Source organism: Taudactylus pleione, unplaced genomic scaffold (assembly GCF_031769625.1).
Source record: "Taudactylus pleione unplaced genomic scaffold, aTauple2 ptg000435l, whole genome shotgun sequence".
Lineage (NCBI taxonomy): Eukaryota > Metazoa > Chordata > Amphibia > Anura > Myobatrachidae > Taudactylus > Taudactylus pleione.
This window is the reverse complement of record NW_028284837.1, coordinates 1,071,236-1,143,324: the sequence shown is the minus strand read 5'-3', so window position 1 is coordinate 1,143,324 and position 72,089 is coordinate 1,071,236. Positions and strand designations below refer to the sequence as shown.

The 72,089-nt window shown below is 43.5% G+C and overlaps 1 protein-coding gene across 1 annotated transcript; it reads left to right on the top strand.

Moving 5' to 3' along the window:
* The first annotated feature begins 40,132 nt into the window (after window positions 1–40,132).
* Window positions 40,133–65,900, top strand: LOC148505880 (vomeronasal type-2 receptor 26-like). The gene is made up of 5 exons (XM_088447598.1): window positions 40,133–40,350; window positions 48,192–48,483; window positions 61,313–61,540; window positions 63,853–63,976; window positions 64,999–65,900. Exons 1-5 carry the CDS (start codon window positions 40,133–40,135, stop codon window positions 65,898–65,900), a joined length of 1,764 nt encoding a protein of 587 aa, XP_088303724.1.
* The last annotated feature ends 6,189 nt before the right edge of the window (window positions 65,901–72,089 follow it).

The following is a 72,089-nucleotide window of genomic DNA, read 5'->3' as shown; positions in this document are numbered from 1 at the left end:
CATACACCCTCATCTATACACATCACTGTCACTACACCTCCATCATATACCCTCATCTATACACATCACTGTCACCACACTCCATTGTCACTATACCTCCATCATACACCTTCTTGTATACACATCACTGTCACTATACCCCCATCATACACCTTCTTCTATACACATCACTGTCACTACACCTCCATCATACACCTCATCTACACACATCACTGTCACTACACCTCCATCATACACCCTCATCTATACACATCACTGTCACTACACCTCCATCATACACCCTCATCTATACACATCAGTGTCACTACATCTCCATCATACACCCTCATCTATACACATCACTGTCACTACATTTCCATCTTACACCCTCATCTATATACATCACTGTCACTACATCTCCATCATACACCCTCATCTATACACATCACTGTCACTACACCTCCATCATACACCCTCATCTACATACATCACTATCACTACATCTCCATCATACACACTCATCTATACACATCACTGTCACTACACCTCCATTATACACCCTCATCTACATACATCACTATCACTACATCTCCATCATACACACTCATCTATACACATCACTGTCACTACACCTCCATCATATACCCTCATCTGTACACATCACTGTCACTACACCTCCATCATATACCACATCTATACACATCACTGTCACTACATCTCCATCATACACACTCATCTATACACATCACTGTCACTACACCTCCATCATATACCTCATCTATTCACATTATTATCACTACATCTCCATCATACACCATCATCTATACACATCACTGTCACTACACTTCCATCATACACCCTCATCTAAACAAATCACTGTCACTACATCTCCATCATACACCCTCATCTATACACATAACTGTCACTACACCTCCATCATACATCCTCATCTACACACATCACTGTCACTACAACTCCATCATACACCCTCATCTATACACATCACTGTCACTACACCTCCACCATACACCCTCATCTATACACATAACTGTCACTACACCTCCATCATACTCCCTCATCTATACACATCACTGTCACTACACCTCCATAATACACCCTCATCTATACACATCACTGTCACTACACCTCCATCATACACCCTCATCTATACACATCACTGTCACTACATCTCCATCATACAACCTCATCTATACACATCACTGTCACTACATCTCCATCATACACCCTCATCAATACACATCACTGTCACTACACCTCCAACATACACCCTCATCTATACACATCACTGTCACTACACCTCCATCTTACACCATCATCTATATTCATCACTGTCACTACACCTCAATCATATACCCTCATCTATACACATTACTGTCACTACACCTCCATCATATACCCTCATCTATACACTTCACTGTCACTACACCTCCATCATACACCCTCATCTATACACATCACTGTCACTACACCACCATCATATACCCTCATCTATACACATGACTGTCACCACACTCCATTGTCACTATACCTCCATCATACACCCTCATCTATACACATCACTTTCACTACACCTCCATCATACACCTTCATCTATACACATCATTGTCACTATACCTCCATCATACACCCTCATCTATACACCTCACTGTCAATATACCTACATCATACACCCTCATCTATACACATCACTGTCACTACACCTCCATCTTACACCCTTATCTATACACATCACTATCACTACACCTCCATCATACACCATCATCTATATACATCACTGTCACTACACCACCATCATATACCCTCATCTATACACATCACTGTCACTATACCTCCATCATACACCCTCATCTATACACATCACTGTCACTACACCTCCATCATACACCCTCATCTATACACATCACTGTCACTACACCTCCATCATACACCCTCATCTATATACATCACTGTCACTACACCTCCATCATATACCCTCATCTATACACATCACTGTCACTATACCTCCATCATACACCCTCATCTATACACATCACTGTCACTACACCTCCATCATACACCATCATCTATACACATAACTGTCACTACATCTCCATAACACACCCTCATCTATACACATCACTGTCACTACACCTCCATCAAACACATTCATCTATACACCACTGTCACTATACCCCTATCATACACCTTCTTCTATACACATAACTGTCACTACATCTCCATCATACACCTTCTTGTATACACATCACTGTCACTGTACCCCCATCATACACCTTCTTCTATACACATCACTGTCACTACACCTCCATCATATACCCTCATCTATACACATCACTGACACTACACCTCCATCATACACCCTCATCTATACACATCACTGTCACTACATCTCCATCATACACACTCATCTATACACATCACTGTCACTACACCTCCATCTTACACCATCATCTATATTCATCACTGTCACTACACCTCAATCATATACCCTCATCTATACACATTACTGTCACTACACCTCCATCATATACCCTCATCTATACACTTCACTGTCACTACACCTCCATCATACACCCTCATCTATACACATCACTGTCACTACACCTCCATCATATACCCTCATCTATACACATCACTGTCACCACACTCCATTGTCACTATACCTCCATCATACACCCTCATCTATACACTTCACTGTCACAACACCTCCATCATACACCCTCATCTATACACATAACTGTCACTACATCTCCATAATACACCCTCATCTATACACATCACTGTCACTACACCTCCATCAAACACCTTCATCTATACACCACTGTCACTATACCCCTATCATACACCTTCTTCTATACACATAACTGTCACTACATCTCCATCATACACCTTCTTGTATACACATCACTGTCACTATACCCCCATCATACACCTTCTTCTATACACATCACTGTCACTACACCTCCATCATACACCTCATCTACACACATCACTGTCACTACACCTCCATCATACACCCTCATCTATACACATCACTGTCACTACACATCCATCATACACCCTCATCTATACACATCAGTGTCACTACATCTCCATCATACACCCTCATCTATACACATCACTGTCACTACATTTCCATCTTACACCCTCATCTATATACATCACTGTCACTACATCTCCATCATACACCCTCATCTATACACATCACTGTCACTACACCTCCATCATACACCCTCATCTACATACATCACTATCACTACATCTCCATCATACACACTCATCTATACACATCACTGTCACTACACCTCCATCATACACCCTCATCTACATACATCACTATCACTACATCTCCATCATACACACTCATCTATACACATCACTGTCACTACACCTCCATCATACACCCTCATCTGTACACATCACTGTCACTACACCTCCATCATATACCACATCTATACACATCACCTTCACTACATCTCCATCATACACACTCATCTATACACATCACTGTCACTACACCTCCATCATATACCTCATCTATTCACATTATTATCACTACATCTCCATCATACACCATCATCTATACACATCACTGTCACTACACTTCCATCATACACCCTCATCTAAACAAATCACTGTCACTACATCTCCATCATACACCCTCATCTATACACATAACTGTCACTACACCTCCATCATACATCCTCATCTACACACATCACTGTCACTACAACTCCATCATACACCCTCATCTATACACATCACTGTCACTACTCCTCCACCATACACCCTCATCTATACACATAACTGTCACTACACCTCCATCATACTCCCTCATCTATACACATCACTGTCACTACACCTCCATAATACACCCTCATCTATACACATCACTGTCACTACACCTCCATCATACACCCTCATCTATACACATCACTGTCACTACATCTCCATCATACAACCTCATCTATACACATCACTGTCACTACATCTCCATCATTCACCCTCATCAATACACATCACTGTCACTACACCTCCAACATACACCCTCATCTATACACATCACTGTCACTACACCTCCATCTTACACCATCATCTATATTCATCACTGTCACTACACCTCAATCATATACCCTCATCTATACACATTACTGTCACTACACCTCCATCATATACCCTCATCTATACACTTCACTGTCACTACACCTCCATCATACACCCTCATCTATACACATCACTGTCACTACACCACCATCATATACCCTCATCTATACACATCACTGTCACCACACTCCATTGTCACTATACCTCCATCATACACCCTCATCTATACACATCACTGTCACTACACCTCCATCATACACCTTCATCTATACACATCATTGTCACTATACCTCCATCATACACCCTCATCTATACACCTCACTGTCAATATACCTACATCATACACCCTCATCTATACACATCACTGTCACTACACCTCCATCTTACACCCTTATCTATACACATCACTATCACTACACCTCCATCATACACCATCATCTATATACATCACTGTCACTACACCACCATCATATACCCTCATCTATACACATCACTGTCACTATACCTCCATCATACACCCTCATCTATACACATCACTGTCACTACACCTCCATCATACACCCTCATCTATACACATCACTGTCACTACACCTCCATCATACACCCTCATCTATATACATCACTGTCACTACACCTCCATCATATACCCTCATCTATACACATCACTGTGACTATACCTCCATCATACACCCTCATCTATACACATCACTGTCACTACACCTCCATCATACACCGTCATCTATACACATAACTGTCACTACATCTCCATAATACACCCTCATCTATACACATCACTGTCACTACACCTCCATCAAACACATTCATCTATACACCACTGTCACTATACCCCTATCATACACCTTCTTCTATACACATAACTGTCACTACATCTCCATCATACACCTTCTTGTATACACATCACTGTCACTATACCCCCATCATACACCTTCTTCTATACACATCACTGTCACTACACCTCCATCATATACCCTCATCTATACACATCACTGACACTACACCTCCATCATACACCCTCATCTATACACATCACTGTCACTACATCTCCATCATACACACTCATCTATACACATCACTGTCACTACACCTCCATCTTACACCATCATCTATATTCATCACTGTCACTACACCTCAATCATATACCCTCATCTATACACATTACTGTCACTACACCTCCATCATATACCCTGATCTATACACTTCACTGTCACTACACCTCCATCATACACCCTCATCTATACACATCACTGTCACTACACCTCCATCATATACCCTCATCTATACACATCACTGTCACCACACTCCATTGTCACTATACCTCCATCATACACCCTCATCTATACACATAACTGTCACTACATCTCCATAATACACCCTCATCTATACACATCACTGTCACTACACCTCCATCAAACACTTTCATCTATACACCACTGTCACTATACCCCTATCATACACCTTCTTCTATACACATAACTGTCACTACATCTCCATCATACACCTTCTTGTATACACATCACTGTCACTATACCCCCATCATACACCTTCTTCTATACACATCACTGTCACTACACCTCCATCATATACCCTCATCTATACACATCACTGTCACTACACCTCCATCATACACCCTCATCTATACACATCACTGTCACTACACCTCCATCATACACCCTCATCTATACACATCACTGTCACTACATCTCCATCATACACCCTCATCTATACACATCACTGTCACTACATTTCCATCATACACCCTCATCTATATACATCACTGTCACTACATCTCCATCATACACCCTCATCTATACACATCACTGTCACTACATTTCCATCATACACCCTCATCTATAAACATCACTGTCACTACACCTCCATCATACAAACTCACCTATACACATCACTGTCAATACACCTCCTCCATACACCCTCATCTATACACATCACTGTCACTACACCTACATCATACACCCTCATCTATACATATCACTGTCACTACACCTCCATCATACACCCTCATCTATACACTTCACTGTCACTATACCTCCATCATACACCCTCATCTATACACATCACTGTCACTACACCTCCATCATACATCCTCATCTACACACATCACTGTCACTACACCTCCTTCATACACCCTCATCTATACACATCACTGTCACTACACCTCCACCATAGACCCTCATCTATACACATAACTGTCACTACACCTCCATCATACACCCTCATCTATACACATTGCTGACACTACACCTCCATAATAAACCCTCATCTATACACATCACTGTCACTACACCTCCATCATACACCCTCATCTATACACATCACTGTCACTACATCTCCATCATACAACCTCATCTATACACATCACTGTCACTACATCTCCATCATACACCCTCATCTATACACATCACTGTCACTACACCTCCACCATACACCCTCATCTAAACACATAACTGTCACTACACCTCCATCATACACCCTCATCTATACACATCACTGTCACTACACCTCCATCATACGTCCTCATCTATACACTTCACTGTCACTATACCTCCATCATACACCCTCATCTATACACATCACTGTCACTACACCTCCATCATACACCCTCATCTATACACATCACTGTCACTACACCTCCATCATACACCCTCATCTATACACATCACTGTCACTATACCTCCATCATACTCCCTCATCTATACACATCACTGTCACTACACCTCCATCATACACCTTAATCTTTACACATCACTGTCACTACACCTCCATCATACACCCTCATCTATACACATCACTATCACTACACCTCCATCATACACCCTCATCTATGCACATCACTGTCACTACACCTCCATCATACACCCTCATCTATACAGATCACTGTCACTACACCTCCATCATAAACCCTCATCTATACACATCACTGTCACTACACCTCCATCATACACCCTCATCTATACACATCACTATCACTACACCTCCATCATACACCCTCATCTACATACATCACTATCACTACATCTCCATCATACACACTCATCTATACACATCACTGTCACTACACCTCCATCATACACCCTCATCTATACACATCACTGTCACTACACCTCCATCATATACCTCATCTATACACATCTCTGTCACTACATCTCCATCATACACACTCATCTATACACATCACTGTCACTACACCTCCATCATACACACTCATCTATACACATCACTGTCACTACATCTCCATCATACACACTCATCTATACACATCACTGTCACTACACCTCCATCTTACACCATCATCTATATTCATCACTGTCACTACACCTCAATCATATACCCTCATCTATACACATTACTGTCACTACACCTCCATCATATACCCTCATCTATACACTTCACTGTCACTACACCTCCATCATACACCCTCATCTATACACATCACTGTCACTACACCTCCATCATATACCCTCATCTATACACATCACTGTCACCACACTCCATTGTCACTATACCTCCATCATACACCCTCATCTATACACTTCACTGTCACAACACCTCCATCATACACCCTCATCTATACACATAACTGTCACTACATCTCCATAATACACCCTCATCTATACACATCACTGTCACTACACCTCCATCAAACACCTTCATCTATACACCACTGTCACTATACCCCTATCATACACCTTCTTCTATACACATAACTGTCACTACATCTCCATCATACACCTTCTTGTATACACATCACTGTCACTATTCCCCCATCATACACCTTCTTCTATACACATCACTGTCACTACACCTCCATCATACACCTCATCTACACACTTCACTGTCACTACACCTACATCATACACCCTCATCTATACACATCACTGTCACTACACCTCCATCATACACCCTCATCTATACACATCACTGTCACTACATCTCCATCATACACCCTCATCTATACACATCACTGTCACTACATTTCCATCATACACCCTCATCTATATACATCACTGTCACTACATCTCCATCATACACCCTCATCTATACACATCACTGTCACTACATTTCCATCATACACCCTCATCTATAAACATCACTGTCACTACACCTCCATCATACAACCTCACCTATACACATCACTGTCAATACACCTCCTCCATACACCCTCATCTATACACATCACTGTCACTACACCTACATCATACACCCTCATCTATACATATCACTGTCACTACACCTCCATCATACACCCTCATCTATACACTTCACTGTCACTATACCTCCATCATACACCCTCATCTATACACATCACTGTCACTACACCTCCATCATACATCCTCATCTACACACATCACTGTCACTACACCTCCTTCATACACCCTCATCTATACACATCACTGTCACTACACCTCCACCATAGACCCTCATCTATACACATAACTGTCACTACACCTCCATCATACACCCTCATCTATACACATTGCTGACACTACACCTCCATAATAAACCCTCATCTATACACATCACTGTCACTACACCTCCATCATACACCCTCATCTATACACATCACTGTCACTACATCTCCATCATACAACCTCATCTATACACATCACTGTCACTACATCTCCATCATACACCCTCATCTATACACATCACTGTCACTACACCTCCACCATACACCCTCATCTATACACATAACTGTCACTACACCTCCATCATACACCCTCATCTATACACATCACTGTCACTACACCTCCATCATACACCCTCATCTATACACATCACTGTCACTACACCTCCATCATACACCCTCATCTATACACATCACTGTCACTACACCTCCATCATACACCCTCATCTATATACATCACTGTCACTACACCTCCATCATATACCCTCATCTATACACATCACTGTCACTATACCTCCATCATACACCCTCATCTATACACATCACTGTCACTACACCTCCATCATACACCGTCATCTATACACATAACTGTCACTACATCTCCATAATACACCCTCATCTATACACATCACTGTCACTACACCTCCATCAAACACATTCATCTATACACCACTGTCACTATACCCCTATCATACACCTTCTTCTATACACATCACTGTCACTACACCTCCATCATATACCCTCATCTATACACATCACTGTCACTACACCTCCATCATACACCCTCATCTATACACATCACTGTCACTACATCTCCATCATACACACTCATCTATACACATCACTGTCACTACACCTCCATCTTACACCATCATCTATATTCATCACTGTCACTACACCTCAATCATATACCCTCATCTATACACATTACTGTCACTACACTTCCATCATATACCCTCATCTATACACTTCACTGTCACTACACCTCCATCATACACCCTCATCTATACACATCACTGTCACTACACCTCCATCATATACCCTCATCTATACACATCACTGTCACCACACTCCATTGTCACTATACCTCCATCATACACCCTCATCTATACACTTCACTGTCACTACACCTCCATCATACACCCTCATCTATACACATAACTGTCACTACATCTCCATAATACACCCTCATCTATACACATCACTGTCACTACACCTCCATCAAACACTTTCATCTATACACCACTGTCACTATACCCCTATCATACACCTTCTTCTATACACATAACTGTCACTACATCTCCATCATACACCTTCTTGTATACACATCACTGTCACTATACCCCCATCATACACCTTCTTCTATACACATCACTGTCACTACACCTCCATCATATACCCTCATCTATACACATCACTGTCACTACACCTCCATCATACACCCTCATCTATACACATCACTGTCACTACACCTCCATCATACACCCTCATCTATACACATCACTGTCACTACATCTCCATCATACACCCTCATCTATACACATCACTGTCACTACATTTCCATCATACACCCTCATCTATATACATCACTGTCACTACATCTCCATCATACACCCTCATCTATACACATCACTGTCACTACATTTCCATCATACACCCTCATCTATAAACATCACTGTCACTACACCTCCATCATACAACCTCACCTATACACATCACTGTCAATACACCTCCTCCATACACCCTCATCTATACACATCACTGTCACTACACCTCCATCATACACCTTCATCTTTACACATCACTGTCACTACACCTCCATTATACACCCTCATCTATACAGATCACTGTCACTACAACTCCATCATACATCCTCATCTATACACATCACTGTCACTACACCTCCATCATACACCCTCATCTATACAGATCACTGTCACTACACCTGCATCATACACCCTCATCTATACACATCACTGTCACTACACCTCCATCATACACCCTCATCTATACACATCACTGTCACTATACCTCCATCATACACCCTCATCTATACACCTCACTGTCAATATACCTACATCATACACCCTCATCTATACACATCACTGTCACTACACCTCCATCTTACACCCTTATCTATACACATCACTATCACTACACCTCCATCATACACCATCATCTATATACATCACTGTCACTACACCACCATCATATACCCTCATCTATACACATCACTGTCACTATACCTCCATCATACACCCTCATCTATACACATCACTGTCACTACACCTCCATCATACACCCTCATCTATACACATCACTGTCACTACACCTCCATCATACACCCTCATCTATATACATCACTGTCACTACACCTCCATCATATACCCTCATCTATACACATCACTGTCACTATACCTCCATCATACACCCTCATCTATACACATCACTGTCACTACACCTCCATCATACACCGTCATCTATACACATAACTGTCACTACATCTCCATAATACACCCTCATCTATACACATCACTGTCACTACACCTCCATCAAACACATTCATCTATACACCACTGTCACTATACCCCTATCATACACCTTCTTCTATACACATCACTGTCACTACACCTCCATCATATACCCTCATCTATACACATCACTGTCACTACACCTCCATCATACACCCTCATCTATACACATCACTGTCACTACATCTCCATCATACACACTCATCTATACACATCACTGTCACTACACCTCCATCTTACACCATCATCTATATTCATCACTGTCACTACACCTCAATCATATACCCTCATCTATACACATTACTGTCACTACACCTCCATCATATACCCTCATCTATACACTTCACTGTCACTACACCTCCATCATACACCCTCATCTATACACATCACTGTCACTACACCTCCATCATATACCCTCATCTATACACATCACTGTCACCACACTCCATTGTCACTATACCTCCATCATACACCCTCATCTATACACTTCACTGTCACTACACCTCCATCATACACCCTCATCTATACACATAACTGTCACTACATCTCCATAATACACCCTCATCTATACACATCACTGTCACTACACCTCCATCAAACACTTTCATCTATACACCACTGTCACTATACCCCTATCATACACCTTCTTCTATACACATAACTGTCACTACATCTCCATCATACACCTTCTTGTATACACATCACTGTCACTATACCCCCATCATACACCTTCTTCTATACACATCACTGTCACTACACCTCCATCATATACCCTCATCTATACACATCACTGTCACTACACCTCCATCATACACCCTCATCTATACACATCACTGTCACTACACCTCCATCATACACCCTCATCTATACACATCACTGTCACTACATCTCCATCATACACCCTCATCTATACACATCACTGTCACTACATTTCCATCATACACCCTCATCTATATACATCACTGTCACTACATCTCCATCATACACCCTCATCTATACACATCACTGTCACTACATTTCCATCATACACCCTCATCTATAAACATCACTGTCACTACACCTCCATCATACAACCTCACCTATACACATCACTGTCAATACACCTCCTCCATACACCCTCATCTATACACATCACTGTCACTACACCTACATCATACACCCTCATCTATACATATCACTGTCACTACACCTCCATCATACACCCTCATCTATACACTTCACTGTCACTATACCTCCATCATACACCCTCATCTATACACATCACTGTCACTACACCTCCATCATACATCCTCATCTACACACATCACTGTCACTACACCTCCTTCATACACCCTCATCTATACACATCACTGTCACTACACCTCCACCATAGACCCTCATCTATACACATAACTGTCACTACACCGCCATCATACACCCTCATCTATACACATTGCTTACACTACACCTCCATAATAAACCCTCATCTATACACATCACTGTCACTACACCTCCATCATACACCCTCATCTATACACATCACTGTCACTACATCTCCATCATACAACCTCATCTATACACATCACTGTCACTACATCTCCATCATACACCCTCATCTATACACATCACTGTCACTACACCTCCACCATACACCCTCATCTATACACATAACTGTCACTACACCTCCATCATACACCCTCATCTATACACATCACTGTCACTACACCTCCATCAAAAGTCCTCATCTATACACTTCACTGTCACTATACCTCCATCATACACCCTCATCTATACACATCACTGTCACTACACCTCCATCATACACCCTCATCTATACACATCACTGTCACTACACCTCCATCATACACCCTCATCTATACACATCACTGTCACTATACCTCCATCATACTCCCTCATCTATACACATCACTGTCACTACACCTCCATCATACACCTTCATCTTTACACATCACTGTCACTACACCTCCATCATACACCCTCATCTATACACATCACTATCACTACACCTCCATCATACACCCTCATCTATGCACATCACTGTCACTACACCTCCATCATACACCCTGATCTATACAGATCACTGTCACTACACCTCCATCATAAACCCTCATCTATACACATCACTGTCACTACACCTCCATCATACACCCTCATCTATACACATCACTATCACTACACCTCCATCATACACCCTCATCTACATACATCACTATCACTACATCTCCATCATACACACTCATCTATACACATCACTGTCACTACACCTCCATCATACACCCTCATCTATACACATCACTGTCACTACACCTCCATCATATACCTCATCTATACACATCTCTGTCACTACATCTCCATCATACACACTCATCTATACTAGGGGTGTGCACCGGCCACTTTTCGTGTTTTGTGTTTTGGTTTTGGATCTGGATCTTTCTTCGTGTTTTGGATCTGGATTGGTTTTGCCAAAACCACCCTTCCGTGTTTTGGGTTCTGGGTTTTGTGTTTTGGATCTGTATTTTTTTGAAAAAAAGCATAAAAACAGCTAAAATCACAGAATTTGTAGGTTTTTCTGCTCCTATGCTATTATTAACCTCAATAACCTTAATTTCCACTCATTTCCAGTCTATTCTGAACACCTCACACCTCACAATAGTGTTTTTATGTCCAAAAGGTTGCACCGAGGTAGCTGGATGACTATGCTAAGCGACACGAGTGGGCGGCACAAACACGTGACCCATCTAGGAGTGACACTGCAGTGGCAGACAGGATGGCAGTTAGAAAAACTAGGCCCCAAACTGTACATAATGCAAAGAAAAAAAGAGGTGCAAGATGGAATTGTCCTTGGGCCCTCCCACCCACCCTTATGTTGTATAAACAGGACATGCACACTTTAACAAATCAATCATTTCAGCGCCAGGGTCTGCCACACAACTGTGGCTGAAATGATTGGTTCGTTTGGGCCCCCACAAAACAAGCTGGCAATTAATGTGTCCCTGCACAAACTGGCTCTACGGAGGCAAGATGTCATCCTCATCCTCCTCATCCACCGATTCCTCACCCTCTTCAGTGTGTACATCCTCATCCTCACAAAGTATTAACTCGTCCCCACTTGAATCCACCACCACAGGTCCCTCTGTACGTTCTGGAGGCTGGTCTCCCTGGAAGAGCTGATAATTCATTTTGATGAACATCATCTTCTCCACATTCTGTGGAAGCAACCTCCTACGCCTTTCGCTGACAAGGTTCCCGGCTGCACTAAACACTCTTTCGGAGTACACACTGGAGGGGGGGCAACTCAGGTAAAATAGAGCCAGTTTGTACAGGGGCCTCCAAATTGCCTCTTTTTCCTGCCAGTACAGGTATGGACTGTCTGACATGCCTACTTGGATGCTGTCACCGATGTAATCCTCCACCATTCTGTCAATGGTGACAGTATCATATGCAGTGACAGTAGACATGTCAGAAATTGTTGCCAGGTCCTTCAGTCCGGACCAGATGTCCAAACTTGGTCCTGCCTGCCCTGCATCACCGCCAGCGGGTTGCTTAGGATACCTAAGTTTTTTCCTGGCAGCCCCAGTTGCGGGAGAAAATGAAGAAGGAGCCGTTGACGTGTCACGTTCCGCTTCAGCTGACAGTGTGTTCACCAGCAGGTCTTTGCACCTCTGCAGGCTTGTGTCGGCCGGAAAGAGAGACACCACATAGGCTTTAAACCTAGGATCGAGCACGGTGGCCAAAATGTAGTGGTCTGATTTCAACAGATTGACCACCCTGGAATCCTGGCAAAGCGAATGAAGGGCTTCATCCACAAGTCCCACATGCCGAGCGGAATCGCTCCGTCTTAGCTCCTCCTTCACTTTCTCCAGCTGCTTCTGCAAAAGCCTGATGAGGGGAATGACCTGACTCAAGCTGGCAGTGTCTGAACTGACTTCACGTGTGGCAAGTTCGAAGGGCTGAAGAACCTTGCACAACACGGAAATCATTCTCCACTGCGCTTGAGTCAGGTGCATACCCCCTCCTTTGCCTATGTCATAGGTGGATGTATAGGCTTGTATGGCCTTTTGCTGCTCCTCCATCCTCTGAAGCATATAGAGGGTTGAGTTCCACCGCGTCACAACCTCTTGCTTCAGGTGATGGCGGGGCAGGTTCAAGAGTGTTTGCTGGCGCTCCAGTCTTCGGCACGCAGTCGCTGAATGGCGAAAGTGGCCAGAAATTTTTCGGGCCACCCAAAGCGTCTCCTGCACGCCCCTGTCGCTTTTCAGAAAATTCTGCACCACCAAGTTTATTGTGTGAGCAAAACATGGGACGTGCTGGAATTTGCCCAGATGTAATGCCCGCACAATATTGGTGGCGTTGTCAGATATCACAAATCCCCAGGAGAGTCTAAGTGGGGTAAGCCACTGGGCGATGATTTCCCTCAGTTTCTCTAAGAGGTTGTCGGCGGTGTGCCTCTTACTGAAACCGGTGATACACAGCGTAGCCTGCCTTGTAACGAGCTGGCGTTTCTGAGATGCTGCTACTGGTGACGCTGCTGCTGTTGCTGCGTAAGGTGATACATCTACCCAGTGGGCTGTCACAGTCATATAGTCCTTAGTCTGCCCTGTTCCACTTGTCCACATGTCCGTGGTTAAGTGGACATTGTGTACAATGGCATTTTTCAGGACACTGAGGACACTTTTTCTGACGTTTCTGTACAGTCTCGGTATCGCCTGCCTAGTGAAGTGGAATCTAGATGGGATTTGGAACCGGGGACACACTACCTCCATCAATTGTCTAAATCCCACTGCACTAATGGCGGATACCGGACGCACGTCTAACACCAACATAGCAGTCAAGGCCTCAGTTATACGTTTTGCTTCAGGATGACTGCTGTCGTACTTCATCCTCCTCGCTAAGGACTGTTGGAGGGTCAATTGTTTAGTAAAAGTAGTGGTGTTCCTACTTCCTCTCTGGGATGATGAACGACTCCCAGCAGCAGCAGCAACAGCAGCAGCGGCAGCAGTAGGCGTAGCAATGCAGGATCCTCCGGAGGAATCCCGGATAGGAGAGTCAGTCATGCCAGTGATATGGCCTGCAGGACTACTTCCGATCCTGACTAAGGAGGAAATTGACGAGGAGGGAGTTGACGGTGTGGTTTGCAGGCGCTTGGATACAACAGGACAACGGGATTTAGGTGTCCCTGGACTGCTTACGGTCTGAGCCAAAGTTTCTGAACTTGACAGTAACTTTTTATGAACGCGCTGCAGGTGCCGTATAAGGGAGGATGTTCCTAGGTGGTTGACGTCCCTACCCCTACTTATTTCACCTTTACATATGGTACATATGGCAAGACAGTTGTTGTCCGGATTTGGATAGAAATATTGCCAGACCAAAGAGGTGGAATGTTTGGTCTTCTGCCCAGGCATGACCGTGATGGGCTTTTTCATCCCACGGACAACAACTGTCTCCCCCGGAGCCTGATTTAAACAAACCACATCACCATCAGAATCCTCCTCGCCAACTTCCTCCTCAGCGCCAGCTACACCAGTATCCTCATCCTGTTGTACTTCAACAGTGACATCTTCAATTTGCATATCAGCAAGTGGACTGTGGGTGCTCCTTTCAGCACTTGCAGGGGGCGTGCAAATGGTGGAAAGAGCCACCTCTTCCCGTCCAGTGCTGGGAAGGTCAGGCATCGCAACCACCACCACACTTGGACTCTCCTTGGGGATTTGTGATATCTTCTTAGAAAGCACAGTTCTTCGCTGTGCTTTTGCCAGCTTAACTCTTTTGATTTTTTTAGTGGGAGGAGTGCTTCCATCGTCATGTGAAGCTGAACCACTAGTCATGAACATACTAGGGATCGACCTTAGCCGTTCCTTGCCACTCCGTGTCGTAAATGGCATATTGGCAAGTTTACGTTTCTCTTCAGCTGATTTAAATGTCTTTTTCAAGGTCATTTTCCTGAACTTTGCCATTTGGGATTGTATGTGCCCTCTACTATGACATTGGGCATCGGCCTTGGCAGACGACGTTGATGGCATGTTATCGTCTATGTCATGACTAGTGGCAGCAGCTTCAGCACTAGGAGGAAGTGGTTCTTGATCTTTCTCTATTTTATTTTTATCGGAGAAAGTTTGGTCCTCCATTTATGTTATATCGATTTGATATATACGTGCGGCTAAACACAGAAAATAATTTTTTTTTTGGTTTGGACTGGAGTGTACTTTGTGGGTTACAGCACCCTTTAACGGTCAAGCCAGCCGGCCCTTTACTTATGACACAGGCGCACTCTTGGCACTACTTTGTTGATGCACGTGCGGCTACTGCGCACACAATTCACAAACACAGAAAATAATTTTTTTTTGGTTTGGACTGGAGTGTACTTTCGGGGGTTACAGCACCCTTTAACGGTCAAGCCAGCCGGCCCTTTACTTATGACACAGGCGCACGCTTGGCACTACTTTGTTGATGCACGTGCGGCTACTGCGCACACAATTCACAAACACAGAAAATAATTTTTTTTTAGGTTTGGACTGGAGTGTACTTTCGGGGGTTACAGCACCCTTAACGGTCAAGCCAGCCGGCCCTTTACTTATGACACAGGCGCACGCTTGGCACTACTTTGTTGATGCACGTGCGGCTACTGCGCACACAATTCACAAACACAGAAAATAATTTTTTTTTTGGTTTGGACTGGAGTGTACTTTCGGGGGTTACAGCACCCTTAACGGTCAAGCCAGCCGGCCCTTTACTTATGACACAGGCGCACGCTTGGCACTACTTTGTTGATGCACGTGCGGCTACTGCGCACACAATTCACAAACACAGAAAATAATTTTTTTTTGGTTTGGACTGGAGTGTACTTTCAGGGGTTACAGCACCCTTTAACGGTCAAGCCAGCCGGCCCTTTACTTATGACACAGGCGCACGCTTGGCACTACTTTGTTGATGCACGTGCGGCTACTGCGCACACAATTCACAAACACAGAAAATAATTTTTTTTTAGGTTTGGACTGGAGTGTACTTTCGGGGGTTACAGCACCCTTAACGGTCAAGCCAGCCGGCCCTTTACTTATGACACAGGCGCACGCTTGGCACTACTTTGTTGATGCACGTGCGGCTACTGCGCACACAATTCACAAACACAGAAAATATTTTTTTTTTAGGTTTGGACTGGAGTGTACTTTCGGGGGTTACAGCACCCTTAACGGTCAAGCCAGCCGGCCCTTTACTTATGACACAGGCGCACGCTTGGCACTACTTTGTTGATGCACGTGCGGCTACTGCGCACACAATTCACAAACACAGAAAATAATTTTTTTTTAGGTTTGGACTGGAGTGTACTTTCGGGGGTTACAGCACCCTTAACGGTCAAGCCAGCCGGCCCTTTACTTATGACACAGGCGCACGCTTGGCACTACTTTGTTGATGCACGTGCGGCTACTGCGCACACAATTCACAAACACAGAAAATAATTTTTTTTTTGGTTTGGACTGGAGTGTACTTTCGGGGGTTACAGCACCCTTAACGGTCAAGCCAGCCGGCCCTTTACTTATGACACAGGCGCACGCTTGGCACTACTTTGTTGATGCACATGCGGCTACTGCGCACACAATTCACAAACACAGAAAATAATTTTTTTTTGGTTTGGACTGGAGTGTACTTTCAGGGGTTACAGCACCCTTAACGGTCAAGCCAGCCGGCCCTTTACTTATGACACAGGCGCACGCTTGGCACTACTTTGTTGATGCACGTGCGGCTACTGCGCACACAATTCACAAACACAGAAAATAATTTTTTTTTGGTTTGGACTGGAGTGTACTTTCGGGGGTTACAGCACCCTTTAACGGTCAAGCCAGCTGGCCCTTTACTTATGACACAGGCGCACGCTTGGCACTACTTTGTTGATGCACGTGCGGCTACTGCGCACACAATTCACAAACACAGAAAATAATTTTTTTTTAGGTTTGGACTGGAGTGTACTTTCGGGGGTTACAGCACCCTTAACGGTCAAGCCAGCCGGCCCTTTACTTATGACACAGGCGCACGCTTGGCACTACTTTGTTGATGCACGTGCGGCTACTGCGCACACAATTCACAAACACAGAAAATAATTTTTTTTTTGGTTTGGACTGGAGTGTACTTTCGGGGGTTACAGCACCCTTAACGGTCAAGCCAGCCGGCCCTTTACTTATGACACAGGCGCACGCTTGGCACTACTTTGTTGATGCACGTGCGGCTACTGCGCACACAATTCACAAACACAGAAAATATATTATTTTTTTAGCACTTGGGGGGAGCACCCCTGATGGACAGAGCACCCCCTGGACAACACTACAGCACCCCTTTAGGACTGGGACACTGCACAGGACTTTGGAGTGGACACAGCCCCTATGGAGAACTGACTGCACAACACAGTCCAGCCAGCCCCTATGGACTTTGAAGTAGTGGACACAGCCCCTATTAACAACAGCAGCACAGCACAACACAGCCAGCCCCTATGGACTTTGAAGTAGTGGACAACAGCAGCACTACACTACACTACACAGCACTAACTCCCACCCTCCCTCTTCACTGTCCACAGCCGAGTGAGAAAATGGCGCCGACGCGGGTACCTTATATAGGATCCAAAACCCGCGAGACTCGGAAGGCGGGATGATGACGTTTTGCCTCGATGTCAGATCCGAGTCAGGCGGGAAAAGTCGAGCCTGACTCGGATCGGACTCGGATCGGGGGGGCTCGGGGGGGTTCGGATTTCAGAAATCCGAACCCGCTCACCCCTAATCTATACACATCACTGTCACTACACCTCCATCATACACACTCATCTATACACATCACTGTCACTACATCTCCATCATACACACTCATCTATACACATCACTGTCACTACACCTCCATCTTACACCATCATCTATATTCATCACTGTCACTACACTTCAATCATATACCCTCATCTATACACATTACTGTCACTACACCTCCATCATATACCCTCATCTATACACTTCACTGTCACTACACCTCCATCATACACCCTCATCTATACACATCACTGTCACTACACCTCCATCATATACCCTCATCTATACACATCACTGTCACCACACTCCATTGTCACTATACCTCCATCATAAACCCTCATCTATACACTTCACTGTCACAACACATCCATCATACACCTTCATCTATACACATAACTGTCACTACATCTCCATAATACACCCTCATCTATACACATCACTGTCACTACACCTCCATCAAACACCTTCATCTATACACCACTGTCACTATACCCCTATCATACACCTTCTTCTATACACATAACTGTCTCTACATCTCCATCATACACCTTCTTGTATACACATCACTGTCACTATTCCCCCATCATACACCTTCTTCTATACACATCACTGTCACTACACCTCCATCATACACCTCATCTACACACATCACTGTCACTACACCTCCATCATACACCCTCATCTATACACATCACTGTCACTACACCTCCATCATACACCCTCATCTATACACATCACTGTCACTACATCTCCATCATACACCCTCATCTATACACATCACTGTCACTACATTTCCATCATACACCCTCATCTATATACATCACTGTCACTACATCTCCATCATACACCCTCATCTATACACATCACTGTCACTACATTTCCATCATACACCCTCATCTATAAACATCACTGTCACTACACCTCCATCATACAACCTCACCTATACACATCACTGTCAATACACCTCCTCCAAACACCCTCATCTATACACATCACTGTCACTACACCTACATCATACACCCTCATCTATACATATCACTGTCACTACACCTCCATCATACACCCTCATCTATACACTTCACTGTCACTATACCTCCATCATACACCCTCATCTATACACATCACTGTCACTACACCTCCATCATACATCCTCATCTACACACATCACTGTCACTACACCTCCTTCATACACCCTCATCTATACACATCACTGTCACTACACCTCCACCATAGACCCTCATCTATGCACATAACTGTCACTACACCTCCATCATACACCCTCATCTATACACATTGCTGACACTACACCTCCATAATAAACCCTCATCTATACACATCACTGTCACTACACCTCCATCATACACCCTCATCTATACACATCACTGTCACTACATCTCCATCATACAACCTCATCTATACACATCACTGTCACTACATCTCCATCATACACCCTCATCTATACACATCACTGTCACAACACCTCCACCATACACCCTCATCTATACACATAAATGTCACTACACCTCCATCATACACCCTCATCTATACACATCACTGTCACTACACCTCCATCATACACCCTCATCTATACAGATCACTGTCACTACACCTCCATCATACACCCTCATCTATACACATCACTGTCACTACACCTCCATCATACACCCACATCTATACACATCGCTGTTACTACACCTCCATCATACACCCTCATCTATACACATCACTGTCACTACACCTCCATCATAAACCCTCATCTATACACATCACTGTCACTACACCTCCATCATACACCCTCATCTATACACATCACTATAACTACACCTCCTTCATATACCACATCTATACACATAACTGTCACTACATCTCCATCATACACACTCATCTATACACATCACTGTCACAACACCTCCATCATACACACTCATCTATACACATCACTGTCACTACACCTCCATCATATACCTCATCTATTCACATCACTATCACTACATCTCCATCATACACCATCATCTATACACATCACTGTCACTACACTTCCATCATACACCCTCATCTATACAAATCACTGTCACTACATCTCCATCATACACCCTCATCTATACACATAACTGTCACTACACCTCCATCATACATCCTTATCTACACACATCACTGTCACTACAACTCCATCATACACCCTCATCTATACACATCACTGTCACTACACCTCCACCATACACCCTCATCTATACACATAACTGTCACTACACCTCCATCATACACCCTCATCTATACACATCACTGTCACTACACCTCCATAATACACCCTCATCTATACACATCACTGTCACTACACCTCCATCATACACCCTCATCTATACACATCACTGTCACTACACCTCCATCATATACCCTCATCTATACACATCACTGTCACCACACTCCATTGTCACTATACCTCCATCATACACCCTCATCTATACACGTCACTGTCACTACACCTCCATCATACACCCTCATCTATACACATAACTGTCACTACATCTCCATAATACACCCTCATCTATACACATCACTGTCACTACACCTCCATCAAACACCTTAATCTATACACCACTGTCACTATACCCCTATCATACACCTTCTTCTATACACATAACTGTCACTACATCTCCATCATACACCTTCTTGTATACACATCACTGTCACTATACCCCCATCATACACCTTCTTCTATACACATCACTGTCACTACACCTCCATCATATACCCTCATCTATACACATCACTGTCACTACACCTCCATCATACACCCTCATCTATATACATCACTGTCACTACATCTCCATCATACACCCTCATCTATACACATCACTGTCACTACATTTCCATCATACACCCTCATCTATATACATCACTGTCACTACATCTCCATCATACACCCTCATCTATACACATCACTGTCACTACATTTCCATCATACACCCTCATCTATAAACATCACTGTCACTACACCTCCATCATACAACCTCACCTATACATATCACTGTCACTACACCTCCACCATACACCCTCATCTATACACATCACTGTCACTACACCTACATCATACACCCTCATCTATACATATCACTGTCAGTACACCTCCATCATACACCCTCATCTATACACATCACTGTCACTACACCTCCATCATACGTCCTCATCTATACACTTCACTGTCCTATACCTCCATCATACACCCTCATCTATACACATCACTGTCACTACACCTCCATCATACACCCTCATCTATACACATCACTGTCACTACACCTCCATCATACACCCTCATCTATACACATCACTGTCACTATACCTCCATCATACACCCTCTTCTATACACATCACTGTCACTATACCTCCATCATACTCCCTCATCTATACACATCACTGTCACTACACCTCCATCATACACCTTCATCTATACACATCACTGTCACTACACCTCCATCATACACTCTCATCTATACACATCACTGTCACTATACCTCCATCATACTCCCTCATCTATACACATCACTGTCACTACACCTCCATCATACACCTTCATCTTTACACATCACTGTCACTACACCTCCATCATACACCCTCATCTATACACATCACTATCACTACACCTCCATCATACACCCTCATCTATACAGATCACTGTCACTACACCTCCATCATAAACCCTCATCTATACACATCACTGTCACTACACCTCCACCAAAGACCCTCATCTATACACATCACTATCACTACACCTCCATCATACACCCTCATCTATACACATTGCTGACACTACACCTCCATAATAAACCCTCATCTATACACATCACTGTCACTACACCTCCATCATACACCCTCATCTATACACATCACTGTCACTACATCTCCATCATACAACCTCATCTATACACTTCACTGTCACTACATCTCCATCATACACCCTCATCTATACACATCACTGTCACTACACCTCCACCATACACCCTCATCTATACACATAACTGTCACTACACCTCCATCATACACCCTCATCTATACACATCACTGTCACTACACCTCCATCATACACCCTCATCTATACAGATCACTGTCACTACTCCTCCATCATACACCCTCATCTACACACATCACTGTAACTACACCTCCATCATACACCCTCATCTATACACATCACTGTCACTACACCTCCATCATACACCGACATCTATACACATCACTGTTACTACACCTCCATCATATACCCTCATCTATACACATCACTGTCACTACACCTCCATCATAAACCCTCATCTATACACATCACTGTCACTACACCTCCATCATACACCCTCATCTATACACATCACTGTCACTACACCTCCATCATACACCTTCATCTTTACACATCACTGTCACTACACCTCCATCATACACCCTCATCTATACAGATCACTGTCACTACAACTCCATCATACATCCTCATCTATACACATCACTGTCACTACACCTCCATCATACACCCTCATCTATACAGATCACTGTCACTACACCTGCATCATACACCCTCATCTATACACATCACTGTCACTACACCTCCATCATACACCCTCATCTATACACATCACTGTCACTACACCTCCATCATACACCCTCATCTATACACATCACTGTCACTACACCTCCATCATACACCTTCATCTATATACATCACTATCACTGCACCTCCATCATACACCCTCATCTATACACATCACTGTCACTACACCTCCATCATACACCCTCATCTGTACACATCACTGTCACTACACCTCCATCATATACCACATCTATACACATCACTGTCACTACATCTCCATCATACACACTCATCTATACACATCACTGTCACTACACCTCCATCATACACACTCATCTATACACATCACTGTCACTACACCTCCATCATATACCTCATCTATTCACATCACTATCACTACATCTCCATCATACACCATCATCTATACACATCACTGTCACTACACTTCCATCATACACCCTCATCTATACAAATCACTGTCACTACATCTCCATCATACACCCTCATCTATACACATAACTGTCACTACACCTCCATCATACATCCTCATCTACACACATCACTGTCACTACAACTCCATCATACACCCTCATCTATACACATCACTGTCACTACACCTCCACCATACACCCTCATCTATACACATAACTGTCACTACACCTCCATCATACTCCCTCATCTATACACATCACTGTCACTACACCTCCATAATACACCCTCATCTATACACATCACTGTCACTACACCTCCATCATACACCCTCATCTACACACATCACTGTCACTACATCTCCATCATACAACCTCATCTATACACATCACTGTCACTACATCTCCATCATACACCCTCATCAATACACATCACTGTCACTACACCTCCAACATACACCCTCATCTATACACATCACTGTCACTACACCTCCATCTTACACCATCATCTATATTCATCACTGTCACTACACCTCAATCATATACCCTCATCTATACACATTACTGTCACTACACCTCCATCATATACCCTCATCTATACACTTCACTGTCACTACACCTCCATCATACACCCTCATCTATACACATCACTGTCACTACACCTCCATCATATACCCTCATCTATACACATCACTGTCACCACACTCCATTGTCACTATACCTCCATCATACACCCTCATCTATACACATCACTGTCACTACACCTCCATCATACACCTTCATCTATACACATCATTGTCACTATACCTCCATCATACACCCTCATCTATACACCTCACTGTCAATATACCTACATCATACACCCTCATCTATACACATCACTGTCACTACACCTCCATCTTACACCCTTATCTATACACATCACTATCACTACACCTCCATCATACACCATCATCTATATACATCACTGTCACTACACCACCATCATATACCCTCATCTATACACATCACTGTCACTATACCTCCATCATACACCCTCATCTATACACATCACTGTCACTACACCTCCATCATACACCCTCATCTATACACATAACTGTCACTACATCTCCATAATACACCCTCATCTATACACATCACTGTCACTACACCTCCATCATATACCCTCATCTATACACCACTGTCACTATACCCCTATCATACACCTTCTTCTATACACATAACTGTCACTACATCTCCATCATACACCTTCTTGTATACACATCACTGTCACTATACCCCCATCAGACACCTTCTTCTATACACATCACTGTCACTACACCTCCATCATATACCCTCATCTATACACATCACTGTCACTACACCTCCATCATACACCCTCATCTATACACATCACTGTCACTACACCTCCATCATACACCCTCATCTATACACATCACTGTCACTACATCTCCATCATACACCCTCATCTATACACATCACTGTCACTACACCTCCATCATACACACTCATCTATACACATCACTGTCACTACACCTCCATCATATACCTCATCTATACACATCACTATCACTACATCTCCATCATACACCATCACCTATACACATCACTGTCACTACACTTCCATCATACACCCTCATCTATACAAATCACTGTCACTACATCTCCATCATACACCCTCATCTATACATATAACTGTCACTACACCTCCATCATACATCCTCATCTACACACATCACTGTCACTACACCTCCTTCATACACCCTCATCTATACACATCATTGTCTCTACACCTCCACCATAGACCCTCATCTATACACATAACTGTCACTACACCTCCATCATACACCCTCATCTATACACATCACTGTTAGTACACCTCCATAATACACCCTCATCTATACACATCACTGTCACTACACCTCCATCATACACCCTCATCTATACACATCACTGTCACTACATCTCCATCATACAACCTCATCTATACACATCACTGTCACTACATCTCCATCATACACCCTCATCAATCCACATCACTGTCACTACACCTCCACCATACACCCTCATCTATACACATAACTGTCACTACACCTCCATCATACACCCTCATCTATTCACATCACTGTCACTACACCTCCATCATACACCCTCATCTATACAGATCACTGTCACTACACCTCCATCATACACCCTCATCTATACACATCACTATCACTACACCTCCATCATACACCCTCATCTACATACATCACTATCACTACATCTCCATCATACACCCTCATCTATACACTTCACTGTCACTACACCTCCAACATACACCCTCATCTATACACATCACTGTCACTACACCTCCATCATACACCCTCATCTATACACATTACTGTCACTACACCTCCATCATATACCCTCATCTATACACTTCACTGTCACTACACCTCCATCATACACCCTAATCTATACACATCACTGTCACTACACCTCCATCATATACCCTCATCTATACACATCACTGTCACCACACTCCATTGTCACTATACCTCCATCATACACCCTCATCTATACACATCACTGTCACTACACCTCCATCATACACCCTCATCTATACACATCACTGTCACTACACCTCCATCATACACCCTCATCTATACACATCACTGTCACTACACCTCCATCATACACCCTCATCTACATACATCACTATCACTACATCTCCATCATACACACTCATCTATACACATCACTGTCTCTACACCTCCATCATACACCCTCATCTGTACACATCACTGTCACTACACCTCCATCATATACCACATCTATACACATCACTGTCACTACATCTCCATCATACACACTCATCTATACACATCTCTGTCACTACACCTCCATCATACACACTCATCTATACACATCACTGTCACTACATCTCCATCATACACACTCATCTATACACATCACTGTCACTACACCTCCATCATACACCCTCATCTATACACATCACTGTCACTACACCTCCATCATATACCTCATCTATACACATCACTATCACTACATCTCCATCATACACCATCATCTATACACATCACTGTCACTACACTTCCATCATACACCCTCATCTATACAAATCACTGTCACTACATCTCCATCATACACCCTCATCTATACACATAACTGTCACTACACCTCCATCATACATCCTCATCTACACACATCACTGTCACTACACCTCCATCATACACACTCATCTATACACATCACTGTCACTACACCTCCACCATACACCCTCATCTATACACATCACTGTCACTACACTTCCATCATACACCCTCATCTATACAAATCACTGTCACTACATCTCCATCATACACCCTCATCTATACACATCACTGTCACTACACCTCCATCATACACCCTCATCTATACACATCACTGTCACTACACCTCCATCATACACCCTCATCTATACACATCACTGTCACTACACCTCCACCATACACCCTCATCTATACACATAACTGTCACTACACCTCCATCATACACCCTCATCTATACACATCACTGTCACTACACCTCCATAATACACCCTCATCTATACACATCACTGTCACTACACCTCCATCATACACCCTCATCTATACACATCACTGTCACTACATCTCCATCATACAACCTCATCTATACACATCACTGTCACTACATCTCCATCATACACCCTCATCAATACACATCACTGTCACTACACCTCCAACATACACCCTCATCTATACACATCACTGTCACTACACCTCCATCTTACACCATCATCTATATTCATCACTGTCACTACACCTCAATCATACGTCCTCATCTATACACTTCACTGTCACTATACCTCCATCATACACCCTCATCTATACACATCACTGTCACTACACCTCCATCATACACCCTCATCTATTCACATCACTGTCACTACACCTCCATCATACACCCTCATCTATACACATCACTGTCACTATACCTCCATCATACTCCCTCATCTATACACATCACTGTCACTACACCTCCATCATACAACTTCTTCTTTACACATCACTGTCACTACACCTCCATCATACACCCTCATCTATACACATCACTATCACTACACCTCCATCATACACCCTCATCTATGCACATCACTGTCACTACACCTCCATCATACACCCTCATCTATACAGATCACTGTCACTACACCTCCATCATAAACCCTCATCTATACACATCACTGTCACTACACCTCCATCATACACCCTCATCTATACACATCACTATCACTACACCTCCATCATACACCCTCATCTACATACTTCACTATCACTACATCTCCTTCATACACACTCATCTATACACATCACTGTCACTACACCTCCATCATACACCCTCATCTATACACATCACTGTCACTACACCTCCATCATATACCTCATCTATACACATCTCTGTCACTACATCTCCATCATACACACTCATCTATACACATCACTGTCACTACACCTCCATCATACACACTCATCTATACACATCACTGTCACTACATCTCCATCATACACACTCATCTATACACATCACTGTCACTACACCTCCATCATATACCTCATCTATACACATCACTATCACTACATCTCCATCATACACCATCATCTATACACATCACTGTCACTACACTTCCATCATACACCCTCATCTATACAAATCACTGTCACTACATCTCCATCATACACCCTCATCTGTACACATCATTGTCTCTACACCTCCACCATAGACCCTCATCTATACACATCACTGTCAGTACACCTCCATAATACACCCTCATCTATACACATCACTGTCACTACACCTCCATCATACACCCTCATCTATACACATCACTGTCACTACATCTCCATCATACAACCTCATCTATACACATCACTGTCACTACATCTCCATCATACACCCTCATCTATACACATCACTGTCACTACACCTCCACCATACACCCTCATCTATACACATAACTGTCACTACACCTCCATCATACACCCTCATCTATACACATCCATGTCACTATACCTCCATTATACACCCTCATCTATACAGATCACTGTCACTACACCTCCATCTTACACCCTCATCTATACACATCACTATCACTACACCTCCATCATACACCCTCATCTACATACATCACTATCACTACATCTCCATCATACACACTCATCTATACACATTACTGTCACTACACCTCCATCATACACCCTCATCTATACACATCACTGTCACTACACCTCCATCATATACCTCATCTATACACATCACTGTCACTACATCTCCATCATACACACTCATCTATACACTTCACTGTCACTACACCTCCATCATACACACTCATCTATACACATCACTGTCACTACACCTCCATCATACACACTCATCTATACACATCACTGTCACTACACCTCCATCATATACCTCATCTATACACATCACTATCACTACATCTCCATCATACACCATCACCTATACACATCACTGTCACTACACTTCCATCATACACCCTCATCTATACAAATCACTATCACTACATCTCCATCATACACCCTCATCTATACATATAACTGTCACTACACCTCCATCATACATCCTCATCTACACACATCACTGTCACTACACCTCCTTCATACACCCTCATCTATACACATCATTGTCTCTACACCTCCACCATAGACCCTCATCTATACACATAACTGTCACTACACCTCCATCATACACCCTCATCTATACACATCACTGTCACTACACCTCCATCATACACCCTCATCTATACACATCACTGTCACTACATCTCCATCATACAACCTCATCTATACACATCACTGTCACTACATCTCCATCATACACCCTCATCAATCCACATCACTGTCACTACACCTCCACCATACACCCTCATCTATACACATAACTGTCACTACACCTCCATCATACACCCTCATCTATTCACATCACTGTCACTACACCTCCATCATACACCCTCATCTATACAGATCACTGTCACTACACCTCCATCATACACCCTCATCTATACACATCACTATCACTACACCTCCATCATACACCCTCATCTACATACATCACTATCACTACATCTCCATCATACACCCTCATCTATACACTTCACTCTCACTACACCTCCAACATACACCCTCATCTATACACATCACTGTCACTACACCTCCATCATACACCCTCATCTATACACATTACTGTCACTACACCTCCATCATATACCCTCATCTATACACTTCACTGTCACTACACCTCCATCATACACCCTAATCTATACACATCACTGTCACTACACCTCCATCATATACCCTCATCTATACACATCACTGTCACCACACTCCATTGTCACTATACCTCCATCATACACCCTCATCTATACACATCACTGTCACTACACCTCCATCATACACCCTCATCTATACACATCACTGTCACTACACCTCCATCATACACCCTCATCTACATACATCACTATCACTACATCTCCATCATACACACTCATCTATACACATCACTGTCTCTACACCTCCATCATACACCCTCATCTGTACACATCACTGTCACTACACCTCCATCATATACCACATCTATACACATCACTGTCACTACATCTCCATCATACACACTCATCTATACACATCTCTGTCACTACACCTCCATCATACACACTCATCAATACACATCACTGTCACTACATCTCCATCATACACACTCATCTATACACATCACTGTCACTACACCTCCATCATACACCCTCATCTATACACATCACTGTCACTACACCTCCATCATATACCTCATCTATACACATCACTATCACTACATCTCCATCATACACCATCATCTATACACATCACTGTCACTACACTTCCATCATACACCCTCATCTATACAAATCACTGTCACTACATCTCCATCATACACCCTCATCTATACACATAACTGTCACTACACCTCCATCATACATCCTCATCTACACACATCACTGTCACTACACCTCCATCATACACCCTCATCTATACACATCACTGTCACTACACCTCCACCATACACCCTCATCTATACACATCACTGTCACTACACTTCCATCATACACCCTCATCTATACAAATCACTGTCACTACATCTCCATCATACACCCTCATCTATACACATCACTGTCACTACACCTCCATCATACACCCTCATCTATACACATCACTGTCACTACACCTCCATCATACACCCTCATCTATACACATCACTGTCACTACACCTCCACCATACACCCTCATCTATACACATAACTGTCACTACACCTCCATCATACACCCTCATCTATACACATCACTGTCACTACACCTCCATAATACACCCTCATCTATACACATCACTGTCACTACACCTCCATCATACACCCTCATCTATACACATCACTGTCACTACATCTCCATCATACAACCTCATCTATACACATCACTGTCACTACATCTCCATCATACACCCTCATCAATACACATCACTGTCACTACACCTCCAACATACACCCTCATCTATACACATCACTGTCACTACACCTCCATCTTACACCATCATCTATATTCATCACTGTCACTACACCTCAATCATATATCCTCATCTATACACATTACTGTCACTACACCTCCATCATATACCCTCATCTATACACTTCACTGTCACTACACCACCATCATACACCCTCATCTATACACATCACTGTCACTACACCTCCATCATATACCCTCATCTATACACATCACTGTCACCACACTCCATTGTCACTATACCTCCTTCATACACCCTCATCTATACACATCACTGTCACTACACCTCCATCATACACCTTCATCTATACACATCACTGTCACTATACTTCCATCATACACCCTCATCTATACACCTCACTGTCAATATACCTCCATCATACACCCTCATCTATACACATCACTGTCACTACACCTCCATCTTACACCCTTATCTATACACATCACTATCACTACACCTCCATCATACACCATCATCTATATACATCACTGTCAATACACCACCATCATATACCCTCATCTATACACATCACTGTCACTATACCTCAATCATACACCATCATCTATACACATCACTGTCACTACACCTCCATCATACACCCTCATCTATATACATCACTGTCACTACACCTCCATCATATACCCTCATCTATACACCACTGTCACTATACCCCTATCATACACCTTCTTCTATACACATAACTGTCACTACATCTCCATCATACACCTTCTTGTATACACATCACTGTCACTATACCCCCATCAGACACCTTCTTCTATACACATCACTGTCACTACACCTCCATCATATACCCTCATCTATACACATCACTGTCACTACACCTCCATCATACACCCTCATCTATACACATCACTGTCACTACACCTCCATCATACACCCTCATCTATACACATCACTGTCACTACATCTCCATCATACACCCTCATCTATACACATCACTGTCACTACATTTCCATCATACACCCTCATCTATATACATCACTGTCACTACATCTCCATCATACACCCTCATCTATACACATCACTGTCACTACATTTCCATCATACACCCTCATCTATAAACATCACTGTCACTACACCTCCATCATACAACCTCATCTATACACATCACTGTCACTACACCTCCACCATACACCCTCATCTATACACATCACTGTCACTACACCTACATCATACACCCTCATCTATACATATCACTGTCACTACACCTCCATCATACACCCTCATCTATACACATCACTGTCACTACACCTCCATCATACGTCCTCATCTATACACTTCACTGTCACTATAACTCCATCATACACCCTCATCTATACACATCACTGTCACTACACCTCCATCATACACCCTCATCTATACACATCACTGTCACTACACCTCCATCATACACCCTCATCTATACACATCACTGTCACTATGCCTCCATCATACTCCCTCATCTATACACATCACTGTCACTACACCTCCATCATACACCTTCTTCTTTACACATCACTGTCACTACACCTCCATCATATACCCTCATCTATACACATCACTATCACTACACCTCCATCATACACCCTCATCTATGCACATCACTGTCACTACACCTCCATCATACACCCTCATCTATACAGATCACTGTCACTACACCTCCATCATAAACCCTCATCTATACACTTCACTGTCACTACACCTCCATCATACACCCTCATCTATACACATCACTATCACTACACCTCCATCATACACCCTCATCTACATACTTCACTATCACTACATCTCCATCATACACACTCATCTATACACATCACTGTCACTACACCTCCATCATACACCCTCATCTATACACATCACTGTCACTACACCTCCATCATATACCTCATCTATACACATCTCTGTCACTACATCTCCATCATACACACTCATCTATACACATCACTGTCACTACACCTCCATCATACACACTCATCTATACACATCACTGTCACTACATCTCCATCATACACACTCATCTATACACATCACTGTCACTACACCTCCATCATATACCTCATCTATACACATCACTATCACTACATCTCCATCATACACCATCATCTATACACATCACTGTCACTACATTTCCATCATACACCCTCATCTATACAAATCACTGTCACTACATCTCCATCATACACCCTCATCTGTACACATCATTGTCTCTACACCTCCTCCATAGACCCTCATCTATACACATAACTGTCACTACACCTCCATCATACACCCTCATCTATACACATCACTGTCAGTACACCTCCATAATACACCCTCATCTATACACATCACTGTCACTACACCTCCATCATACACCCTCATCTATACACATCACTGTCACTACATCTCCATCATACAACCTCATCTATACACATCACTGTCACTACATCTCCATCATACACCCTCATCTATACACATCACTGTCACTACACCTCCACCATACACCCTCATCTATACACATAACTGTCACTACACCTCCATCATACACCCTCATCTATACACATCCATGTCACTATACCTCCATTATACACCCTCATCTATACAGATCACTGTCACTACACCTCCATCTTACACCCTCATCTATACACATCACTATCACTACACCTCCATCATACACCCTCATCTACATACATCACTATCACTACATCTCCATCATACACACTCATCTATACACATCACTGTCACTACACCTCCATCATACACCCTCATCTATACACATCACTGTCACTACACCTCCATCATATACCTCATCTATACACTTCACTGTCACTACACCTCCATCATACACACTCATCTATACACATCACTGTCACTACATCTCCATCATACACACTCATCTATACACATCACTGTCACTACACCTCCATCATATACCTCATCTATACACATCACTATCACTACATCTCCATCATACACCATCACCTATACACATCACTGTCACTACACTTCCATCATACACCCTCATCTATACAAATCACTGTCACTACATCTCCATCATACACCATCATCTATACATATAACTGTCACTACACCTCCATCATACATCCTCATCTACACACATCACTGTCACTACACCTCCTTCATACACCCTCATCTATACACATCATTGTCTCTACACCTCCACCATAGACCCTCATCTATACACATAACTGTCACTACACCTCCATCATACACCCTCATCTATACACATCACTGTTAGTACACCTCCATAATACACCCTCATCTATACACATCACTGTCACTACACCTCCATCATACACCCTCATCTATACACATCACTGTCACTACATCTCCATCATACAACCTCATCTATACACATCACTGTCACTACATCTCCATCATACACCCTCATCAATCCACATCACTGTCACTACACCTCCACCATACACCCTCATCTATACACATAACTGTCACTACACCTCCATCATACACCCTCATCTATACACATCACTGTCACTACACCTCCATCATACACCCTCATCTATACAGATCACTGTCACTACACCTCCATCATACACCCTCATCTATACACATCACTATCACTACACCTCCATCATACACCCTCATCTACATACATCACTATCACTACATCTCCATCATACACCCTCATCTATACACTTCACTGTCACTTCATCTCCAACATACACCCTCATCTATACACATCACTGTCACTACACCTCCATCATACACCCTCATCTATACACATTACTGTCACTACACCTCCATCATACACCCTCATCTATACACTTCACTGTCACTACACCTCCATCATACACCCTAATCTATACACATCACTGTCACTACACCTCCATCATATACCCTCATCTATACACATCACTGTCACCACACTCCATTGTCACTATACCTCCATCATACACCCTCATCTATACACATCACTGTCACTACACCTCCATCATACACCCTCATCTATACACATCACTGTCACTACACCTCCATCATACACCCTCATCTATACACATCACTGTCACTACACCTCCATCATACACCCTCATCTACATACATCACTATCACTACATCTCCATCATACACACTCATCTATACACATCACTGTCTCTACACCTCCATCATACACCCTCATCTGTACACATCACTGTCACTACACCTCCATCATATACCACATCTATACACATCACTGTCACTACATCTCCATCATACACACTCATCTATACACATCTCTGTCACTACACCTCCATCATACACACTCATCTATACACATCACTGTCACTACATCTCCATCATACACACTCATCTATACACATCACTGTCACTACACCTCCATCATACACCCTCATCTATACACATCACTGTCACTACACCTCCATCATATACCTCATCTATACACATCACTATCACTACATCTCCATCATACACCATCATCTATACACATCACTGTCACTACACTTCCATCATACACCCTCATCTATACAAATCACTGTCACTACATCTCCATCATACACCCTCATCTATACACATAACTGTCACTACACCTCCATCATACATCCTCATCTACACACATCACTGTCACTACACCTCCATCATACACCCTCATCTATACACATCACTGTCACTACACCTCCACCATACACCCTCATCTATACACATCACTGTCACTACACTTCCATCATACACCCTCATCTATACAAATCACTGTCACTACATCTCCATCATACACCCTCATCTATACACATCACTGTCACTACACCTCCATCATACACCCTCATCTATACACATCACTGTCACTACACCTCCATCATACACCCTCATCTATACACATCACTGTCACTACACCTCCACCATACACCCTCATCTATACACATAACTGTCACTACACCTCCATCATACACCCTCATCTATACACATCACTGTCACTACACCTCCATAATACACCCTCATCTATACACATCACTGTCACTACACCTCCATCATACACCCTCATCTATACACATCACTGTCACTACATCTCCATCATACAACCTCATCTATACACATCACTGTCACTACATCTCCATCATACACCCTCATCAATACACATCACTGTCACTACACCTCCAACATACACCCTCATCTATACACATCACTGTCACTACACCTCCATCTTACACCATCATCTATATTCATCACTGTCACTACACCTCAATCATATATCCTCATCTATACACATTACTGTCACTACACCTCCATCATATACCCTCATCTATACACTTCACTGTCACTACTCCACCATCATACACCCTCATCTATACACATCACTGTCACTACACCTCCATCATATACCCTCATCTATACACATCACTGTCACCACACTCCATTGTCACTATACCTCCTTCATACACCCTCATCTATACACATCACTGTCACTACACCTCCATCATACACCTTCATCTATACACATCACTGTCACTATACTTCCATCATACACCCTCATCTATACACCTCACTGTCAATATACCTCCATCATACACCCTCATCTATACACATCACTGTCACTACACCTCCATCTTACACCCTTATCTATACACATCACTATCACTACACCTCCATCATACACCATCATCTATATACATCACTGTCAATACACCACCATCATATACCCTCATCTATACACATCACTGTCACTATACCTCAATCATACACCCTCATCTATACACATCACTGTCGCTACACCTCCATCATACACCCTCATCTATACACATCACTGTCACTACACCTCCATCATACACCCTCATCTATATACATCACTGTCACTACACCTCCATCATATACCCTCATTTATACACATCACTGTCACTATACCTCCATCATACACCCTCATCTATACACATCACTGTCACTACATCTCCATAATACACCCTCATCTATACACATCACTGTCACTACACCTTCATCATACACCCTCATCTATAAACATCACTGTCACTACACCTCCATCATACACCCTCATATATACACATCACTGTCACTACACCTCCATCATACACCCTCATCTATACACATCACTGTCACTACACCTCCATCTTACACCCTTATCTATACACATCACTATCACTACACCTCCATCATACACCATCATCTATATACATCACTGTCAATACACCACCATCATATACCCTCATCTATACACATCACTGTCACTATACCTCAATCATACACCCTCATCTATACACATCACTGTCACTACACCTCCATCATACACCCTCATCTATACACATCACTGTCACTACACCTCCATCATACACCCTCATCTATATACATCACTGTCACTACACCTCCATCATATACCCTCATTTATACACATCACTGTCACTATACCTCCATCATACACCCTCATCTATACACATCACTGTCACTACATCTCCATAATACACCCTCATCTATACACATCACTGTCACTACACCTTCATCATACACCCTCATCTATAAACATCACTGTCACTACACCTCCATCATACACCCTCATATATACACATCACTGTCACTACACCTCCATCATACACCCTCATCTATACACATCACTGTCACTACACCTCCATCATACACCCTCATCTATAAACATCACTGTCACTATACCTCCATCATACACCCTCATCTATACACATCACTGTCACTACATCTCCATCATACACCTTCATCTTTACACATCACTGTCACTACACCTCCATCATATACCCTCATCTATACACATCACTGTCACTACACCTATATCATATACCCTCATCTATACACATCACTGTCACTACACCTCCATCATACACCCTCATCTATATACATCACTGTCACTACACCTCCATCATATACCCTCATCTATACACATCACTGTCACTATACCTCCATCATACACCCTCATCTATACACATCACTGTCACTACATCTCCATAATACACCCTCATCTATACACATCACTGTCACTACACCTTCATCATACACCCTCATCTATACACATCACTATCACTACACCTCCATCATACACCCTCATCTAAATACATCACTGTCACTACACCTCCATCATACACCCTCATATATACACATCACTATTGCGACACCTCCATCATACACCCTCATCTATACACATCACTGTCACTACACCTCCATCATACACCCTCATCTATACACATCACTGTCACTACACCTCCATCAAACACCCTCATCTATAAACATCACTGTCACTATACCTCCATCATATACCCTCATCTATACACATCACTGTCACTACACCTCCATCATACACCTTCATCTTTACACATCACTATTGCGACACCTGTATTATACACCATCATTAATATAAAACAAAACATGAGATATAGAAACATTGCTTAAAGTTTAATTCATTAGACAAAATATGTTTTGATTTTTCTTTTATTTTTCACACTATTACATCTAAATAACCATTCGATGAGCAGTTTACTTGAACGGCCAGTCCGAGAGTATTAATCACTGGTTTTATGTTATTTTAATGACTCACTGTTCAGTACCTTAGATCTATACATAAATATTTAATAAACCGATGATACCAGGTGATCTATGCTTCTAAACATGGTAAATTATACCATGAAGTGTAATGCATATTTCTTTTTACAGATGACCAACTGGATAATTGACACATCATGGATCATACTTTTGCTGTCTGTTTAAATGTCATCATCTTCTGCATTTTAGTAGTCTCTTCCATGGATGAGAGCTGCAGACTTCCACCTATGCAAGTGCTGGAGGGGATAACACAACCTGGAGATATCATGATCGGAGTATTATTAGGGGTTCATATTGACAGAATTTACCAAAAACTTACCTTCAATGAGAAACCACCCAAGACCTTGTGCAAATTGTAAGTAAGTCTTATGGTATTACCAGTGTTCTTTTAGGGTGAGAATTAGAGTTATGAGTAAATCCAGCTAGACTTGGAAACATTGTAATTTGATAAACCATGTTGTTCTGCAGAGGGGCAAGTATGAAATTTATGGACAGAGGCCCTGATTCAGAGCCGGACGCTCTGACAGAGCGCTCGCTCTGAATCAGGGCCGGCCCTCTGGTTTTTTTGAGCGGCCTCCTGGCCGCTCGCATAGCTGTGGGTGACCACCCACAGCTATAGCGAATGGCCAGGAAGATGGTCGCGATGGTCAAGACCATCGTAACCATCGGCCTTGCGACGAGACCCTTGTTGTAGGGTCTCGTTGCCGCAAGCCCCAGAGTGCTTTCGGCTCTAACAGAGCTGAAAGCACTCCCACTCACTTGTGATGTCAGTGGGGCCGGCCCCAGATGGTAGGCGTTCCCATGAGAACGCCTCTGTCTGGGCAGCCACTCCCCTGGTCCGCCTACTAAAGGGGGCGTGCTGTGGAGTGATGGATTGCCTGTCGCTATCCGGGCCTCGAGCATGCGCACGACGTAGCCGGCTCCTTCATGCGCATGCGCTCTAGGCCACCATCGACCCGGTTGTGAGCGCCCTGAATTCTCAGCGTTTGGGGAAGTACTAAGGTTAATATGAGCAATATTTATGTTATATATCTTTTTCTGGTTTGAATAGAGATGTGCTGGTTCGGTTCCCAGAGAACTGATAGCAACCAAATTTAGTAGTTTCGGGTTGAAGAAGTCCTGGTTCGGATCTTCCCATGTTTCGAAACTGAACTTGGGTTTTGGATTGCAAGCTAACAGGTCAAAGGGACGTCATTTTAGTGGTTGTTATTCTTTTTTTAAATACAAATCCAAAAAACAAAACACGTGAAAGTGGTTTTGCAAAACCAAAACCAAAACATGAAGATGAATCCGGATCCAAAACCAAATCCCAGGGCCAGCTCATATCTCTAGTTTGGATCTAATTGTCAATTGACCTTAGTGTCTGATTTATATCTGTATCTGTAATAACACTGCAGTTTTTTTGGTTAGTCCTGTACTGTACCAAAATAATATAAAGAAATTGAGCTCTTCTCTAGTATACTTACCTCTCTCTATGATCTTACAATACACCTCTCCAAGTTTTAGTGACACCTCCATGCAAAATCTGCATTTGTTCCTTCTAAAAATTAATATCACTAACCCCACATAATTGTAATGCACTGTGGGCCTGATTCAGACCTGCTTGCGAGCACACAGCATTCGCAAGCGGGTCGATGTTCCGCCACTGCACATGCACCGCCTCCGGCGTGCGCATGCACAAGCCCCAGCGAGCGACGGCAGCTCCTTCGCTCTGGGCCTCACAACAATACGGGGTGGCTGTCGATGTTGATTGACTGCTCACCCCGTTTTGTAGGTGGGGAGGGGGGGTTGCTGCACAAACGCAGGCATTCCCTTAGGAACGACTGCCATTTGTGGGCAGCCCTACTGACATCACTCGTGAAGTAAGTAGTGGACTTCCTGCTCTATTAGAGCAGGAAGTCCACTCGGGCTTGCGGCAACTGAGACCCTTCCTGCAGGGTGTCGACGCAAGCCTGATGGTCGCGATACTCGCGACCATTGCCAGGCCACTAGCACTAGCTGTGGATGGTAGCTCCCAGCTTTGCGAGCGGCCTGGAGGACGTAACAAATAAAAAGCCATGATTCAGAGTGAGCGCACGCAAACAGCGAGCGCCTCTGAATCAGGCCCTGTGTCCACATCCTGGTTTCATGAATAGATAAGCTGTAGACATTTGAGTTTCTAAGGCAGGGCTGTCTCCAGGTATTAACTGCTAAAACATATAGCAAAAAATACATGCGCGTGGCATCCATTCCTCTTCTCCGGAGACGGCACCGCAACACAGCTGCAACAGTGGAGGTGCCCAACCTCCCTACCACCAGTGGGATACTTCGGCCCGCGGCTGGAACTGTGAGACAGTGCCTGAAAAACGGGACTATCCCGCTCAAAATTGAGATGGTTGGGAAGGGTGCCCCCTCTACGGGGAGGCGCCCCTGTTCAACCACACTGATCGAACATGTCTCGAGCTGGTTCTTTACGAATTTACTAATTATCGTATATGCTGTCTGATTAAAACTGAATGGGCGTCATCAAGGATTGCAGTTTTAAAAAACAGTATTTACTATGCAGCAATTTTTGTAATCATAGTCGAAACCTGACGGATTTAAACACCTTAATCAGCAGCAAATCCGACAGTAATCTGTCGTCAATCTGTGGTGGAGTTAAAGCACTGCACAGATTATAATGGTCTGTGTATGAATTGTTTTATTATTAAGATTAAAATGTTTTAAGATTTTTTTAAATAAAATGCGTATAGTCAACCTCCAAATTTATTACTTAGCCCCGAACCTCTGGCTGGTGTTAGAAAACAGAGGGAAATGTCATGTGGTCCCACCTATTTTTCAAAACCCTGCACTAGGTTTAACCAGCCCTGTAATCTCATGCTATAGTAGGGGTAGACAGTGTGGGGGACTCCTACTAAAACAGCACCTGCTCCAAATTGGTAAGCTAAGGGCTGTAATTCCTAGAGAGGTTCGATCCCCCCATAAAAAAATAATAAGTTGAAACCTTAATAATAGGTCATTTAAAGGAATATTGGAGTGCAAAGGCTTAGTTTTTGTAAACAGCATTATAAATACTATCACAGTTTTGCTTTTCAGTCCTGACTTACATTTAAATTTAAAATATAAAATGTTATTAAATGCATGTATTGATACCTCTAAATCTATATACCCTAAATGTCGCTGTTTAGCGATATAAGTTGTATAAGAAATAATTGCTTCCCAATCCAATTGTGGTTCCAAAACACAAAGCGTTATATTGCAGTAAAAAGAAAGTTACACGCTTAGATCTAACACAATTAGCGCAAAAAGCAAGTAAATACAAAGGTACAAACCGATACATATGCGTGCACACTGGCCCAGTATGCAGTATTTCAATCCTGAATCTGCAGCCACTTTCACCCAAGGATATGGAGAAATGACTGACTACTGCCCCAGCTCGGTACAGGTTTCAGAGACAACAAAGGCACAGCATAACAGATGCTCATTGGTTCTTGCTTCAGGTCACTCCGTTCATTGGTTAGTTCATTTGGTGTCATCAGAGGTATGGATCAGCTTTCCAACTGCTTCTTTGTGTAGGTTTCCCTCTGAAGAACTGATAAAAAACACTACATACAGAGATACATTCTAACCTATAATTCATATCTTGCAAACGCATGCTGCGATCTACTTGCTGATAGAAACAAAGATCTGCAAATAAACAGGGATTTAGAATGGTACCAAACATGACATGTCTAATAGTTCTCTACCTTAAATACCATATGCATACATTTCACAACGTAATTATATGCTACTAAAACCTCTAACATTATGTTTAATGTGAGGGAACCTTTTTATACATATGCGTTCGCATATGTGCGTCCGTGTACTGTTCGTATGTATGTATGTAAGTATGCATGTGAGCGTCTATGTATGTGTAATGGATTTATATATATATATATATATTTATATATATATATATATATATATATCCCCAATTTTTAGCCATTTCTGGCATATTTTAAAGTTTAGACATTGCCTGAACCAAATTCCAAGGTGTTATAAGTAGTAAGGTTTGTTTCTAAGCAGGGGGAGACCCCCAGCTGTCTGCCGTTGCCACCTTGTCTGGTAGCTTGTGACAGGCCTTTCTTCACTTAATTAGGGTGTAGGTATCAGTTCCTATGAACCAGAACAGTATTAAACAAAAGGTATACAATTGTTAACGATCTGCAGGTTCCTGACAATGATTCCCAACTTTGCATTTAGAACCCTTCTCTGATCATATCACTATCTGTGTTACTTTCCAATTACTTGTTACAGGCATATTGTATCAGTATGCAGAGTTTCCCAAACATATGCAAACACCCACAGACATACACATTAAACCTATTTTCCACACTCTGACAAAACCTTGTACTAAAAATAAATATATTTGTGCGTATTGGAATTGCACTGACGCAGAGAAGCATCCAAGCAATTCGCCATCAGACCATAGATGACTAAATCATCAGATAATAATTGCAAGCGAACATATCTGACTTCAACACGTTATGAAAATTCTTTGCATTTCTTTTTTTTCGTTAAACAAATTTAGCTATATGTTTTAGCAGTTAATATAATATATGTATATCAGAAATAACTAATTATTGTCTATCAGCTGTGAAATAAGTGCCTGAATAAGCCTAGGATGGAATTGCATAGCTGCAGGCAGGCTATAGATATATGATGTATGCAGGCAAGCAGCTTTGCAATTCCATCCTCGCAATTATGGTAATGCAGCAGGAGGCATCACGCGTCTCGCTGCATTACTCATCCGGGCTGTGTTGTACAAAGCAACATTGAATATTTTGCCAGAACATCGGCTGGCTAAGTGACCCATGGGGTTGCGCAAGCCGGCTGCCGCAGATGAGAGAAAGAGGCCAAGAAATCTCCATCATCCGATGGAGATCTTGGTCTCCTCCCTCCCAGGCCCAGAGACAGGGGGGTACAAAGGGGACACTTGTACCAGGCCCCGAGATTCCAAGGGGTGCCAACCCCTCAGGAATTTCAGGAGTACAGTTCATGTATCCCCCTTGCCTCTGCCACCTGCTGTGTAAGTTTCTTAAGGTGGGTACACACCTGACAGATATATCTGCAGATGATGGTCATTAATACACACTGAATGGCCATCATCTGTGGGTCCCGGTGACCAGGAGGCATGTCCTGGCAGGTGGGGGGTGTGTCCTGCCCCCCTCCTCGCGGCTTCCGCTGTGTGTGTATGGGCGGTCTACAGACCACTCGTACACACCTGCCAATAGACATACTGCATCTGTCCATCGGCTGTGCAGCACAGCCAATGCGCTATGTTGGTGAACGACAACATTCACCGACATATCACGGATACACACTGCCCGATGGGCAGAAGATACATTGGCCGATCAATTGATCGGCCAATGTATCTGTCAGTGTATACCCAGCTTTACACAGAAACTGGCAGAGGAAACAGTAGCAAGGCACCCAGCACGGCTGCGTCAAGTTCCTCCGGAGCCGGCACAAGCAGATTCAGAATCAGGGAGTATAGCAGCCTGCGCAGCAGGCATGACTTTATGACATCATGACCTCTGAATCAGGGAGGAGCCGCCAGCCGGGCCTGATCTGAACCACCAGGAAAGAGTAATACAGGCTGCTCAGCAGGCTAGTGTGGGGTGGGGACAGGCTGGGCTAAAGAAATGTGGTAAGGCCACAGGTGGTGAGGAGCTGCAGATGAATGAGGGGGTGTAAAAGACACAGGGGCATGGTGAGAGGGGCTGTGTGTGTGACAGACATATAGGCTGATGGAGAGGGGGAGGTGTGACAGGAGCTGGGGAGAGGAGTGTGTGACAGACATGGGGCTGGGGAAAGGGTGTGTGATGAGGCTGGGTAAGAGTGGGGGGTAGCAGTCACAGGGGCTGGGGAAGAGGAGGAGGTGTGACATACATGGGCTGGGGAAGAGGTGGGGTGTGACATACAGGGGGTGAGGAAGAGGGTGTGTGTGACAGACATGGGCTGAGGAAGAGGGGGGACACAGGGCTGGGGGAAATCAAGCTGAGAGACATAGGGGCTAGCCAAAATGAAGCCAAGAGACACGGGGGCTGGGAAAAATTAAGCCGAGAGATATGAGGACTGGGGAGGGGGAGGCAGGGTTTGGAGGGGGCTGAGGAAGAGAGGAGTGTGACAGACACAGGCTGAGGAATAGGAGGGGGACACAGGGCTGGGGGAAATCAAGCTGATAGACACAGGTGCTGGGAAAAATGAAGCTGAGAGACACGGGGGCTCAGGAATAAAGATGAGAGACACGGGGCTTGGAAAAATTAATCTGAGAGACAGAGTGAAGCAGATGAAGCTGAGAAACATGGGTGGGGGATAATGAATCTGAGAGATACAGGAGATATGAGTGGATGGCTGCAGATGGAGAAGCACAGGGGATGAGGCTGGAGACAGGAATGTTACTGGAGTAATGAGGGTTGAGGCTGGTACAACACAGGTGAGGATAAGGCTGAGAGACACAGGGGATGAGCCAAATGCAGACATACATGTACCTACTTGGAGGGGATATGGCTGTACCGGGCCCCAAGATTTCTGTTGCCAACCCTGCTCCCTCCCCCCCAATGGTGGCGACATGCCTCCATCTTGGGAAACGGAGGCCATCAATGCACCTGATTCAACGTGCACTGCTGCATCAGGCCCTAAGTCTTTTAAAGAGCATATTATGCAATGTAAGGGGAAAAAATGGACTATATCGCTCAGGGGACATTGTGTACTCTTTTGTACACAAATATTGTTCAACTCCATTTTTTTACTGCATTTTAGAGCTGAGCTTATGGATGACATGTGGTCAGATCAGCGATAATGAAAAAAAGGTGGTTGCGGCCTGATCAGAACAGAGGGCCTGATTCAGAGCTGAACGCTCTGACCAGAGCGCTCGCTCTGAATCAGAGCCCTCCTCCATGAAAATGGAGCGTCCTCCTGGACGCTCGTATAGCTGTGGGTGACCACCCACAGCTATAGCGAGCGTCCATGATGATGGTCGCGATGGTCAAAGACCATCGCGACCATCGGGCTTGCGACGAGACCCTGCGGTAGGGTCTCGCTGCCGCAAGCCCAGGAGTGATTTTGGCTCTATCAGAGCCAAAGTCACTCCCACTGACATCACTAGTGATGTCAGTGGGGCCGGCTTCAGACGTTTGGCAGGCACGCCCCCGGCACGCCCACCAAAGGGGGCGTGCTATCAATCAACATCGACAGCACGCCCCCTTTGGTGCGAGACCCGAAGCGATGGAGAGCCCATCGCTCGCCTGGCCTCGCGCATGCAAACAACGGAGCTCCCTCCGTCGTGCGCATGTGCAGTGGGGGAACATCGACCCGCTTGCGAGCATACTGCCACTCATGAGCGGGTCTGAATGACCCCCAGAGAGCAGACAAAAGTTCTGAGAGTTCCTCATCTCTTCTTTAATATTGGGTGAATAAAGGGCCTGTAAGTTGCTTGGATTGTAAGTCTGCAGATGCTCGCACCCGGTCGCTGTTAGCGTTATGCACATGCATATGCACCGCTTTGGGTGTATGTGAACCGATTGCTGCGATTGCGAAAGCAGCGGATATGCACAGCCATTGAGAAATTATAGACAGAAAGTGCCAGATGAGGGTGGTCGAAGGAACTCAGGTGTGCCAGTGCGTTTGAACGCCGTTACAGGGGAGTGCATAATTAAGCACCTGCGAGAGCGTACACAGCCAGAGGTTTAGATGGTGACAGGAAGCTTCGCAATTTGTGAGTCAGGGTCAGCTCAACCACAGCTGTGCGCATGGGTCTGATGTTACTCGATGAAACCGATTTTTTTGCTGACTTGCAGATGTCTGTAATGGGAAGTGGGCGGCTTTATAAGCTGTTGGGTGTCTTTATATCGTGCTGCGTTCACATTGCGATCATTTGCACAATTTCGCAGCGAGCAGGTGCGTGCATTTACAGACCTGCCATTCGTGTTGAATCAGGCCCACAGTGTAATATATATAAACTACAGGACATACACCTAACTGTATCACTACTTATTCTCCTGTGCTCCCAGTGACGGAAATAGATTCTAAACAGCTTTTCCACCAGCTTCTGCCTAGAAGTCTGTTTCTTGCCAAGCGCACTGCAGGCCTCCCTGTGTTACATGACACCTGTAAATGAAATTAAGGAACAAAGTAAAAATATTTTACATACTGTAACCTTTGTCTATCCTAAAGGTTCAGTTTGGACTTCTACCAACAGATTCAGACTCTGATATACAGCATTGAACAGATCAACAGGGATCCCAATATTCTCTCAAACGTAACATTAGGTTTCCAGATGTATGACACATGTAGTGCATCAAATTATGAATTACGAGCAGCTTTGCAGTTCCTAACTGAGACCACCACGCTCACCTCCAACAGCCCATGTAAATCTAGACCGTCTTTTGCTGCGGTTATTGGATCCACAGCTTCTGCGAACTCTATCATCTTGGCTCATGTTTTGGGTGCTTTCAGGTACCCACAGGTAAGGAGTTATGAAGAACATGTACTTACTTAATAGCCATTAAATGATCTGTATTATTCTTAATAAATCTCAAATCAACATAAACTAAACAGGGTTAATAGAATGGGGACAAAATAATACTTAGCATTGTGTCAAGTTTCTGTCCTCTATGTCTGGGATTATTGATAGATACAGTATGAGAATTATAATTATATCATAGACAGATGGTATAGTATTACTTATTATCATTGGACCATGTTATTATTACACACAGTAGCTTCTCCATTTTATTCTTATTGTTAAAGGGCCATATCACCGAAATCTGAAGCTTTAAATCTGAATTGAATCCTACCTTGTCCCAAATTTCACATTATAATCCTTAATTATTATCTTCTATTTATATGGATCCAGGGTTCTCTAGGACTGCCTATAATGGATAGAACATACAGCAAAATAACCTAATACATTGATGATCAGAAAGGACAGTTACTGTACAGACAAGGTACCAATATTACCAGCATACATAAACTCAGTACATAGAGACCACAGAAGAAGAGAGGTCCTGCTCACAAGAGCTTACACTCTAGAGTTACACACCTGTGGTCCTGCAGTCAGACTACGTGGTGTGTACCCTGATCCTTTTTCACACACATGTTGCACCTTTCACTTCTGCATACATCAGCTGGCAGAGCGTAGACAATCTACCATGTAGCCTGAATTATAGAACCTAGCTATGTAAACTTTTGTGACTGGTTTATTCTGGAGATACTTTGCCATAAACTCAATTGCAGTATTGATTAATCACAAGAATATGTAAGATCTATTGTGAATGAATGTACCCTTAATATCAGAGGCACCTCTTCATTGTTTGGATAGGAAAATAGGTGACAGCGAATATGAAGAAAAAACCCATAAAATCAGAACTGATACTACCTTGTACTGTACTTCACTTCTGTGCCTTCGGGTGAGCTGGCTCCCCACTATGAAAGTAGGGTGTAGAGTTTCTGCAGAAAGAAACCTTACAGTTCTAGGGGCCCATTTACTGTATCATTGTATATTTGCAGCTATATCCCCCAAAACACCCATTTTCGGGGGTTTCCCCCAGATTTATAAAGGAGAGACCGCAGTCAGCCGCATTCCCTATAGGTTTCTATGGGGGATGCAATGCTGCCAAATTTACCAACATCTGGACTGAGATTTATTCTGGAGATTTGCCCCCACAGCTAATGTCATCTGAAGATGGCATTAGCAGCTGTAGCCTATGGGCTACACTTTGCATAATTAGCCGGGGGGGTGTTCCTCCAGAACCCTCCCCCAGCAATGGCCACCATGCCAGTGCAGTAGCCCCAGCAACTCTCTCGGCACATTGCACAGATGGGGTCCTTACGGAGCCTCTGTCCTTGCGTGTTGCATATTGTACATTCTGCCGATAGTATCGTCTCTTGCAATGTGATCATGGTCGGTAATGCCATGCCCAGATCACATTGCAATTGCTATAATTATTAAATGGGGCCCCTAGTCTACTCTCTGCCCCCATATTAGAGGTAGTTATAAGAGGGCATGATGTGTAGTTTATCTCAGAAGAGGTTTAAGGTGTAGGAAGAGGGTGAGAGTTGAGATGGACGAAAGGACAAAGCAAGATAGGTGGCTGTATGTAAATTACTAAAATAGGACACACATGGTAAGAGAGTAATTGGACTGGTGTTGGAAAAGAGAGACTGGGCTGGGCCAAGAGATGATTTCTGTATGATTGCTAAGAGCATGATGACATATATCATGACTGCAGTAGTACAGATTATGGTGTTAGTTCATCTAAATGTATACTATTAGATTTTGAACCAAGTAGCAAAAGCATGGGCTGTAGGAGAAGAAGGTGATAGTTTTGCAAGTGGGCAGCTAAGACAAATGTGGAAAAGATGTGTCGGGAGCTTGGAGACTGTGTGAGTACCAGAAAATTTGAGTAGGTTTGCTTGGCAATAGAAAGTCCAACTTTGTAAAATGAAAGTATTTTTCGTATTATATCTAGAAATATTCGGTTCTCCAGAAATCCGAATCCACCCGACTTTCATGAATCCGGGTAAATTCGAGTAGCGGTTCTAATCTACTGAGGAGATCCGGGTAAAGCCGGGTCGCGGTTCTGATCTTTTATGTGGTTTCGGAAATTCGGATTTTAAATCCAAATTTCGGGTTTTGGATTGTATAAATTACATGATTTTAGCTGTTTTTAAAAAAAAAAAATTATCTATTTTTCCAGATCCAAGACCAAAACAAAAACCAAAAAACTTGAGGATGGTTTGCAAAACCAAATCCAGATCCAAAACCTTGAAGGAGATACAGATCCAAAACCAAAACACGGGTTGGCGCACATGCCTAATTTTATCTATCTATCTACAGTATCTGTCTATCTATTTTTGTGTATTTATTATTTTTATTTTTACTTTCAGATCAGTCCATATTCAAGTGTTTCTCTACTGAGTAACAGGAAAATGTTTCCATCCTTCTTCAGGACATATCCAAGTGATAAATTCCAGTCTATGGGACTGGCTCAGCTTGTTTTGAGCTTTGGTTGGACTTGGATTGGTCTCGTGGCTACAGACAGTGATTATGGTTTTCTGGGAATTCTGCCAATAAAACAAGAGATAATTAAGGCTAGAGCATGTGTAGCTTTTACCGAATACATTCGTCTGGGACAACCAAATCGCAATGCTCCACATATAGTGAAGGTTATTAAGGAGTCAACAGCTAAGGTGGTCATTGTTTTCTCTGTTGACATTGATTTTGTCCCTCTATTGAATGAAATGCTGAAACAGAACATCACAGGGAGGATATTTATAGGAAATGCCGGTTGGTCCAAGTCCATCTTATTATCAGTAAAAAATAATTTTCCAATCTTATCTGGCACTCTTGGCTTAACTGCTAATGATAATGTGGTCCCAGGATTAAGTCAGTTCCTTAGCAAGATACGTCCTTCTCAATCTATGGGGGAGACCTGGGTTAACTTGTTTTGGGAAGAAGTTTTCAATTGCAAATTTATTTATGGTAAAAATCGTCCTGGTTCTTCGGAGGCCCCAGTAAAAGAATGCACAGGAGAAGAGAGGTTAGATGTCATGAACAGCTCCACCTACATAAACAGTTTAAAATTTTCTTATAGTACTTATACAACTGTAAGTGTTTTAGGCAAAGCTTTGGATGATCTGAAAAGCTGCAAGGCAGGTGAAGGACCTTTTTCTGATGGGACCTGTGGAGACATTTGGAATTTCAAACCATGGCAGGTAATGAACTTTGTAAGAAAACTTCTTACTCATCTATATCTATGTAGATACAGATGTAGTTTGCATCATAGCTTTTTACACCTAGTGAGGGAGATACTTACAATGCAGAGGGCATGCCTGAGTTGCCAAGTACAGTAAGGACATGGGCATGCAAATGCATTCTAAGCAGACTGTAAAAAGATACTTACTGTATGTTCTGTCAGGGGACATACTGTATAAGCAGCAGTGATTGACTCTAGAAGCAAAATATTCACTGATGATGATGGCGGTCAGCAGCCGCATCTAAATGGCTGATTGCATCTTGACCCACTCCACTCATGTAATGACTATTATTACTGTGTCTTCTGCCATCTACTCATATTATTTATCATATATTTACAAACTGTATGTGGAAGCAATGGAAATACCCATTTTTTTCATGGGTAGAATATGGATATTTATTTAATTGATCTTTAAAAGTATTTTTATGTTGAATGTCCATGTGTATTTAAGAGTACCTTACATGATAAATTCTACTTATTATTTATTAATAACTCTGGGCCGGATTTGACGGACTACAGAGTTGCACACAAGCGCCTGTGCAATTTCGTCCATCTAAATTACTAGGGCAGCAGGAGGTATCTGCGTGCAGCCTCCGGTCACGATTGTTGCCCCATTGGCCAGGTGTCATAAGCTGCCGCACTGCGAATACTGTACAAAGCAAATGCCAGGTGAGCGTTCACTGAAACTCCAACTACCTCCTGTCCATCATTTTGCGACCTATCCAGATTGGCTCCTGCGTCTATGTCCTTCTGGTGTGAATGCTGCTCCGATGCCGGTGATAGCGTTTCATGTGTTTCTGGTTCTGGCATTGTCTCCTGTTATCCAGTTGAGTACCCAGTCCTCCTGCCTGTCCTGTATACCTGCCATTTGTGTTATCTGGGCGTCATAGTTCGCATACTATCTACCTGCCATTTGTGTCATCCAGGCGGCATGGTCCGCACTTCAGTGTCAGCTGCTTTTGTCAACCCGGCGGCACAAGCCGCACTCCAGCATCCATAGTACGCAAGTCAGCGTACTCACACCTGAGTCAACCCAACGGCACAGGCAGCACTCCAGCTTCAGATGCTTGTGTCAACCTGGTGGCACAGGTCACACTTCAGCGTTCTCAGTATGCAATCCACGTACCACCAGCAGTCTTCAGCTACAGCATCTAGCCAAGCACTTTCAGCCCTCAAGGCTGCTGTATGGCCCAAAGGCCACATCTCATCTTAAGGCCCTCCGGCCACAGCCAGTCAAGGCTCTTCCAGCCCTCAAGGCTGTTGCATGGCCCAAAGGCCACATCTCATCCTATGGCCCATGGGTCCATCAAGCAAGTCATCTCAGCTCTCAAAGCTGCTCCATGGCTGCATCTAGCCAAGACCATACCAGCCCGCAAGGTTGTTGCGGGACAATTACCCTAAAGAGTCACACCTGTGGCATAACATTATCACCAGCCCAAAAAAGTTATTATTAGGCTATTTTTGTGGTCCACTATCATGGAGTGTGGTAAAAATCTGGCTCAGATTCTGGCTGTGCAGATCATGTTTCTCATTAAAGTGCAAGAAATTTCCCTCTGGATTGAGGAGACTCATGGTGCTACAGCTCCTGCTGTAGTAGAACCTAAATTAAATCTGCCTGATCAGTTTTCAGGGAACTGTTAAGATTTTTTACATTTAAAAGAGAGCTACAAGCTCTACTTTAGGCTCCAACCCTGGCCCTTGGGTTCTGAAGTCCAACAAGTTGGGATAATTGTCTCTTTACTACACAAACCTGGGCCTTTGGTCTGCCCTCGACCAGTCCGGCTTAACTGACAGTTGAATAATTTTTTGCAGCATTAGGGTTGGCCTATGATGACCTGGATAAATCAGCTATGGCAGAGGCGAGTCTCAGGTCCCTGAAACAGGAGAACAGAGCCGCAGAGGACTATTGTATGGAGTACCCTAGATATGCTGTCAATGCTGGCCTGAATAACCCTGTCTTGCAAAATCAGTTTCATTGGGGTTTGTCAGACAAAATAAAGGATATCCTAGTCCAGTTTCCTGCTCCAAGTTCCTTGGACAACCTCATTAACTTGACTATTCATTTCGACCAATGGCTCCAGGAGCGCTGAGTAAAAAGGAAATTAACTTCTTAGCCCCCACAATCTCATTTATGGATGGCTCCATCTGAGTCTGAAGAACCAATGCAGCTGGGGCCGTTTCATCTTCCTGCCGAAGAGAAACGTAGGAGATGCTCGTTGGGATCGTGCCTTTACTGTAGCAGTAGAAGTCATGTTGCCCAGCTCTGTCCGCTAAAGTCAGGAAAAGTCAAGGTCTAGGTGAGCTGGGGGAGGTACATCTAGGCCTTGCATCCATCTCCCCAGAAAATTCTGTCCTTTTAACCGAATTCATTCATTTATCCAGCAATCAAGTCTCCATTCCTGCATTTGTCAATAGTGGAGTAGCGGATAATTTCATGGACATGTCCTTTTTTAAAACTATGTGCCTGAGTCCGGTGCCCTTGTCCAATCCTGTGTCAGTGATTGGTCTTTCTGAACTCCCAGTGCTCTTCCAGACTCCTCCTTTGCAGCTGTCGATTGGAGCTCTGCATCAGTAACAATTGTTGTTTCTTCTTCTACAGTGTCCACTGGCCCCAGTTGTTTTGGGATTACCATGGCTGAAAAGACACATCCCCTTGATCCAGTAGCAAACTGGTGAAATTCATGAATGGGAATCGACTTTCTTCTCCCAATGTCTGTCCCGACCTATTCGTCTGGCTAGCCGAGGTCTTCTCCAAGAAAAATGCTGACGTCCTGCCTCCTCACTGTTCTTTCGACTGCACCATCAATTTGTTACCAGGTGCTAGGGTTCCTAAGGGCAGATTATATGCATTGTCCATTCCTGAGGATAGAGCAATGCAGGAATATATTCAAGAGGCTCTGTATTCATCCTTCTAAATCCCCAGTAGGAGCAGGGTTTTTCTTTGTCCAGATGAAGGATGGATCCCTCCGACCCTCCATTGACTTCTGTGGACTGAATAAAATTACAGTCAAGAATGCGTATCCCTTGCCGCTCATCTCAGTTTTCTTTGACCAACTGCGTGAGGCTTCCATCTTCTCGAAAATAGATCTCAGAGGCGCATATAACCTCATTCACATCAGAGAAGGGCATGATTGGAAGACGGAATTTAACACTCAAGTCAGGAATACCTGGTTATGACGTTTGGCCTCTACAAGCTCCAGCAGTTTTCAAGATTTTATTAATTAAGTGTTAAGGGATTTCTTGGGAGTCTTTGCAGTGGTTTATTTAGATGACATCATCATCTTTTCCAAATCTGTGGAGGAACATCGGAGACATGTCAGGAAGATCTTGCGAAGATTACTGGACAACAACATTTATGCCAAATTAGAGAAATGCGAGTTTGATGTTAAGGAGGTGTCATTCTTGGGCAACAGTATTTCTTTGCAAGGTTTTTCCATGGATCCTGGCAAGGTGAAGGCCATCTTGGACTGGGAGCAACCCACTACATTGAATAACCACAAATAAAATTCAGACACTAAAAAGCATATAAAAATATGCAACAATAATTTAAAGTTAGGGTAGTTAACTCAATTGGTTGCTGCTCCTACTGAGTACCTCTGGAGTACTCTAAATCAAATATACAAATAAATTGTTTCAAACAACAAAGAGTGCAGTAATTTCTAAAAGTAATAAAAAATGTAATTAAATGCAACATGTAAATTTCATTCAAAAACACATAATACACACAAAAAAACAATATAGAACATACTAAGTATGCATACTCGTTGATCCAACATCTAAGAACAAAACAAAACAATATATATATATATATATATATATATACAGTGGTCGAAGTGGGGCGGTATACGGCGGTATGACATACCGCCACTTCCCAGCCCCACTTCATTTTAAATGCAGATGAGAATGTACCCGCAGGGGACACATCTCGATTGGGGTAGCGGAGGCGCTGGCATGTAGCCGGGACAAATTACCGGGTCCCGGCTGCACTAGAAGCACCACCACTATGCACTGGGTGGCCGCCATCCAATGAGGAGGCTTGCGGCTGCCAGCCAATGAGGAGGCTCGCAGCCGCCAGCCAATGAGGAGGCTCGCGGCCGGCAGCCAATGAGGAGTCTCGCGGCCGCCAGCCAATGAGGAGGCTCGCGGCCCCCAGCCAATCAGGAGGCTCGCGGCTGCTAGCCAATCACGAGGCTCGCAGCCGCCAGCCAATGAAAAGCTGCCAAATGACAGCTTCTCATTGGCATGCATCGGCGCCAGATAACTGCAATGAGGAACAGAGGCTCTCGGTGGCTCCATTCCAGCAGTGCAGGTCAGAGGGAATTAGAAAGAGGGGAGGGTGTGAGAGAGGGGCAGACAGAGGGAGGCAGGCATTTAGTATTGTAGGGGGTGAAAGAGAGGGAATCAGTAAGTGAGATGGACAGGGTGTGAGAGAGGGGAGCAGGCAGGGAGAAGTGTGTGTGGAAGGGGGTGGGGATGAGACGTACAATGGCTTGTAATGGAAGTAGGGGCCCAAATGGGGGGGGGGAATTCAATCTCCATACCCCCACCTCTAAATTCCCACTTCGAGCACTGTAAAGTGAAATTATAAATTACTTGCAGTGTTTTATATAAAACTGAATTCCGCCTTGCATTGGAAGTAAGTGCAGATGAAAATATTTTATATAATTGCAGATTTAGTTGTTGCACCGATATCACTTCAACCTCCCTCTGTGCCTTTGGGCCTGATTCAGAGGCGTGCGCTCGCTCTGAATCAGGGCATCCCTATTTTTTTTTTGACCAGGCTCCAGGCCACTCGCACAGCTGTGGGTGACCACCCACAGCATGTGCGTGCGGCCTGGCGATGGTCGCGACCATCAGGCTTGCGAGGAGACCTTGTGGTAGGGTCTCAGGTCTCGCAAGCCCGAGTGGACTTCCTGCTATAATAGAGCAGGAAGTCCACTAATGACTTCACTAGTGATGTCAGTAGGGTCACCCACAAATGGCAGGCGTTCTTTTGGGAATGCCTCCATTTTTACAGCCACCCCCCTTCCCCGCCTACAAAACGGAGGCGAGCTGTTGATCAACATCGACAGCCGCCCCGTCTTGTAGCGAGCCCCGGAGCGAGTGATTTTTCACTTGCTCGGGGGTTCGCACATGTGCAATAGCCCACCATCGACCCGCTTGCAAGCACTATGTGCTCACGAGTGTGTCTGAATCAGGCCCTTTGTTTTTTTGACTACATTGAAGGCCATCCAGCGGTTTCTGGGGTTTGCAAATTATTATCGCAGATTCATCAAATCATTTTCTTCCATAGTCTCGCCCATCATGCAACTTACCAAAAAAGGAGCTGAGGTTGCTAATTGGTCAACTTGGGCCATTCAAGCCTTTGACACTTTCAAGACGTCTTTTGTGTGTGCTCTGGTACTCCGACATCCAAAACCAGAGATTCTGTTCATTGTCAAGGTCGACGCATCTGAGATTAGAGTGAGCGCTATCCTTTCTCAGAAAGATATCAAGGATGGCAAGCTGCAGCCATGTGCTTTCTTTTCCACGAAATTTGGTACGGCGGAGAAGAATTGAGAGCTGTTAGCGAATAATTGGGCCTTTGAGGACTGGAGGCATTGGTTAGCGGGGGCTAATCATGTAGTGACGGTTCTAACCAATCACAAATATCTGGCCTACATCAAAAAGGCGAAAAGGTTGAATGCGAGGCAGGCGTGCTGGGCCCTGTTCTTTACCCAGATTAATTATGTGATCTCGTTCCGACCTGGGTCTAAGAATATTAAAGTGGACGCCCTTTCTCAAAGCTTCTCTGTCAGTCATTATTCAAGGGCTTCAGAAGAAACCATCATTTTGGCTTCCAGGATCCATCCTGCCATGACCAGATTCTCTCAGGACTTGTCAAACTGAAGCCCCACTTGGTAAACCATCAGGTGTGCTTTTTGTCCCTGAGAGATTTCGCAAAGTTGTTTCGAAGGACTTTCACTCCTCTAAGGTGGGGGGTCATCCAGGTATTTATAGAACTTTAGAACTTCTGTCTCAATTTGTTTGGTGGCAGTCCATGTCCCGAGACACTTGTGAATTTATCTTGATGTGTGATGTATGCTCTAGAAATAAAACCCTCAGGACTACTCCGCAAGGTCTGCTGTGTACTCTACCGATGTCCTATAAACCATAGACCCATATTGCGATGGACTTTGTCATTGACCCTCCTGTGTTTTCCATTGTACTGTCATCTGGACCATCATAGACCGGTTCTCAAAAATGGTGCATTGTATTCCTCTTGTCAAGTTACCATCTGCCAAGGAGTTGTCAGCACTATTTTTACAGCATGTCTTCAGGCTTCATGGTCTTCCTGTGGATATCATCTCAGATCACGGGATGTAATCTGTTGCCTGGTTTTGGAGAGGTTTCTGTACTGATCTGGATATCAGTGTGAGCTTGTCCTCAGGCTACCATCCACAGTCTAACAGTCAGAGGGAATGGGCCAATCAGTCCCTGGGACAGTACCTCTGCTGTTTTATTTCAAAGTGCCAAGACAATTGGGCTTCACCTTTGCCCTTTGAGTAAGTTGCTTATAACAACTCCTGCTATTCTGATTCCTCCATCTCTCCCTTTTACTGCAACTCTGGGATGCATCCTAGGAGTAACTCTTTTGAGTCCTCAATTACCAGGACTCCTTCTTCTTCATCTGTTTCCAGGCTACAGTCAGTGTGAAGGAAGGTGCACCAGTCTCTCCTTCAGGCATCTGGTCAGTCCAAAGTGTGGGCTGACAAACATTGGGGGCCCTGTAATTTTAAAGTAGGAGACTTGGGACCTCATTCAGAGGTGCTCGCTAGCCCGATGGTTTGCGACGCGCATGCGCACGCTTCGTTCTGCGCGTGCACGAACTACTCTGTGTGATCGCAGGCCACTTGCTCATCCAGCAAAGACAGCCCAGTAACATGAGTGACAGGAGAGGCCGTTTGTGGGTGGTAACAGGGGCAGGACACTAATAACGGGGGAGTGGAGGTGCGAACGCAGGCGTGCCTGAGTGTTTCAATGCTGTTTTAGAGGCATGCATAATTAACACGCAGCATCATAGCACATGTCACATGCCTGTTTGCGGTAGGGAAAGGCAACCACAATCTCTGCGATCGCTTACGATTGTCCTCGATGTACCAATGTTTTAATACACTTCCTAGAGATGACGTGTGCTGGTGGGCAGCTCTGCCTGTGCGATTGGGTGTTCGCTGACCGCTCACTAAGACATGGTGGGCGTGCTTATGACTTGGCGAGTGATCGCTTCCCGTGGCGTCACTTTGACTAATTTGCATATGCTGGGTGTGAGCGATTGCATCTAGCGAGAGACTCTGAATGAGGTCCTTGGTCTGGCTGTCAAGTAGGAACATTAATTAACAACCAGAGATCATAAAAGTTGGGGCCCAAGTTCATTGGCCCATTTTTTATCATTGCCCAAGTTAATCCTTTTGCCTTTTGGCTGAAATTACCGAGGACTCTAAAGATCAATAGTACTTTTCATTGTTCTCTCCTGAAGCCGGTGTTCCTTTCGTCAAGGTTTACTCCTAGGCGTTTGATCAGGCCTCCACCAGTGCTTGTCCAGGGGCACCAAGAGTTTGTGGTTAAGAAGATTCTGGACTCCAGAATTTCTCATGGAGGTCTTCAGTTTCTGGTCCACTGGAAATGGTATGGACCATAGGAGTATTCCTGGGTTCCGGAAAGGACTTTGCATGCTCCTACCCTGAAGAGAAAATTCTTTGAGGACTTTCTGGACAAACCAGAGTCTAGGGGTTCCTTAACTCCTGCAAATGCTGTGCAAAGCAAATGCCGGGCGCACGTTCACTGAAACTCCGCCTACCTCCTGTCCTTCATTCCGGGACCTATCTGGATTGGCTCCTGTGTTTATGTCCTTCTGGTGTGAATGCTGCTCTGATGCCAGTGATAGTGTTTCACTTGTTTCTGGTTCTGGCATTGTCTCCTGTTATCCAGTCGAGTATCCAGTCCTCCTGCCTGTCCTGTATACCTGCCGTTTGTGTCATCTGGGTAGCATGGTTCGCATACTATCTACCTGCCGTTTGTATCATTTGGGTGGCACAGTTCACATACTATCTACCTGCCGTTTGTGTCATCCAGGCGGCATGGTCCACACTTCAGTGTCAGCTGCTTGTGTCAACCCGGCGGCACAAGCCACACTCCAGTGTCCACAGTATGCAAGTCAGCATACTCACACCTATATCAACCCAGTGGCACAGGCCGCACTCCAGCGTTAGATGCTTGTGTCAACCCGGCGGCACTGGTCGCACATTAGTGTCCTCAGTATGCAAGCTGCGTACCACCGGCAGTCTTCAGCTACAGTAACCAGCAAAGCACTTTCAGCCCTCAAGGCTGCTACATGGCCCAAAGGCCACATCTCATCTCAAGGCCCACAGGCTACAGCCAGCCAGGGCACTACCAGCCCTCAAGGCTGCTATATGGCCCAAAGGCTGCATATCATCTTAAGGACCACAGGCCACAGCCAGCCAAGGCACTTCCTGCCCTGAAGGCTGCTTTATGGCCCAAAGGCCACATCTCATCCTATGGCCCACGGGTCCGTCAAGCAAGTCATCTCAGCTCTCAAAGCTGCTCCACGGCCGCATCTAGCCAAGACCATACCAGCCCTCAAGGCTGTTGTGGGACAATTACCCTAAACACCAGGCTGCGGAAGCAGAGACTTACTCACCCTGGCCGGGAGCTGGCGGCTTGCGATGTCATGAAATCTGCACCACGTCCCAGTTACTTGGAACATTGCCCAGGAACTCCTCTACTCCACCTCCCAAATGCTGCATCCTGTCAATCAGGTTATAGCTCAGCGGACTAGCAGATGGAAGGCTGCATATGCACAGTACACATCCTGCACATGCAGCCTTTTATACCACTGTTATATTCTGGTATTAAACTGGTGCTACCTATGGAGAGATGGACCCATCTTTTCCTCAGGTGCATTATACACCTGCATATGTACATATGTACTATTTATATTTGGCAGGTGCCTAGTTGTATAAAACTGTAGCATTTCCAGTTTAGTAACAACTAATGCAGGCTGATTCCCCATTTTGGGTATGCCGATCCGATCCGCCGATGGGCGATTTGTCAGGGGATGGGCAAAATACTACATGTTAACCATCCCCAACTGATGATTCTCATAATTTTTGGCTTGGATTGGGCAAATATTGATAATCCAGCAAATTGGATTTTCCCAGTCCCCCATCCCAGACAGGGAATTGCCCCAATAGCTGACTGATGTTTGAGCCCCATAAGCTTATTTTACTGTACAGAATTGTCTTGAAATTCTCCCGATGTCTTATTCATTAGGAACAAAGAACAGTTGAAACATATTTTGCATTTTTTTCCAGAACTATAAAATAGCAATTGATTGTGATCTTTATGTAGGTTCTGATCTATTTAGTTTTCTTTAATAATTCTTGAACAAAAGCCAACATGAGTATAAGAATAAGTAGGTTTAATGCTTCTTTCTGCTACATACAACAGCTGATCTTCTACTTCTTATATTCATAACAGCTCACTCACTATATCAGGAAAGTCAGACTTACACTAAGTAATGGAAAACCCATTTACTTTGATAAGAATGGAGACCCACCTGCTGTCTATAGTATTTTGAACTGGCATCTGAGCCCAGAAGGCACTGTAAAGATCATTAATGTTGGCAATTATAATACTGCAGCACTTCCTGATGAAGCTCTGACCATAAACTCAAGTCTGTTGCTGTGGCCTATGGGAGATCAACAGGTGAGGCTCCAGATGTAACTCCAGTACCTCTGTACAGGTGTAAACCTCTCAATGGGTGAAATTTACTTAAGGTGAGATTGGCCATATCTGACAAAACCAGAGACTATACTGTACAATAACCCAAGATGCTTTAAGAATTATGTAAGGTGTGACCATTGTAATATATGGGTAAAATCACCACAATGTGTCAGGATATAAACTTTACTAATAATCTGTGCTTTTTGTGGGTATATTCTGGGGTATATGCAATACCGATACTTTTTTATTTTTTTGTATAATCTTTCATTCTTACAACTACTGAAGTTCCATAAACATGAATAAATCAGTTAAATCATTTCCGAAATGAACACTAATCCAGAGTGTGGAATCTACTATAAAATCATACCTGCCAACTTTCTGGCTGCTCCTTCCAGGAGGGAGCAGCCAGATCGGAAGCACAGGGGGCATGGCTGGGACAAGGGGGAATGGTCATACGGGTTGGAGGCATTTGTCGGTGTGACTGGGGCGGGGCCACACGATCGCATCATTTTGGCCCTGCCATCGCTACACAATGCCGATAATACAGTCATTGTGGGGCAGGGGGTGGGGCCAAATAACACGATTCAGTGTGAATCACATCATTGCCCCCCTCCACTGTGGGGGTTCAACTATTAATTTAGGGGGGTCGGGGAGATCGGCGGCTGCTGAGAGGCTTGCCTGTCTTGACGGGGGCCGGGAGCTGCACCCGATTTTCGGGAGGCTCCCGGCAAAATTGGGAGTGTAGGCAAGCCTGCTATAAATCTTGTTTTAAATTGTAACTTAAGTTGAGTATCACCCCCGTATATCTGAGTACTGATACATTTTTTCATTCAAAAAAGTACTGCTACTGTAATAATAATGTAAATATAAATATAATAGCACAAAATCTAAACTGAATAGACTTAGTGGTATATTTACTAAAGTGAGAGTTATTAGAAGTGGAGATGTTGCCTATAGCAACCAATCAGATTCTACTTAACATTTAACTAGCACCTTCTAGAAGATGATAGTTAGAATCTGATTGGTTGCTATGGGCAACATCTCCAGTTCTGAAAACACTCACCTTAGTAAATATACCCTCTGCAGCTAAAGTAACAATGTATTCTGCTACAAATAGAGATATAATGGCAGTTAGACAGAAAGGTTTTTGAGAATGGGATTCAAAAGAGTTAGTCTGAAGGAGGAGGGACAGATGCCAATAAATAGACAGTGGAGTAGATGTACTAAGCTGTGGAGAGAGCTAAAGTGGAAAGAGATAAAGTGCCAACTAATCAGCTCCTAATTGCATTTTTCAAAACATAGCCTGTAGAGTGACAGGAGCTGATTGGTTGGAACTTAAGCTCTCTCCACTTAAGCCCTCTCCACAGCTTAGGAGCCATGGAGAGAGTTAGTTCGTCTCCCCAGTGCTTAAAATGATAGATGAGGTTGAGGCAGATGCTTAGTGGAGCAGTTTTTGCTATTTATGGCTGTGCTTGGATGAGAGGCGTCCCTTACCATACTGACACCTGGTGCAGGTGTTCTGTGTCCTTTTGCGTGCCGGAGGCGTGCACTCCTGGGAGGAGGCGTGGCTTTGTGAGAAGGGGCGGGACTGCAATCCTCGAATCCACGCCCCCTAGTGCGTCGAACTTGGAGGCCTTTCTGCCTCCTGTTCTTGACACACAGTGGGCTTCCCCAGCAGCTGCTAGGGCAGCCCACAGTCTCTCCCTGCCTGTCTCCGTGTCTTGGCTTCACCCGAAGGGGTGACACCAAAATAGCAGAGCAGCTCTCTATCCAAGCCACTGGCGCCAGTGGCTTGGATATTAAAGTCTCTTTGTGGACCAACTCAAAGTGCAGCATAGCTCTCCAAAGGAAATATGACTATATCAGGGTTTGTAGTGTGTGGTTGAACCCCCCCGTCTTGTACTAACTGTACTCAAATGTCTGTTCCATTTGTACATATATAGAGTACTCTTTATGATTTAATATAAAGATGATTACACATGGTTTGAGTTAGCTGAACTGGCAGCGGTACCAGAAACCCACAGCTACCACATAAGACTACTTTGTGCAAACCAGCAAGAGTGGGTGTGCAAAATAGCTACACATACAACGAGTATTCTAACACCGTCATATCTCTCCCTTACTGTCACTGGCTTACATTAGATCATCCGTTATCCCCCCACAACACACCCCACTAGTTGAATGCAGTCATCTCAGACGCTAACTATTCATTATTGCTTATTTATATTAGATTTGTGCAAAAATGTTTATAATATAAAATAAATGATTACACAGTAGAATAACATTATCCCCAGGTTCCACACTCGGTCTGTAGCAAGAGCTGTCCTCTAGGATACAGGAAGGCTGCTAGAACAGGACAACCCGTCTGCTGCTTCGATTGTATTCATTGTCTGCAAGGAGAAATATCTAACGAAACAGGCAAGTCAAGGTCCACCAGAGGTGGGGTGACAATGCTACCCATTAATCACTCAAAGGGACAAAAGTAATAGGGTGAAAGTTTAGAAAATGTGAGAGTGTAGCAGTAACTTTTGCTTCATTTGTGACTTTGTACATTTGTAAAACTAATTCCTATTTAGCTAAAGTCACAGCCCAGCTTCTCTAGTACACTGTTAGTGGTGTTTTACTGTGTTTGTGATGCTTATAAGATGGCAAAATTGAAAGAAAAATAAGGTGCGCTTCTCCCTTTAGAGCACCTCTGTGATGCAGTATGGCGTATAGACGCTAGGTGTATAAGGACACATCTATAAGTCTACCATTAAAACTACATCAACATATATCTCTAGGCTCATCTCAAAATATCTCCCGACTGGACCCCACTCTGCACAAGATCTTCGTCTCACACCCATATTCAGTACTTGCTCCCATTCATAGTTACAGGACATTTTTTGAGCTGCACCCACTCTACGGAATGTCCTCCTCTGCACAGCAAGACTTTCTTCTAGCCTCCAAACCTTCAGGATTCCCTGAAAACTCACCTCTTCAGATAGATTATCATATTGTTGACCCACCCACATAAACTCCATAAGCTATCCAATTCTCTCCGTTTTACAGTCCATACATAATGTTACATATGGTGTCTTTTTACACTCAAACATCCCTCAGACCCCAGGCTAAAAAAGGTTGTGTGACTGGGTCATACAGCCCATCAAAATTCTCAGCAATCTTGTTGAACCAATATACAGTGTGTAACACTTACTGTATATTCATGCATCAAATTCATATTCCCCTATGGAGTGTAAGCTTACAAGCAGGGCCCTCTGACCGCTCTGTCTGCCTGAAATTGTTAGTAAAATTAGTAAAAATTGCATAAAGCTGTAATAACATTGATACAATTTTAGTAGATGTACAGTAGGAAATGAGTATAAACTCATTCAGACTTTTTCATTTCAACATTACACAACACACTGATGTAAAAGTACAATATATTTTCTGTTTTTCAGATTCACTTAACTGCTTACAGTGTCCTTGGGATCAGTGGCCAAATCCTGAGAAATCCAGATGTCTCCCAAAATCAATGGAGTTTCTTTCTTATGAAGATGCATTGGGAGGAACTTTAGCTGCAATCAGTGTAATATCCTCATTTGTTCCTGTTCTTATTTTGAGCCTTTTCATCCTGCACAAAGAAACTCCTATAGTGAGAGCCAGTAATTACTCTCTAAGCTGTCTTCTACTGATGTCCCTGTGTCTCTGCTTCTTGTGCTCGTTAATATTTATAGGTTACCCCAACCACCAGAAATGTCTCCTGCGTCAGGTACTATTTGGCCTGGCCTTCACTTTGTGTGTATCGAGCATATTGGCTAAGACTATCATGGTGGTGTTTGCTTTTATGGCCACTAGACCAGGCAGCAATCTGAGGAAATGGATGCGCCCCCAAGTGTCCTACATGATTATTATTACCTGTTTCTTGTTACAGTTCATCTTGTGCATCACTTGGCTGTCCCTATCTTCTCCATTCCCACAATATAACACTATAACTAACCCTGAGCTCATCATTGTTGAGTGTAATGAGGGATCACCCATTGCATTCTGGACCATGCTTGGTTATCTGTTTCTTCTGGCCACCATTAGTTTCATTGTAGCCTTCCTGGCTCGAAATCTTCCTGATAGGTTCAATGAGGCCCAGTTTATTACTTTCAGCATGTTGGCCTTCCTCAGTGTCTGGGTCTCCTTTATCCCTGCCTCCCTCAGTGCTCAGGGAAAATACACTGTGGCCATGGAGATATTTGCCATCCTGGCATCCAGTTGGGCTCTGGTGATCTGTATGTTCCTGCCTAAATGTTTCATCATATTGTTCAGACCTGATCAAAACTGTCAACTTATCAAAATTAAAAATACAGATTAATTTAAATAGATTTAGAGGATGATTTATGAAGATAAAAAACACTTTTATCCTGTGTTTTAGACAGAGAAAGGGAATTGTACTATTTTCAAGTGCTATCGCTTGTGGTGGCTTTCTTCAAGTTTCTCCGACAGTAGCCCTCTCCAGCAATAGCTTCTCATGAGAAAGCCAGAGATCTGCAAATTACCAAGAACTATATTTGTACAAATACCACAGCCATCATGTGATCACTATCACCAGCTCGTGACGCAATTGTAAAATAAAGCATTTAACCAAAAGTTTACCAATTTATTTTGACACAAGATGATTTGTTTTAGACCATAATAATTAGGCCCCTAAAACTCAATAAAAAACTTTGTATAATAAGTAACAACACAGAAATGTGATCAATATCATAATTGTAATGTTTCATGGCCTAATTCAGAACCGCACGCAAATGCTATCGCAGCTGCGATGTCTCACAGATCACAGTTGTGAAAATATGCTAATGACCCCCCCCCCTACCATCCAGGGCTAAGAGACACCCACTGAATGCATCTCACATCTTCTGCTCGTGCACAAAACTGGAAACATCGAATGCATATAAGGTGGCCATCAGCTGTCTGAGTAATTCTAAGATCTAAGGGCCTGACTCAGAGCCACTCGCTCGTGCTGTGCATTCGCAAGCGACCCGATGTTCTGCGTACGTGCATGCGCACGCTTCGTTCTGCGCATGCACAAACTAAACAGTGCAAACGCAACCCTCTCGCTCGCCAGCAAAGGCAGCCCAGGGTAATGAGTGACAGGAGAGGCCGTTTGTGGGTGGTAACAGAGGCAGGACACTAATAACCAGGGGTTGGAGATGCGAACGCTGGTGTGCCTGAGTGTTTCAATGCCGTTTAGAGGTGTGCATAATTAACAGGCAGTGTCATAGTACACGTCACATGCCTTTTTTTTACACTGATTTCCTCGCAATGATTGCGGTAGGGTAAAACTGCCTCAAGCGCTGCGTTAGCATCAGATGGTGCTCGATGTAACAATGTTTTAATACACTTCCTGGAGATAACGTGGTGCTGGTGGGCGGCTCTGCCTGTGCGATTGGGCATACGCATACACAAAGTGGCCGCTCGCTAATACATGGTGGGCGTGCTTATGCCTTGGCGAGCGTTCGCTTCCCGTGGCGTCACTTTGACAAATTTGCAAACGCAGCCAGCGAGCGTACGCAGATAGTGAGCGAGCCTGAATCAGGCCCCAAGTCTAAGCTGTCGCAGACACATTGGGTCACCAGACACGCAGAGGGCTCTCCTGTTGTGAGCAATGATGAAGTGGCTAATTTATACACACCCAGAGAATAGTGTATAATCGGCCTGACATGTCTGCATTTTTATAATCACCCCTGTTCCCTTCCCTAAATGCAGACTACGGGGTATATTTACTAAAGTGCGGGTTGTAAGAAGTGGAGATGTTGCCCATAGCAACCAATAAGATTCTTCTTAACATTTATCTAGAACCTTCTAGAACCTTGGTGGCTAACCTTGACACTCCAGATGTTGTGGAACTACATATCCCAGCATGCACTGCTACCATTTTGCTATTAGGGCATGCCAAAACTGTGGCAAGGCATGCTGAGATATGTAGTTCCACAACATCTGGAGTGTCAAGGTTAGCCACCACTGTTCTAGAATAACAACATCTCTGGGTCTAAAAACCTGCACCTTGGTAAATATACCCCTACTTGTCTCTTACTTAGCTATTGAATCCTCTGTGTGAGCGTGATAGGAAAACGATCGCTGCGCATGCACAGTGCGGCTTACACGCATGCGCAATGGCTAAAAACGGATCGATCTGCGTAAATATCGCCATTGCATGCGATCTATATTATCAGGCCATTAGTCTCTTGTGGATCATGATCATTCCAAAAATATTTAGGAATGATGCATTTTACGTTGAAGTATATTTTTAAGTCTCTTCTTTTCTATCCACTTTTCACGCCCCAGTATAATGTGTATGCAGCCGTGATCCTATCTTCAGTGCATCACTGTTACTTCATCTGCTGAATATACAGATCGGAAACCCCCTCCCCCTGTACCAGCTGACAGTGTGTAGTATGTAACAGCATGGCTTTAAAGGGGTTGGGTATGGGATCCTGGTGGTCGGGATGTCGTCGGTCAGAATACCGACAGTGGCATGCCGACAGTCAGAATCCCGTCACTACAAGGTAAGGTCCCTAATGGTAACCCTTACACCTACCCCTAACCCTAACCCGCCCTCTTTGGTGCCTAACCATAACCTCCCCCACAGTGCCTCATCCTAACCTCTCCCTCCCTGCACCCTAAACCTAACCCTCCCCCTTAGTGCCTAACCCTAACCCTCTTCCTAGAGTCTAACCCAAGCCCCTAAAGCTAATCCTCCCCTAACCCCTGATACTTACCTTCGGGATGCTGGTGGTCGGGATACTGGAGCCGGGTATTTTGACTGTCAGCATCCTGCAGGTCGGAATGCTGACTAGATCCCACTTTAAAGACCTGCAAACAGGCTTCGACCTGCCATTGTGAAAGCTGCATTTTCCGGATGTTATTCCAAGTTCTGAAGCTTTACACCCCCTGTATGCCACTACTCCTCCTGCAACTTCTCACATTGTTTCTTAACATTGACTGTTAATGTTACTAATGCATTCTGTCCTCACTCATTTTGCCAATTGGCACCTGTTTTGTTCATTTATTTTCCATGTATTTCTATCTGCAATACACTATCTATACACACAATAATTCCTGAATCTGCACAAACAACAGACTGCTAGGTGGCTGCTTTGCCTGGTACTTTCAAGGACAGGATGGGTAACATGAGGAATTATTTATATAGTGGGTTTCCTGTTAGTGTATTTTCATTTTACCCTTGTAGTGTATGTCGCATTTTGATGTATTGCTTTTCTCGCACAATCGGTATGTAATGCCGGTGGATCAAATACTGACACCGGCAGCCCGAAGGATCAAAATCCCGACTGCAGCAGTTAAGTACTCTAACCCTCTCCTCTCCCTACCCTAACCCTCCCTTAGTGGTACCTAACCCTAACCTCCCCCTGTTAGTGCCTAAACCTACCCCCCCTCCCCGCACCCTAAACCTAACCCCCTCTAGTGTTACCTAACCCTAAACCCCCCTATCCCTACCCTAACCATCCCGGGGGGGATGCCTAATGCTAAGTCCCCCTGGGGGTCCTTAAACCTAAACCTCCCCCCCTGCGGCTAAACGCTAAGACACTCGACTTACCTTCGTTTGGTATGCCAGGTGTGAGGATTGTGTAGTGGGGCTAATAATAGGTGTCGGGATTTCAAAGCCCATCTTTAGTCCCATGTCGGGATGTCAGTGTCGGGATATCTTCGGGTGGAATAGCTCCTGCTGGTATCTCAGTGTCGGGATATCGTCGAGCGGGATAGCTCCCACTGATATACTGACTGCATCCCTTGTTACTTACATAGTGCAAATAAAATGGCTGTCTTAACTGGTCTTGTGGGATGAACAATGCCTGGTCTGATGATTTTGCAAGTATTTTTTATTTCACCTCCTATTTTTTAAACCAACATTATTTGTCATCTCATCCATGGATTGCCTATTCTGCCCAGTTTAATCTTCCAAATTTGATCCTATGTATTGCACCTAAAATGGCTGCCTCACCTGCATCCTTTGTGGGTAGGATGAATAATCCTTGTAACTGATGACTCAAAATGGCTGCCTCACCTTTGCATTCTATTTATAGTTTCTGTATTTTCTGAAAATCTAAACCTCTATTTTATGTCCATGGTATCTGTAAAGTGTATTGAGAGTCCTATTGGAAATTTTTTTTATATAAATAAAATAATAATTATCATTAATATATTTGAAAAAGTTTGTGTTGTAAAATGATCATGGTTTATGTTTATTAGAAATCGCCAGGCTGGAGACTCAGAGGCTTAATTATAATTGGTGGCATTTTTTATCACCGTACATTGCGATGGCAAGAAATTATTATTTATTTTGCCTATTTCTCGAAATTCACAGTGGCTTCTACAAGAGCCCATACCAGAAAAGACTGAACAGTGATGTGACAGATTATCATTGCCAGGTAGAGCCCCAATTTATGTATTGCTAATGAATAACTATTGTTTTTTCCCCTCCAAACAGAGTTATTATTCAGCCATTTGGGTGATATGAGGTGATTCTCAAATTGCTTAAGTGCTGAAAAATACTGCTCAGAAAATCCAGAAAAAAAAAGCAAAAATGTGTTTGGAAATCTGATAGAACTAAACGTTTAAGGGGAAATACTATTGATTGAATTGAGGTTTTGGATCTGTATTTGTTTGAAAAAAAGCATAAAAACAGCTAAAATCACAGAATTTGTAGGTTTTTCTGCTCCTATGCTATTATTAACCTTAATAACCTTAATATTAATATATTGGCAATATTATTTTTTTAAATAAAATAATGGGGCCAAATGGAAGTCTAATTATATAAAGATAGCAATATTATTTATTCATTATATTGATGGGGAAATACAGTATAATTTGATTGCTAATGGAATAAACAATTTCTGATCCAGCACCATTTTTTTGGCACTATAAATTGTGTCCACATCATGATAATTGCTAATATAAAATAAAATAAAATTACCACCAAACTGCATTGCCTGACACAAATTTGAAGTTATTTCAGGTTAGTTTTATACTTTAATATTTGTCAGATCTTTGAGCAGCGGAGCTTGCCCAGGGGTCATAGCTACTACTTCTGCTCCCGACTGGCCAAGCTAATGGCTGAGCATCTGGGTTATGCCCCTGATAACTTAAAGGATAGGGATCACAGCTCTTTCAAGAAAATATCTGTCTTAATGATATAAAAAGATTTATTAGGAACAAGCACATAAACAAGATTATAACACATTTAGGAAATTGATAAAACATTACAAAATACAGGTAAATAAGCATATATCACAATGGGTACCATATATATAACATACAAGAATAATTAGACATGTTAGTACCAGTCTCCTGTTATCCACCTTTGTGCTGTCTGTACTTGGCTCATATAATGAGCACCAAAGCTTTGCTTCCAGCGCTGTTGGTGAGCCAGTGATCCCACAACACTCGAACTGTGCTTTTGGAGGACACAACATCTACTAAAGTAGACTTAAGGGGTCTATCCATTACCCAACTTTGTGAACAATCTGACCAAAACCAGAATGTTTTGGTCGCATTGTTCACAAAGTCGGGTAATGTATAGCCGGCAAGGACCAGCAATGTGCGTGCACGCTGGGTCCTTGCCATCCCCGACTGTCTACTGAACATGCCCGTCAACCTGAAGATGCTTGTCAGGTTGGGCATGTTCAGAGATAGGAGGTCAGGCTCCTTCTCTTAATGATGTTCAGCGACCTGAAGGTCTGAATGCTAGACGTTCAGACTTTCAGGTCGCGCAGTGGATACCCCCTATACTTTCCAACTCTCCTGGATTGTCAGGGAGACTCCCTGAAATAGTAGCAATCTCCCTGACTCCCTGAAGAGTCTAGCAATCTCTCTTATTGTACTTTACTGCAATTATGAAGCTGTTCTATAAAAAAAACATTGTATATACAGTATATATATATATATATATAATATATATATATATTCAAAATGCAGCACTCACCTTAAAGAGGAGAGAAGATAGAGACATAGACTGGCCTGCGAGCCAGGAGAGTGCTATTTTCTGCAGTGTGGTGAAGGGCTGTCACAGGCTGACAAAATTACTGCCCAGGAGAACCGCTTGCACACCATGGCCCAATGGGGCTCCAAATATACCTGAACCGGAGCTTATTAAACGGAGGAGTGGACTCTCAAACAACCTTACCTTTACAGTCTAATGTGGTGAGATCTTAAAGTGACATACTTTGCTCCATTAACACTATATTGAGGAAAGGAACCGGCTATTGGACGCACCCACCTCTACATATAATTGTGCAGATTTTTAACATGTTATGGAGTGTATAGTACACCTGAATATGTATGCTTTTTATGTTTTTTATGAATTAGATTATTTAATTCATAAATTTTATGTAATTCAGTATAGTTTTAAATATGGTGGCTTTTAAATAAGGTGGCTTGATCTTGTTTGGTTCTGCCATATTTGGTAATAGTAAAATACAAAAAAATATATAGAATTCCAGTCCAGCGCTGTCTGTTTAATAAAAAGGAAATATTCTTACATCTA

What these genes read in the sequence shown, in the direction of transcription:
- LOC148505880 (XM_088447598.1), top strand. Translation starts at nt 40,133, where the DNA reads ATGGATCATACTTTTGCTGTCTGTTTAAATGTCATCATCTTCTGCATT. An exon ending in CCCAAGACCTTGTGCAAATT is followed by an intron (nt 40,351 to 48,191) that starts GTAAGTAAGTCT and finishes TCTATCCTAAAG; the next exon opens with GTTCAGTTTGGACTTCTACC. An exon ending in GTGCTTTCAGGTACCCACAG is followed by an intron (nt 48,484 to 61,312) that starts GTAAGGAGTTAT and finishes TATTCATAACAG; the next exon opens with CTCACTCACTATATCAGGAA.